Source organism: Phyllostomus discolor, chromosome X (assembly GCF_004126475.2).
Source record: "Phyllostomus discolor isolate MPI-MPIP mPhyDis1 chromosome X, mPhyDis1.pri.v3, whole genome shotgun sequence".
Taxonomy (NCBI): domain Eukaryota; kingdom Metazoa; phylum Chordata; class Mammalia; order Chiroptera; family Phyllostomidae; genus Phyllostomus; species Phyllostomus discolor.
The window spans coordinates 49,017,648-49,089,736 of record NC_050198.1 but is presented as its reverse complement, the minus strand read 5'-3'; the positions used below and the strand labels follow the sequence as shown (position 1 = coordinate 49,089,736).

Sequence of the window (72,089 nt, the reverse complement as noted above, 5' to 3'; positions counted from 1 at the left end):
GGGAACTATTGTGCTACTAAAAGACAATGAAGATAAGGCAATTTTTCAAATGAACATCCTTAGTTATAATTGCATGCATAGCACATTCCTTAATCCACTTACATAGAAGACATTGACAATTACTTTTGAGATTCAAAAAGGGACAACTGGGTCCATATTCATACGCTAATAAGCACTGCATTATTTAAACCTTTTTTCTTTTTAAACTATGAAAGTGAGAATTGAACATTGGCAATAGAAACATTAAAGTAGTAATTAGTTTCCTCAAAGTGCAGCTTTCCCCATAAATATATTTCAGCTAGGAGGTTTAGTAGCTATTTTTGACAATAAAATTTGGTGAACAAACCTCATTTTCCCTTGTAGAAAAAGTCTTTAAAATACAGAATATCAAGTTACCTCAAAAACATCTCTAAGGAAAGCAAAGTTTCTAAAAATATTGCAAACTTCCCATTTCTTATATTTGACAACCTGCTTTCATAAATATGCTAGAACCTCCATTTCATTGTTTTTCCTTTTGGAAAAAAAATGGAGCAGGAAAGGGAGCAGAAGCTATCCCTGTGTTCTTGTTAATTGGTATTTGTTGTTAAAATCAGAGAGATTGGGGAACATGGCTATTTTAGTTCTTAAAAATTAATCCAAAGAGATCTCACAGAATACCTCAGTTTTGAGATGTGACTCTCATAGTGCATATTCAATAGGCTAATGTTCAACATTTGTTAGGTGGGCTGGCTAATGGTTAATTAAAAATCAAGCCACAAAAAAACCACTCTCTAACTTGCTAGAGGAACAGATTTTAATTTTCCAGGTTTATCATGAAATAAACAATCATGAAATCCAAACAAATTCATACCTTAATCAGGATATTTCACACTGCACATTGATTATTTGGCACATAGTGTCTACCATTCGCTCCTTATTGAACATTAGGTACCACATCTGCATAATGCAAGTTCACTGAGCAACCTGCATGTCTGCTGCTTTTGTACAATGTTTAAAAATACTGAAAACACTAATTGAAATAAAAATGAGCATGCCACACACTGCTGTGAGATTTTCCTCTCAGTCAGGATTTACAGGGGACAGAATTGTGAATTTTTCAGATACGGTCCTTCCATTCTTCATTTATCTAGCACAAAAGACAATTGATTCTTCTGAATACCAACTCATACCTTGGGTAAGTCACTTAGCCTTTTTATGCCTGAATTTTTTCATCTGTCAAATGCCTGTGATAATAAATACCTGTCCCACAGGACTGGTGTGAGTATCAGATGAGATATGGAGTGTAAAAGGCTTTGTAAATCATCAAATGCTGTATAAGTGCAATGTTTTAATAATAATAAATAATAATAATAATAATAATCTGTTAAAAGTTGATGTGGCTTTTGTTTCTGCTGCTGCCTTTTTGCCTTAGAGAAGCTAGATATTTGCCCTCTTGCCCTTTAAAAAAATGAGAAATTCTGAATCAATTTATCTGCCTAGTCTGTGTTTATGAGGTTCCAAGTTGAATTGCCTTTCAGCAAATTGCACAAACTGCAACCACCAGTTCAATCAAAAACAAGCTAGAAGATATGCTCTGTGGCATTTGAAGTCTAGTAAAGGTTATTTCTGTACAGGTCAGGAGAATACAGTCAAAGAAGAAGTGCACATGTGGATTCTGTATAATAGTAGAAATATAAGTAGAAAAGCCAAACAAAAAACCAGCCACATTTTGTAGTGTTGTTACAGGGTGCAGCCAAGAGGGGGGACCCCAAATAGGCGTTTGAAATGGGGTCCAGAACTCAAGGTGTCCAGGAGATTTTAAGATGTCTCCACCCCTCCCCCTACAGGTGTGAGTTGGGGGAAGGGGCACACACACACACAGAGCAAGAACATGCAGGGCAGCTTTGCAGCTAATCCATGGCACGGTCATTTAACATACCTATAGCCTTTGGCTGGTCACTTAGATATGCTGAATAGCTATGGCCATGCTCTGGGCCAGAGGGATGAAAAGGGACCTCCCCCCCAAGATGTGACTGGGGGGCAGGTCCCCTGAGTTACAGTGCCTGCGTGGGAGCTCAGAGAAGATTGGCCCCATCACATGGGGTCACACCTGCCCAGACCCACGATGGTGACCAGAAAAGCTGGAAAAAGACAGCAGATTGAGGGCAAGTGTGCCCGAGTGTAGGAGGAGTCGGAAATGGGGCTGCAGAGGAAGATTGGTGAGGGAATTTAAACCCAGACATGGCAGCCATTGAGGAGAGAAGCATGCAATTTTGGCTGAGTGGGGACTCCCGTGGCCCTGGGAGAGAGGACCACGTGCTTTTGCCAGAGTGGGGACCCCCACAGCTTTAGAAGGGGGAACCACCACCTGGTTTTAGCAGAGATCCTGGCGACTCAGCTGAGGGTGCCGGGAACCTGGGGAGGTCTCCCAGTCAAGACAGAGTACTAACTGGAAATAACCAGAGGACTGCCTGAGCCATGGACTTCTATTTCCTTTCATGAGATACGGTACTCTGGACTGGGCAAAGGGGGAAGGAAGGACTGTGTCTGTTTGTGGGTGTTTTAAAGGGACTTGAGGATTTTTGATAAAGACATTAGGTCACTACTTTAAGTTTGTATAGCATTAAATAAACATTTCCTTTCCTTTTCACGAATCTCTGGCATTGAGAGACGTCTTTCCTCTGGAGGTGGACATAACGGACCTGGGGGCTTCTTTCAATAATAGTATATCGTCCCAGGTCCCCCCGCCTTGTTTGTTCTGTAACAGTGTGATTGAATGAAAAGAGAGTCATTTATCATTTTTGCTTTTCTCCATGAAATAATCTGAGATATGTCTAGATTCCACAGCAAAACCTAGCTACTATATAAAAATCATTTTAATCAATAGGAGAATTAAAACATATATAAAAAACATACAAGGTTTTGTAATCCATGAAATCTCAATGTTTAATATATTGTCAGGGCTGCATGAAAATATTTCTTTGGAAAGCTGATCTTACAGCTAATCCAAATGCTATAATTTTCCAGGTGTCATTTGAGCTAAATTCCCTTGGAAATGTGTCTGTCCACTAGTTGAATGTTCCCTTTTAGTTGGAGCTTCATTACGGGACCTTAAATTTTTTACTCTTCTTATAATTTTTATTACAAATGTATTGCAAATACTTGTGCTTTATTTAAAATTATGGAAAACAGATTTGCTATTGACAACTGAAAGTCGAAAAAAAAAGATGATCTCTTGACAGACTAAAAGAAGTAATCCTGTAGGCTAAGGGGCTTCAAATCCTTTTGTGAGAGCAGGGATGTATCATGAAAAATCATTTGGGGAAAGAGAGCCCAAGGTTATTAAGTGCTCAATGGAAGTGGTAAACATTGAAGATTATGGAGGCCTCATCTGCTTTAGCATTTTCCCCTTGTAGAAATATTCAAAAGAGACATTTTGTGACTGCAGTGACCTTGGAAGATAGAATTGCACAATTACATATCTGTTACAATGGCAATGTTTAGAAGTTTGCTTCTATCAGGTACCTGGCCAGCTCAAAAAAATTTTAATTAAGAAGAGGTTTATGAGGTAACATAGGTTGGAATCTCTTTTCTGAAGCCCTGTTGATACTAAACAAAATGTCATTCAGTCAATCAGTTGCTTATCAGGCCTATCTTAATAATATCTTAGAAATCAGTATGCAAGTCAAATTGTTAAGCTGTTACTATACTTTCTTAGAACATGTGCACTCTGAGTGTTCATATTTGAATAGAGACTTTCTTCATCTTGAGAGTCACAGTTGGAGCATTTGAGAGTCAAAGTTTACTTAAAACCTAACACCAGCCAGGAAACCTCCTACTGTGTGCAGTCTCCCAGCTTTCAACATAATTATGCAAATCCATCTTTGACATTAGAGAAAGGCCAGTGACAATGTCAGGCCAATCTCATCCAACTTTCACTTGGCCACATTTTAGGTATTCACAGAGATGATGTTTAAGTGCTAAAATATGAACGTCATTTAAATGTCTAAGAGAGGCTAGCAAACACACAGGGGCTGTGAGCACCTTTGGAGGCTGTGGACACCAGAGAGGCCCTGGCCCCCATAGTCACCCGTCTGGCTGGAGAGTTTGGCAGCAGCGGGAGAAGCCAGGCCACTGTGGGGAACGACAGGCTTGAACAGGAGGAATTTCTCAAGAGGAAGGAGTGAATAGTCAGACACTGTTTGGGGAATTCTCCTAAAGTGATCAGTGGCTCCAGCCTCCCTGCTACCCAGCCATGGGCGCGCGGGTGCACGGGCTCATGGGCATGCGTGCAGGGAGAGCATCCCCGCACCACAGCCCACAGCAGTAAACCTGGGGAAAGACCTGATTCCCACACCCAGGGTACAAGGCTGAGGAGGCAGTGTGAGCTCCGCTGGCCCAGGAAGAAAAGCCATACCAATCACTTCTCAGTCTACTGCAGCCAGGAAGAGCAGAAAAACTGGTTTGGCCACTTTGAAACCAAGAGACTTTTTAACTTGATTCTATTTTTTTTAACAATTTTTAATTTTTTAAGTTTTATTGTTTTTATTCTCTTTTGATTTCTTTTTCCTCTCTTTCCTGGTTTCTTGTTTTATTCCTTCCTCCTTCCTTTCCTCCAATTTTATCTCTTCTTCCTTCCTTCATCTGCCTTTTCTATTTTTACTTTTTAAAATTTTTTCTAAATACCTACAAGTGAGACAAAATCCTGGATCTGTGAACAGACCAAAGTTGAACCCAAAGAAGGGGCATCACAACAGCTGGGACAGTGAGATAAATGTCACTCTGCTATTACAGAGAACCTGCAAGTTATTGCATATTTGTATTATTATTATTTTTCCAGTATTCCTACATCTTTTTAAAAAGTATTTTTGTATCCCTCTTCTTTTTGTATAGTCTGCTTTGCTAGGCTGGATATATTGTATGACCTGACAGCTTTCCGCTGGTATCTCTATACATACTGTATTGCTAATCTACTGTCCTTTAACTCACTTGTATCCCATTAGCACACTACTTGAGGTTCTGTACTCCCTATTCTTGTTACTTAGATCTCATAGATTCTGTCATATGATTGTTGCCATAATATTATTGTAAATAACTGCTGTTCCATGCAATTGTAATTACTTCACAACATCACCCCCCCCCCCTCAGATCATAGCCCATTTCAAAGTTTCCTGAACTCTATTATTGTAGTGGTTTACTCTATTCTCTCACACACTACAACTATTTACTATCCTTTACTCTCACCTTATCTCAGAATCTGATGTCCCACAACCTCCCTGCTTTATAGATCCAACTCACAATCCTTCCTTCCACAACAAGAGTCTTCTCTTCTTTCCATCCTTTCTAAAAATCAGCTAGCTGGGTGGAAGATCACGGTTAGCACTATACATAGTCAAAGGATCTCCTATCTCTTCCCTACATGCTACTACTGTAAATATCATAGAATTCTCTGATGCTATCTTAAACCATTTTGCCTTCCCCCTTCAACTGATGACAAAAAAGAATAGGTGGAGGTGGTGAACACCAGGATACCCACTGGAAGAGGAAATCCAACAACAAAGGAACCACTAACAGATAACAACAGAAGAAGGTGAAGGAGGGAGTAGTAACCACACAAACCTCAATCCAGGGCCTATCTGGAAATACAACGAAACAGTAGAGAGAGTACCCAATACAAACAACTGAACAAGAGCAAGAGAGAATTCTTTAAACCTTGTACACACAGAAGAACCAGCTTCAACACAATCTTCCCTCACCAGCACAACAAAATACAGGAGGTGGTGGAAAGAGTGACCTGCATTTAACCAGCTGGTGGGAAGGACCAAGCAAAGAAAGACCCAACAACAATCAAAACCCAAAGGCAAACACAAAGCCAACTTAAATGACAGCCCAAGACCAGTGAGCTTGGGAGATCAAGGAAACTGCACCACTGAAACTCACTGCTATTCTACTAAAGAAGTTCACACCACAAACCCAGGGAGTCAGAACTGATCAATTTAAGAAACTGAGGCTAACAAGAAGAGTCTCACAAACATTGGGGAGACAAAGAAACAACCTCCAAATGAAAGGAAAGGAGGAAGCCTCAGAAAGAATGCTGAATGAAATAGAGGCAATTCAACTATCAGATATTGAGTTCAAAGCAATGATCGTCAGGAAGCTCAATGAGCTCACAATGAGCTACCAGAAACTACAAGGAAGCTACAATGAACTCACTGAAAACTACATCCGCATAAAAAAGGAAATAGAAACTCTCAACAAGGGCCAAGAGGAAATGAAGAATACAATTTCTGAACTGAAGAGCACAGTAGAAGGAATGAAAAGCAGGATCGATGAAGCAGAAGATCAGATCAGCGAGCTAGAGGACAAAATAGAAGAAAACACCCAGAAAGAGCCAGAAAAGGAAAAGAGGCTCAGAAAGAATAAAGAGGGATTAAGAGAAATGCAAGACAATATGAAACGTAATAATATCCGTATAATAGGGATACCAGAAGGAGAAGAAGAAGAACAAGGGAGAGAAAACCTATTTGAAACAGTAATGAAGGAAAACTTCCCTAATTGGATGAGGGAAAACGTCACACAAACCCAGGAAACACAAAGAGTCCCAATCAAGAGGAACCCAAAGAGGCCCACCTCACGACACATCGTGCTTAAATGGCAAAATTTCAAGACAAAGAGAGAATCTTAAAGGCAGCAAGGGAGAAAAAGGAAGTAACATACAAAGGAGCCCCAATAAGACTAACAGCTGACTTCTCAATGGAAACACGCCAAGCCAGAAGAGAATGGCAAGAAATATTCCAAGTAAGGAGAAGCAGAGGTCTGTAACCACGACTACTTAACCCAGCAAGGCTCTCAATCAAGATAGAAGGCCAAATAAGAAGCTTCTCAGACAAAAGAAGTCTAAAAGAATACACCTCCCCTAAACCAGCTCTGCAAGAGATGCTAAAGGGACTGCTTTAAGGAAAGAAAGGAAAAGAGAGAGAGAGAGAGAGAGAGAGAGGAACACATGTACGTAAAAGGCAATGAATAAGTACCTATCAATAATAACCTTAAATGTAAATGGATTAAATGCTCCAATCAAAAGACATAGAATAGGTGATTGGATAAGAAAACATGACCCACACATATGCTGCCTACAAGAGACCCACCTCAGGATAAAGGACCTGCACAGGCTGAAAGTGAAGGGCTGGAAACAAATTTTCCAAGCAAATGGACAAGAAAAAAAAGCTGGGGTAGCAATATTCATATCTGAGAAAATAGACTTCCAAAAAAGGACCATAAAGAGACACCCACAAGGTCATTTCATAATACTCAAGGGAAGAATCCACCAAGAAGACATAAATATTGTAAATATATATGCACCCAACATAGGAGCACCCAAATACATGAAGAAAATCTTAGAGGACTTCAAGAAAGATATTGAGAGTAGCACAATTATTGTGGGGGATTTTAACACCCCACTATAAAAATGGACAGATCTTCCAAACAAAACATCAGCAAAGACATTGTGACATTAAAGAATACCCTAGATGAAATGAGCTTTACTGATATACACAGAAACCTCCACCCCAAAGAAGCTAAATACACATTCTTTTCAAATGTACATGGAACATTTTCAAACACTGACCACATGATAGGACACAAAACAAGCCTTATCAATTTCAAAAAAATTGAAATCATACCAAGCATTTTCTTGGATCACAAGGGACTAAAGCTAGAAACCAACCCCAAGGAAAAAAACCCAAAACACTCAAAATCATGGAGATTAAATAGCATGCTATTAAACAATGAATGGGTCAAGAACGATATTAGGGAAGAAATCAAAAGGTTTCTGGAAACAAATGAAAATGAACTCACAACAACCCCAAACTTATGGGACACAGCCAAGGCAGTCCTGAGAGGGAAGATCATAGCGATACAGGCCCACCGAAAAAAGTTAGAAACATTCCAAACAAACAACCTAACCCTACGTCTACAAGAACTCAAGGAAAAACAAGAAAGACAGCCCAGAGCAAGCAGAAGGAAGAAAATAACCGAGATCAGAGCAGAATTAAATGACATAGAGACTACAAGCACAATTCTAAGGATCAATGAATCCAAGAGCTGGTTCTTTGAAAAGATAAACAAAACTGACAAGCCTTTAAGCAGACTCATCAAGAAAAAAAGAGAGAAAACCCAAATAAACACAATCAGAAATGAAAGAGGAGAGATTACAACAGATACCACAGAAATACAAAGGATTGTAACAAATTACTACGAAGAATTGTATGCCAAGAAATTTGAAAACCTAGATGAAATGGACAATTTGTAGAAAAATATAATCTTCCAAAACTCAATGAAAAAGAAGCAGAAAGCCTCAACAAACCAATAACAGCAAAAGAAATTTAAGCAGTAATCAAAAAACTCCCAACACACAAAAGCCCTGGACCCGATGGTTTCACAGGAGAATTTTACAAAGCATTTAAGGAAGAAGTAACCCCTATCCTACACAGACTATTCCAAAAAATCCAAAAAGATGGAAGACTCCCAAACTCTTTTTATGAGGCCAACATCATCCTAATTCCAAAACCAGATAAAGACACAAGAAAGAAATAAAACTTCAGGCCAATATTGCTAATGAACATTGATGCTAAAATCCTCAACAAAATATTGGTAAACCGCATCCAACAGTACATTAAAAAGATCATACACCATGATCAAGTGGGATTCATTCCAGGGATGGAAGGATGGTACAATATTCACAAATCAGTAAATGTAATACATCATGTAAACAAAAGCAAAGACAAAAACCACATGATCATATCAATTTATGCAGAAAAAGCATTTGATAAGGTACGGCACCCATTCATGATAAAAACACTCAGCAAAGTTGGAATAGAGGGAGCATTCCTCAACATAATGAAGGCCATATAGGAGAGAGCTAGAGCCAACATTGTACTCAATGGGCAAAAATTAAAATCTTTTCCACTAAGATCAGGAACAAGACAAGACTGTCCATTTTCAGCACTTCTATTCAATATAGTACTGGAAGTTTTAGCCACAGCAATCGGACAAGAAAAAAAGAAATAAAAGGCATCCAAATCGGAAAGGAGGAAACGAAACTGTCACTGTTTGCAGATGACATGATAGTGTACCTAGAAAATCCTATAGAGTCCACCAAAAAGTGCTTGACGTAATAAATTAATTTGGCAAAACAGTGGGATACAAAGTCAATATCCAGAAATCAAAGGCATTTCTGTACACCAACCATGAAAGAGCAGAAGGAGAAATCAAGAAAAAAATCCCATTTGAAATAGAAAAAAGAAAAGTAAAATATCTAGGAATAAACCTAACCAAAGAGGTAAAAGACCTGTATTCAGAAAACTACATAACACTGAGGAGAGAAATCAAGGAAGACACAAACAAATGGAAACATATACCGTGTTCATGAATTGGAAGAATTAATATCATCAAAATGTCCATACTACCCAAAGCAATTTACACATTCAATGCAATTCCTATTAAAGTACCAATGGATTATTTCACAGACATAGAACAAATACTTCAAAAATTTATATGGAATCATAAATGACCCTGAATAGCTGCTGCAATTTTGAGAAAGAAGGGTAAAGTAGGAGGGATCACAATACCTGACACTAAACTATACTACAAGGCCACGGTAATTAAAACAGCCTGGTACTGGCCTAAAAACAGGCACATGGACCAATGGAACAGAACAGAGAGCCCAGAAATATATCCAAGTCTCTATGGTCAATTAATATTTGACAAAGGAAGTAGCAACATAAAATGGAAAAAAATAGTCTCTTCAACAAATGTTGTTGGGAGAACTAGATAGCCACGTGCAAAAAAATGAAACTCGAGCACCAACTTACACCTTATACAAAAATAAATTCAAGGTGGATAAATGACTTAAATATAAACCGTGATACCATTAAAGTCCTAGAAGAGAACGTAGGCAGGAAAATCTCAGATATTTCATGCAGAAAAATTTTACTGACATGTCTCCTAGAGCAAGGGACATAAAGGAAAGAATAAACAAATGGGACCTCATCAAAATAAAAAGCTTTTGCACAGCTGAAGAAACCAGTATCAAAATAAAAAGAGAACCAACTGTATGGGAAAACATATTTTCCAGTGATACCTTAGACAAGGGTTTAATCTCAAAAATATATGAAGAACTTACACAACTCCACTCTAAGAAGACAAGTAACCCAATTAAAAAATGGGCAAAGGACTTGAACAGGCACTTCTCCAAGGAGGACATACAGAAGATCCAAAGACACATGAAACAATGTTCAATATCACTAGCTATCAGAGAGATGCAAATTAAAACCACAATGAGATACCACTTCACACCAGTCAGAATGGCCATCATAAACAAAGCAACAAACAGCAAGTGTTGGAGAGGATGTGGAGAAAAGGGGTCCCTAGTGCACTGTTGGTGGGACTGCAGACTGGTACAACCACTATGGAATGCCATATGGAACTTCCTCAGAAAACTGAAAATGGACCTCCCTTTTGACCCTTCAATTCCACTGCTGGGACTCTACCCTAAGAACACTAAAACACCAATACAAAAGAACCTTTGCTTCCCGATGTTCATAGAAGCACAATTTCCAATAGGTAGGTGCTGGAAGCAACCTAGATGCCCATCAGTAAATGAATGGATCAAAAAACTATGGTCCATTTACACAATGGAATTCTATGCAGCAGAAAGAAAGAAGGAGCTCCTACCCTATGCAACAGCATGGATGGAGCTGAAAAGCATTATGCTAAGCGAAACAAGCCAGTAAGTGAAAAATAAATACCATATGATCTCACCTTTAACAGGAACCTAAACAACAAAACAAGGAAACAAGCAAAATATAACCAAAGACACTGAAATAGGAGAAAGACTGACAGTGACCAGAGGGGAGAGAAGAGGGAGTATCAGGGGAGAATGGGAAGGGTTTACAGGAAGAAATTTAAAAGACACATGGTCAAAAGCTAGGGGGAGGGTGGTAATGGGAGGGAAGTGAGGAGGGTTGGGTGGGTGGGCTGGAATGGGAGTAAAAGGGAGAAAACTGTACTCGAAGAATGATTAAAATAAAATTTAAAAAAATGTCTAAGAGAGTTGCAGTTTGGTTCTTGCTGTTGGAGTGGCTTAATTAAAAGGTGAAACTCCTTTTCATAGATATCTCTTCACTTGTATCTCCCAAGTAGCAGTGATACTTTCAGTTTACTAGTGATTCTCATAACAGTCCCAGGCAGCAGTTTCTATGGCATTGACCACTACAAACTCTGATATTCTAGAATTTGTTTGTGTCTTAATGTAAAACAGAAGTACCTGCAGCCAGGATTTTATCCTGACTTTTTTGCTTTGATTGTTTGTTTTTAAAGATTTAATTTATTTATTTTTAGAGATAGGGGAAGGGAAGGAGAATTAGAAGGAGAGAAACAATAATATGTGGTTGCCTCTTGCATACCCCTGACTGGGGACTTAGCCCACCACCCAGGCATGTGCCCTAACTCGGAATCAAACCAGTGACCCTTTGGTTCTCAGACCAGAGCTCAATCCACTGAACCACACCAGCCAGGGCTGTTTGTTTGTTTTTATGTAGCTCTATCTAACACAGCCACAATGGCCTAGGAAACTATAAACACTATATACCTTTTCAAGAACAATAAAAAATGGCCATAGAAATGTTTCTTATTGGTTACAGTGGCTACAGGTATAGATTTGTGGATATCCTAGAATGGCTTCTACATTCCACATGTTAGTTACCATAAGCCCATGAAAAGGACTTTTCAAAGTTTCTAAGTAAATCAGTGGCATAGCAAGCAGGAGAAGCCAGATTTTCTGACATCCAATCCAGTGTTCATTCTACTACATTATATTGTTTCCAGGGGATACTTGAAGACAGGGTTGAGCTTTCTAGAGACACAGTATGGGGATCTTCTTATGCCCTGAAATTTGGGAGATTTGCAAATCTCTTGAAGAGGACCAGAATACAAAGTCTTATCTCTACCAAAGGAGGAAGCTTAAACATTTGCCAAACATGGGACCACAAAGATCAAATGGCCCAGACAATGATGTTTTTTTAGAGTGTTGCATAGTTGAGAAGATTCCACATTCCAAAGTAGATCAATTAGCTTTGATAGACTCTGATGACTTCACTAAGAAAGGTTTCTTCGCTTGGGCAAGCCAGGTTCCATGATAGGTATGTCAGACTTGAGATCTAAGATGTCTGGGAATATGAATAGTCCATTCAAGAATGTGTTAATGGGTTTGCAAATATTATCAGAGAGTAACTTGGGAGATTATCAGTATAAATTACTAGGGTTTTAAAGGGTACAGGCCTGAGGACAATGAGGGTGAAACCAGAGGAATGGAAGGGGAAAATGGAATTAATATGGCTTTAGGGGATAACAGAACAAAAGACTGTGGTAAGAGCAGAAATTCAATGAACTGAGGCAGGGATCTTATCTTGGTTTCCATAATGGGCTTGAAGACCATTTTGGGCTCCTATTGCTGAGGTAGAAATAGGAAAGCCAGAATGGCAGACTCTGTGAATATTATAGATAGGATACAGGTATCAAAGACTGAATGTTGTGTAAAAGTAGAGTTGTTGATCAACCAAACTCTGATACCCAAGTCAAAAAACTGTGTCTCCAAATCTGAGCAAGAGCAAACAAAAATCAGAGTTTAAAGGGACAAATCTGATATAAGAACTATTAAAGTGGGTTGAGAACATTTATATCTTAGCCAATTTGTAGTATTCTGTGTTTGTCATGGAGCAAGCCCTAATAAAGAAAGGCACCATATGATTCTGCAAGCAATTTCATTCCCAACATCTAGAGTAGTGCCTGGAATATAGTAGGAGTTCTATAGATGTTGAGTTGATGAATTATTGAAGTATGTTTTCCCTTAAATACCTATTTTTCTGACTTTGTTGATTGGCCATAGTGAGAGGAAAACAAATCCAGAGGATATGTAGAATGAGAAGAACATAGCATAAGAGTGTGAGGGTAGAGTTTAAGGGCATAACTTGTGGGCTTGGATGGATACTTAAAGGATAGACTTACTATAGTTTATTATTTTGATGAAGGTGAACTTTGTGTTTTCTTTTACATTAAATAAGATGATGTCTCTATGAGCATGCTTTGGAGTTTGAAGTGCCATGAATTATTATCATTATTGTGTACCTTGAGTCAAAATGCTTGTTCTTCCTGATCCATTCCCTTGTTGCTTTTGTGGGTACAGAACGAGTGCGAGATATGCAAAGACTGGATAAATTTCAAGGTATTTATTTTCTCCTTCATATAAAAAGGACTAAGACATTTCTTGTTAGGCACATGTATTGACATCAAAAGGGAGTCTTTAATGCCCTTATGATAAAAGGGTTACAAGCAGAGTCACTGAGTTACCATGCCAAGTATTTACTGGTCATGAAAATTCAAAGTGATCCTGTTCATGAAAGTGTCTCCCACCCTCTCAATCATCTGTTTCTCTGTGATGTCATGGCAAATTGCAGATTGACCTCAAATTCTATTTCAATTCATACTCATAGGAGCTACTTAACAAATGTGTAGTAAAGAAATAAGTGAATGGATGAACTCAGAGATAATTATATTGTACAATAAAGGAGATGTTTAAATGTTTCACTGGTACCCATTAAAGAAAAAAAATGATATTATAACCTTCCTTTCATCAGTCAACTTCTTATAACCCTAGCTACTGTGTCATGATGTCCTTGGCATTCAGCAAAGTGGACTATTTGAAAATGAATCATTACAGAACATTATTTTTTTTTTAATCTGAATTTCTGTTGCTTAGTCCTTAATAGTTTAGCCTAATATGTTTGGGTTTGAAGTCTGCCTTTCTCACTTACTTGCTACTAACTTTGTGCAAATTATTTAGTCTTTACCATCTCAGTTTTTTTTTCTGTAAAATTATATAATAACACTGTAAATTCTCTAAGGTTATTATGAGGTGCATATATTAAATGCAGATGCTTTTATAACAGTTCTTAGCAAATAAAAAGTACTCAATAAATGTTTTCTGTTATCTTTTATTATTATAAGTTTTAGAGATTTTTGTTAGTAGATAGATGGAAATCTGGAAGAAGAGCGGCTAGTTTGTTAGAAAAGATGGTGGGATTTTATTTTTACAGGTTGAGTTTGATGTGCTGCCAAAATATTCTGTAGTGTTATCCAGCAATTTTTTAAAAAATATATTTATTTATTTATAGAGAGAAGGGGAAAGAGGGAGAAAGAGAAGGAGAGAAACATCAATGTGCAAAGGAAAGCATTGATTGGCTGCTTTTCTCATACCCCCAGCTGGGGGCTTGGCCCACAACCCAGTCATGTGCCCTGAATGGGAATCACACTGGTGACATTTTGGTTTGTGGGACATTGCCCAACCAACTGAGCCACACCAGTCAGGGCCAGAAATTTGTTTTAAAAGTTCAATAATGTTTAGAATAGTAATTGAATTTAGAGAAAGGGACTAAGAAGAAAGCTGCAAGATAAAAGAAGAAAGATAATACTTTGGGAGAGAGTGTAGAAAGAGAAAAGGACTCCAAGACTGAGCTTTTGAGAAGACCCACATTTATAGACTCAGAAAAGGAGCTAGAAAAGCCAACAGGAGGAATAGGTTAGAGAAGCAGAATTTGAATACCTCCACAAAACACAAGGGAGAAAATATCTTTTGGAATAGATAGTCAAGAGTTTCAAATTCTTCTGCAGAGAAATCAAGGATGATTATGTTGAGAAGTCATCATTTTTGTTATATTGCTTCTTGATAGCAAGGATTGAGTTTTATCAATACTTACATTTTTTCCAGTCATAGTGCCTTGTTCATGGTAAGTGGTCAATCTATATTTTTTAAATGAATGAATAAAATGGTATTGGAAAGAGAAATTTCCATGGCGGTTTCATGGCATAAGTCAGATTGCAAAAGGTAGAATAAATTGGATGATGAGAAGGTGGGAGACACTGTTGAGAAAATGGTTATAACACAGGTGGAAGGATTAAGAAGATGGTAACTGAAAGAAGTCACAGAATAAATAATAGGACTTTAAAAATGTGGAAGTGATGGGGAAACTGGACATATTTTTATATAGAGAGGAGAAAGCTGTAGGAAGGGAGAGATTAAAAATGCCCCAAGAGAAGTAATGAATGATACAGAAAGGACAGATGGATAAATAGGATGTGAAGAAGAGAATAAATTGGAGCACCTCATCTGAGAAGGAAGAAGAGAGGATAGGTGGCATACCAAAAATACTGTGATTTAGAAAAGGACAGTGTGGCAAAGGTGAGGTTTGTAGATAAAAAGGAATAGAACATAAGAAATTTTGTTGGGGACCGCCCTGCCTGGTCTCAGGAAGCTGTAACCCCCCCCCCCCCCCCGCCCCTCTCCATGACTTAGGCTGAGTGAAAGACCTCCAGACCAGGAGCCACTAAGGAGACAAAACTTATTTCCCTGGCATGAATGCTGCCTGTTCTGTGCCTGGCCTCCTAGGCTTGATCAATTAGCCAATGACAAGTAAGATTTCCCATGGAGGGAACTTCCTAAGACAGGCATGATCACGAGGAGGCCTCAGGGAAGAGACTCAGGGCTGTGGAAATGAAGGGGTGATGAACATCAACCCCTGACCCCTTGGCTTTGTCAAAGCCTAAGTCCTTGTTCTTAGTTGTAATAATTACAAATCTCCTGGCTGCTTTTGTCTCCTCTGTTGACTCAGGCCTGCAGAAATAGCAGGGGCAGTGCAGCCCAGACCAGAGTCAGCGGACCCCCAGGGTAATCAGGCCTGGGACATAGAATATGCAAGATCTGTGAGATCTGTTTGCTGGAGGATGTTATTAGATTAGAATTTGAAGGCACAGACAGGAAACCAAAACTAGCCCTTTGAGCCCTGTAGTCCTTTCAAATGATAAAACTCTAAACTCTGCCCAGAATCCCAGCGGGGGTTCTGTCAGCATCTTTGAAAGTCACCTATTTCTTTTGATCTTTTCTTCCAGACTGTGAATCCACAAACTAAGTCTGTATTCTTAATAAAAACCTGCTTGGGAATGGAAATGGGGTGCTCTCCACTAGAGAGAGTGGTCGTTTCATCCCTATTTCCCCACAGGACCTGGTTGTCTCTGTGTATGTTTTTCTCATGTTTCAATGAGCATCTGCAGCAGGGATGGACACTGCCGGCTGGTATCAACCACAAAATTTCACTTCAAGAAGTCTAAGTATCCTTGGGATGGGAATTGATGGGTGGTACTAGAAATTTGAACAGAAAAAAATTGGTAGCAACTCTACATAATGCACTATCTCAGATCTATGGGATGGAACAGTAAGGCAATTGGCCTTAGACTTTTGCTAAGGTTGTCATGTATTCCTTGGTTTCTGAAATTGTTTCCTAAGAATATTGTGTATACTTGTAATAATTTAATTTAAGCTATTAATACTAAGGCTGAAGAAAGTATAGACAAGTCTCTTAAGAACCAAGCAATAATTAAAAAATAGTATAAAATCATGTCAAGTTCTAAGAATGTTCATTATCATCATTAGCCACTTTGGCAAAGTGTTTTAATTTGATTCCATCTATTGTTTCAACACTAAGACAATAACATGTTAAATCTAGGGGAAGAGATAATTTAGTGGTTTCATGAAAATAATTCAAATGTGTAAATTACTGTTTTATAGGCACACACACACTTTGCAAATGTCACTATCACATTTGTAGTCCTGTAGAACCCAGGGTTTTAATTTAATCAGCCTTCGTTTAAAAGCTTTTTGGTAAGTTTGTGTGTGTGTATGTGTGCACACATGTGTTTTAATTTTTTTCGCCTTGTCATTTTTTTCCTCAGAAGAGGATTAACTATATGTCTGCATGGGAGCAATTGTGAATCTGAGCCAAAAGGTTCAAATTGATTTAATCCATTTTCCTTAAAAATCTTGTAGGAAGAAATGGAGCTAGTTTCAGCAATAGAATTCTACTACAGCTAAGAACTGCACAATAATGTAGTCCCCATCTCATCTAGCATACAAACAAATTACAGGAACACTAAGTTTCTTAGGTACATAATACTCATTCTATCCTGACAAGATTATTTTATACTCAGGAAGAAGAGTATGTGAATGGGAGGAGAGGGTATCCTAGTGTAAGAATGCTTCTGTTAGAAACATTCTTCTAATGCTGCTTCTAATGTTTAGGCATTTCTATTTCTGTATCTGTAGTAGCACTTTCTTTTCTTTGTGGCATTGGAGGATTTTCAGCAAGTGTAAAATAGAGTTAAATGGATTTTAACATTTAGATTTCATCCTTAGGATCTCTTTATTTTGTTTCAGTGGAGCAATTTTCGTGAGCCCTGCCATTTTAGGTGTAGATCAAATATAATACTGGGGGTTCATTCAATTCTGGAATAGCCTATAGCATTTGTATTGTCCAGTTTATGACAAAAGCTGATTTTCCCCTTACATTCTGCTCTTTTGCAGGAAAATAAATATTTTAAAAATTCAATGTGTGGTTTAAAACCTGAAATTTGTCCCCAACCCGCAGGCTGCACACAGATTTTTGTCTGTGGCCTGTCAGGAACTGGGTGCCAGCGAAGTTTGCCTGAGCTCTTCTTCCTATCTCTGCCCCTCCTACCCCCTAACAGCATGAGGTGAGCAGTTGGTGAGAAAGCCAGCAACTGAACTTTGGCTCCCCTCTCCACCAATCTCTTCTCCCATGACCACTCCCTGGTGCTAAAATGGTTGGGGACTTCTTTTGCATGAATTAGAGGAGAGAGTACCCAAACATGGTTTGGACTCAGAGGACAGATATAGTGACCCGTGGATTGGATTTCATGCTGGTTTAATTTTTTGTAGGAGAAAGAATAGTCTTTGTCTTTCACTTCATCTCTTTTTTGGGGAAGAGATGGGAGAAAACTATCACTTGGAGATCCTGGTCCAAAAGTGCTGCCTGGGATGAGTGTCAAAGGATAAACCACAACCAATGCTCTTGGGAAGACTCTCAGATCAGACCTGTAACACTGGGGATCTAAAAAAAAATAAAGAGAGAGAGAGATAGAGTGAGAGAGAAGAACCCCCCCCCCCCCGAAATTTGATTTCTGAGTGCTTCAAGGGTTTTGGTTTCTGTTTTTGTAAGGCAAAATTTTTCAATTTTTTGGAATTCATTCATCAACAATCAAGTTTATTTATTATAAATTTTACATTACTTTTTAACATCTTTGTTTTTTGTGATTGATACGTTTAAGATGTATACTATTATTATAATCCTTTGAGTATGAGTCCCTAAGGTTCAGATACTACCACATTTTATTCATGTAAAGACCAATTTTAACCCTTAAGCACACAGGTGCAATAGCTGGATTGAGATAGCTATTTCCTACCCACAAAGAGTGTTTTCACTAATCAATTTTTCTTCTTCAAAGAAGCAGAAAACCTGAATAGACCAATAACAGATGACAAAATTGAAGCAGTAATCAAAAAACTCCCAACACACAAAAGCCCTGGACCAGATGGTTTTACAGGAAAATTTTACAAAATATTTAAAGAAGAGCTAACTCCTGTCCTTTACAGACTATTCCAAAAATCCAAGAAGACAGAAGACTCCCACACTCTTTTTATGAAGCCAGCATCATCCTTATGCTAAAACCAGATAAAGACACAACAAAGAAAGAAAACTACAGGCCAATATCACTGATGAACATCAACACTAAAATCTTCAACAAAATATCGGAAAACTGCATCCAACAATACATTTCAAAAAATTGTACCCCATCAAGTGGGATCAAGTGGGATTCATCCCAGGGTGCAAGGATGGCACAATATTCACAAATCAACAAACATAATACATCACATAAACAAAAGGAAAGACAAAAATCACATGGTCATATCAACATATGAGGGAAACTCATTTGATAAGGTACAGCACCCATTTATGATAAAAAAGATTCAGCAATGTGGAAGTAGAGGCACATACCTCAGCATAATAAAGGGCATATACAAGAGACCTACAGCCACCATCATGCTCAATGGGTAAAAACTAAAAGCTTTCCCATTAAGATCAGGAACAAGACAAAGATGTCTGCTCTTACCACTCCTATTCAACATAGCATTGGAAGTCCTAGACATAGCAATCAGACAAAAAAATAAATAAATGAATGAATGAATGAATAAAAGACATCCAACTGGGAAAGGAGGAAGCAAAACTGTCATTTTTGCAGATGACATCATCGTTTACATAGAAAATCCTATAGACTCCACCAAAAAGCTAACTGACCTGAATAAGTGAATTTGGCAAAACAGTGGGATACAAAGTCAATATTCAGAAATCAAACGCATTTTTGTATACCAATAATGAAATATTAGAAAGAGAAATCAGGAAAAAAATACCATTTGCTATAGCAAAAAGAAAATAAAGTACCTAGGAATAACCCTAACAAAGGAGGTAAAAGACCTATACTCAAAAAACTACACAATACTGAAGAGAAAAATTAAGGAAGACACAGACAACAGAAGCATGCACCATATTCATGGATTGGAAGAATTACCATCATCAAAATGTCCATACTACCCAAAGCAATTTATAGATTCAATGCAATCCCCATTAAAGTACCAATGACACAATTCACAAATATAGAATAAATATTTCAAAAACTTATATGGAACCATAAGTGACCTCGAATAGCTACAGCAATTTTGAGAAAGAAGGAGAAAGTAAAAGGGATCACAATACCTGTTAACAAACTGTATTACAAGCCCACTGTAATCAAAACAGCCTGGTACTGGCATAAGAACAGACACATAGACCAATGGAACAGAATGGAGAGCCCAGAAAAAAAAAAACCCGAGTCTCTATGGTCAATTCATATTTGACAAAGGGGGCAGAAGCATAAAAAGGAATCAAAATAGCCTCTTCAACAAAGGTGTTGGGAGATCTGGACAGCTACATGCAAAAAAATGAAACATGATCATCAATTTACACCATACACAAAAATAAATTCAAGGTGGATAAAAGACTTGAATATAAGTTGTGACACCATAAAAATCCTAGAGGAGAAGGAAAATCTCAGATATTCCATGCAGCAATATTTTCAGCGATATGTCCTAGAGCAAGGGACGTAAAGGAAAGAATAAAGAAATGGGATCTCATCAAAATAGAAAAGCTTCTGTGTGGTTAAAGAAAACAGCATTAAAATAAAAAGAGAATGAGACTTCCGGCCAAGATGGAGGTGTAGGTAGACACGCTGTGCCTCCTCACACAACCAAAATAAGGACAACAAAAATTTAGAAACAAACAAAAAAAACAACCAGTACTGACAGAAAATTGAACTGTATGGAAGTCTAACAACCAAGGAATTAAAGAAGAAACATTCATCCGGACCGGTAGGAGGGGTGGGGACGGGTGGCCAGGTGGAGTGGACTGGTGGCAAAGCGGTGGCTGGAGGATCCCAGGTGCCCAAGGCAGTAGCGGGTGGACCAAGCAAGAAGGCAGATTGTGGAGGGGCGTGGCACACAAGGCAGCTGGTTGACCGGGAGGTCCCACATTCCTGTGCACAGATAAACCAGGCAAAACTGGGGAGCAAGACAGACCATGCAAACCAAGGTCCCAACACAGGGAAATAAAGCCTCAAAACATCAACTGAAAACACCTGTGGGGACTCAGGTGCCGGCAGATACACCCAGCCTCACAGGAGAGTTCATTGGAGAGAACCCCAGGGTCCTAGAACATACACAAGCCCACCCACACGGGAATCAGCACCAGAAGGGCCCAGTTTGCTTGGGGGAAGGTGCGGAAGGGACTGAAATCTGGAAGAGAGGAGAGCAAGCACCATTGTTTCCTCTTGGACCCCTCTCCCACATACAATGCCACAACCCAGCAACTGGATTGCTCCACCCAGGTGAACACCTAAGCCTCTGCCTCTCACTACAAAACAGGTGCATCAAGACAAAAAAAAAAAATAAAATGGCCCAAATGAAAGAACAGATTACAGCTCCAGAAATAATACAACTAAGCGACAAAGAGATAGCCAACCTATCAGATGCACACTTTAAAGCACTGGTGATCAGTATGCTCACAGAATTGCTTGAATTTGGTCACAAATTAGATGAAAAAATGAAGGCTATGCTAAGTGAAATGAAGGAAAATGCACAGGGAACCAATCATGATGGGGAGGAAACTGGGACTCAAAGCAATGAAGTGGACCAGAAGGCAGAAAGAAACCAAACAGAAAAGAAGGAAGAAACGATAATTCAGAAAAATGAGGAGAGGCTTAGGAACCTCCAGGACATTTTTAAATGTTCCAACATTTGAATTATAGGGGTACCAGAAGGGGAAGGGGAAGACCAACAAGTAGAAGTTATTTGTGCAAATAATAAAGGAGAACGTCCCCAATCTGGCAAAAGGAAATAGACTTCCAGGAAGTCCAGGAAGCTCAGAGAGTCCCAGAGAAGTTGGACCTAAGGAGGAACACACCAAGGCACATCATAATTACATTGGCCAAGATTAAAATGAAGGAGAGAATCTTTGAAGCAGCAAGAGATAAGGAGACAGTTATCTACAAAGGAGTTCCCATCAGACTGTCAGCTGATTTCTCAAAAGAGACCTTGCAGGCAAGAAGGGGATAGAAAGAAATATTCCAAGTCATGAAAGGCAGGGACCTACATTCAAGATTGCTCTATCCAGCAAAGCTTTCATTTAGAATGGAAAGGCAGATAGAGAGCTCCCCAGATAAGGTAAGTTAAAAGTGTTCATCATCACCAAGCCCTTATTTTATAAAATGTTAAAAGGACTTATCTAAGAAAAAAAAGATAAAAAACATTTACAGCAAAATGACAGCAAACTCACAATTATTTACCACACCTAAAATAAAAAGAAAAACAAACTAAGCAAACAACTAGAACAGAAAGAGAATCACAGAAATGGAGATCACATGGAGGGTTAGCAACAGGGGAGTGGGAGGAGGAGAGAGGGAGAAAATGTACAGAGAATAAGTAGCATAGATGGTAGGTAGAAAATAGACAGGGGGAGGGTAAGAACAGTATGGGAAATGTAGAAGCTTATAAGTATGACACATGGACATGAACTAAAGGGGGGGAATGTGGGTGGGAGAGGTTTTGCAGAGTGGAGAGGAGTGAAGGGAGGATAATGGGACAACTGTAATAGAGTAATCAATAAAATATATTAAAAATAAAAACAATGAACTGTATGGGAAACATATTTGCCAATGATACCTTGGACAAGGGTTTGATCTTCAAAATATATAAAGAATTAGCATGACTCCACTCCAAGAAGACAAACAACCCGATTAAAAAATAGGCAGATGACCTGAGCAGACACTTTTCCAAGGACACACAGAGGACCCAGAGACATATAAAAAGATTCTCAGCATCACTAGCCATCAGAGAGATGCAAATGAAAACCACAATGAGATACCACTACACATTGGTGAGAATGGCCATTAGAAATAAATCAATGAACAACAACTGTTGGCAAGGATGTGGAGAGAGGAAACCCTAGTGTACTGTTGGTGGGAATGCAGACTGGTGCAGCCATTGTGGAAAACAGTATGGAATTTCCTCAGAAAACTAAAAATGGAACTTCCTTTTGACCTGGCAATTCCACTGCTGGGATTATACCCTAAGAATCCTGAAACACCACTTCAAAAGAACCTATGCACCCCAATGTTCATGGCAGCACAATTTATAGTAGCCAAGTGCTGGAAGCAACCAAAGTGCCCAACAGTAAATGAATAGATCAAAAAACTATGGTACATTTATATGATGGAATTCTTTGTAGCAGAAAGAAAGGAGGAGTTCCTACCCTTTGCAAAAGCATGGATGGAACTGGAGAGCTTTATGCTAAATGAAATTAGCCAGACAGTGAAAGACAAATACCATATGATCTCACCTATAAGTGGAACCTAATCAACAAAACAGACAAGCTAGCAAAATATAACTAGAGACATTGCAATTAACAACAACGTAACGGTAACCAGAGGTGAAGTGGGAGGGTATAATGGGGGGTAGGGGGAAGGGTTTTCAGGAACAACTATAAAGGGCATATGGTCAAAACCAAGAGGGGTGGGGTCAGGAGAGGGAGGTGGGGATTGCTGTGCTGGGGGGAGTGGTGGTGGGGGAAATGAGACAACTGCACTCGAACAACAATAAAAAATGTTTTCTTCCTCACTTTAGCCAGTAGATAGCTTAAAATCAAATTTAAAACCCACTTTCAGCAACTTCATATGGCTGGAAGTCTACATTTCTGGTGGCTGATCTTCCCCCTGATTTTTATTGTTTTCCATTTGTCCTGTTTTTTTTTTTTAAATTATTTTTTATGTATGCTTATGATTTCATTACTTGGCAGAAGGCAGTGAATGATAAGTACATACATATAAGTGGTGTATAGCACAGATTTCCCGTAACCTCTCAGTTTTCTGGAGAATTGTTTAGGAAATTTGTTATTACCTTGTATATAACTAGCACTTCTAAGATTATTAATGTTTTCCTAGTCACTTCCTAAGAGGTTCATGTACCACCTCCTTACTATTATATATGCAAGCATTGCTGTGGAGGAACCACACTACATATATCCAGGGAAGCTCCTGGCTACATCAACTCTTTTTATTTTACTCCTGAAAGGTCAATAACCTTGGAGAGTGATTCTTTGAAACAGAGTTGTGGAAAGTGCCTAAATAAGTTAGGGACATGCCATCTTACATTATGGCCACTGCTTAGTTCTACTGTAAGTATTACAGTATTCTGAGATACCTTGCTGTGTACTCTCTGAATAGTCTAGAACTTTTGTTGTTTGTTACCTTGAGGTGTAAATGCTTACCTTAAGTAAAGTAATTTGAGATTATGTGATAACACAAAGATATTTTAAAAATAGAGTTTGAATGGCAAACTCCAAGAATGGCCTTTCCTTTTTGAGAATCTGCACTCTTGAGTGAGAGTGTATAAACTTGAGTCAGCAAGCACAGTGTTAATGTAATTCTCCCTAGCCAGAACTGAGGTTGGTATATCTGAAATGACCTGTAGATTTGGGAGGGGGGCAGGGACCACCTGTGCGGTGTTGATTCAGTTGGTCAGAACTCTCTGTCTGCACATTTTGAGCAAGATTAATATTGTTAAATGCCATTTTGATTTAGGACACATTTGACAATGCTGCTTCACCATCTAGAAATTTTTTCTAGGCCATTGAAAATATTAAATTGAATCCAGTGAAGAGTTTTGCCATGTCCTCCATATACAAGGTGATTCTGCAGAATATTAAGAAACCATCAAACAATGTTGAGTTTTGGGGGTTGTATGCACTGAGAACTGTGATTAAGATAAGTTTTATATAGCCCTGGCTGATGTGGCTTAGTGGATTGAGTGCTGGTCTATGAAATGAAGGGTTGCTGGTTTGAAGCCCTGTCAGGGCACATGCCTGGGTTGTAGCCCAGGTTCCCATAGGGGGTTCATGAGAGGCAACCACGCATTTGATGTTTCTCTCCCTCTCTTTCTCCCTCCCTTCCCCTCTGTCTATAAATAGATAAATAAAATCTTTAAAAAAGATAAGTTTTATATAAACATTTCTGAACTAAGAGTAGAAATGTGTTTCTTTAGTACTTTAAAAATTTTACACAATATATTGATCTCAATTGAAGCTAGCAGGGTGAGTGATATTAAATTGGCATATGTTTGGGGCCTATAAATGGTCAGGAACAATGCATGCATCTTTCTAGCATTTAAAATGACTATTTAAAGTTAAAATGGAATATCTTAGCTCACTTAACTTCAGTGAGCATGCAAAGAAACCATACTAATCTGGAACCAGAATGCCATCTCTTTTCCCCAACACACACAGATTATACAAAACATTGTCCTGTTTCCCAGAAGAGGAATATATAGCAGCCTCTGGAAACACACTGAAACTTTCTTCTTAGCTGGCAGTCTACATCTGAGATGTTATTAAGGCCCAAGTTAGGGAGTAAGTGTGTGGGGACAATAAATGGTTAGCCTGACCTAGTCTGGTAGAGGCTGAGTGCTATGTTTGAATACAGCTGACCTTCTCCTGGGGATAGGGTGAGCCTCTTATGATCTATCCTCTTTTAGCCTGTGCTTCTGACCACACTTTTTTATTGAATAAATTTGACATGTGAAAATGTGTAAATTGAAGGCATACAACATGTTGTTTTGATGTATTTATGTATTGTAATATGATTGCTGTTGTAACAATATTTATCACATTACAATTATAGTAGAGTATTGTTGCCTATATTTATTACATTATGCATTAGATCTCTATGGGTACTAACTACTCATTGAAAATGTGTACCTTAAATGACACTAACATTATCCCTCTGTGCTCCATCCCCTGGTAACCACTATTTTACTCTCCGTTTTTTTTTACAGCTTTGACTTTTTAAACTCCATATGAAAGTGATATTACACAGTGGTTGTCTTTCTCTGCCTGACTTATTTCATTTAGCATAAGGAGTTCAAAGTCCATCCACATTGTTGCAAATGATAGGGTATTCTCCTTTTCATGGCTAAATAATATTCCACAATGTATATTTTTCACATATTTTATGAATTGATCCAATGATGGGCATGCAGCAATTCTATTAAAATGATAGAACTAAATAGATTTTTTTCAAAAAGGACATCAAAATGATTAATAGGCACATGAAAAGATGCTCAGCATCACTAATCATAAGGAAGATGCAAATCAAAACCACAATAAGAGTCACCTAAACCTGAGAGAATGGCTATCACCAAGAAGATAAGAAACAACAGGTGCTGGAGAGGATGTGATAAAAGTGCAACACTTATACATTATAGTGGAAACTTAAATTGGTCTGGCAACTAGGGAAAACAAATTTATGGAGGCTCCTCCCAAAATTAAAAATACATCTACCATATGATACAGCAATTCACTTCTGGGCATATGCCGAAGGAAATGAAATCAGAATTTCAAAGAGATATCTAACCCCACTTGTTCTTGGCCTGTATATAGCAGTCTGACTTCCTCTGTCCCTGACACTTTCACCTCTGGAAAACTGTAACTTTACATCCTAATCTTCATTTCTTAAACACAGGGATGATGTAATAATTTCACCCTCCACCACTGCCAACATCTGCCCTTGTTGTCCTGATAGTTTTACTTTGGTATTTGATCCCCTACCCTTTCAAACTCAGACAAACACATTCACTTTTACCCAGAAGGAAGGGCCTGGATCGTAAACACTCTGAAAACATGTTTAAAGTAAAAAAAAAAAAATGGAATTCTCTCGTGCTATGATATTCTGTTGTTAAGAGAAGACTCAAAATATTTAACAACCAGAACACAATGAAAACCAATAGTCAAAGGTGATTCTGTAAGTCCTAAAAAATTGAAGACCGTAACTATGCCTATCAGGTGAATGTCAGCCTTGGCTGTGATGTTTCTACCAGATGAATCCTACAGCATTTTACAAACATAGATTCAGTCTTTTACTCATTCATTCACTCAGTAAATATTTACTGCAAACCTACTGTGCCACACACTGTGTGAAGTTGTACTTAAAATAAGACCTATGAGCTAAAATAATTTATAAGTCTTAGAATTATATGTGTTAGAAACTACTTTGAATTTCCTCCTAAAACTAGAAAAATAAATGTTCTGGGCTGTTGAAAACTCTGATCCTAATTATTTAAACACTGTCGGAATTGTAAACTGGTGTAGCCACTATGGAAAACACTATGGAAGTTTCTCAAAAAAGTAATAGATCTACCATGTGATGCAGCAATTCCTCTCCTGTGTACTCATCTGAAGAATATGAAAACATTAATTTGAAAAGATACATGTACCTGTATTTTCATTGCAGCATTATTTACAATAGCCAAGATATGGAAACAACCTAAGTGTCTATTGATGGATGAATGGAGGGTATTATGCTGAGTGAAATACATCATATAGAAAAGAACAAAAACATATGGCTGCACTCATATGTGGAATATAAAACAAAAGAGAAGCAAACAAAACAAAATAAAAGCAAAGTCATAGATACAGACAACAGATTGGTGGGTTACCAGAAGAGAAGGGGGGTGAAATAGGAAAGGGGGTCAAATGTATGGTTGAGGGATGGAAAACAGACTTTGGTGTTGAGAAAATGATAGTGTATTCAGAAATTGAATTACAATGTTGGAATCTTCCTGAAATTTACATAATATTATTAACTTATCTTACCTCAAAAATTCCAGTGCAGAAAATAAATACAATTTTTAAACAAAAATCCTAAGCATTAGGTTTTCTTTGTAAGATCAATAGAAGGATTTAGCATTTTTTTCTCTGTTCTTTAGCTCCAAGGAGTTACACAGAAAGAGTTAAGTAAATCCTGAAGAGTAATGCATAGGAAGGATAGAGAATATCATCTGTATCACCACAAGGAAAATAAACTGTCATATCACTTCTCTAGTTTTATACTTTTCTTAAAGAGAGCTTATTTCAAACAGCATTATCTTGAATTTCTTCAGGTGCTTTGATAGTTGGTGAGCAGCTGAAACTACAGATAGTAGACAAGAAAGTAGGGAGAAAAGACATTCAAGGTGATCCTTGAGAGTTTGCATGCCTAATGATCAAGAATTATACATAAATCCTGTATGTGTGGGGAGCTCCCACCAGTCTGGGTCCAATTTTCCAGATGCTGTAGCTGAATTGAATGTTGTTGGGAGGGTTTGTTCTGCAGGAACTGAGTTTGATGAATGTTCCTTTTCTTTAACATGTGGCACATTAGGCACGTATTCCTCTAAGATTATAATTTTACAGCAAAGCCAAAAAGAAGAATGAGTCTAATGCTTTGCTTTCAAATTAACATTTACTTTGGATGTCTTATGAATAAGTGAAACATGAAATAAAGTTTCAGGCATTTGGAAATTCCTGAAAAAGAAATACCTCTAAGAAATGGATTAAACAGAATAAATTTCTAAATTAAAAAATAATTTTTTGGATATCATGAGGGTTTCGAATATCTTAAAAAACTTAAAATTTGCTGGTCACTGATTTACTTTTAAACCATCTAAAATTCAGTATAAAGTGGCAGGTAGATAGTAAGCTGCTCAATAAATGATTCTGGCTGCATTAGTGGATATATAGATGGATGAAGGAGATGCAGAAATCATGAGAATGGATAGGGATAGTACAACTTTGTTGTTTGTTATTTCTTGGAGAATGAAAAAAGTTAACAACTGCTATATTTAATAAAACTTTCTAGCAAAGATATCAGCATCCTTTAAGGTTTCATACATTTAATGGAGGCAATCATAAATTGTTTATTGAAGGCAGAAGCAATTTTGATCTTTCTTTTCTTTTCTCACAAAATTCTCCTTCATAATTTCACTTCCTCAGTGATAAGGAAAAATTGTTATTATACATTTTTGTCTGATTTATATAGTGTTTCATTTTCTCTGATTTCCCTCCTAGGGAGGAACCATGTTTACTAGTGGTAACCACATGAAGGCTTAATCAGAGCAGTTGAGAAGGTATAAACAACTCTGATTAATGTAAAAGGAAGATAACAATAATTGTTTAGGTGTCTTTAATTGCTTTGATAATGCTTCTAAAAACTTATCCATGGAGGAAATTATACTTCTAGGAGTAGCAGTGGTTTCAGATTTCACCTTCATAGTCTCCCCTGTCAGGGGTATAATGCCTCCTTAAAAGGAGAAATTTTTACATAAATTTGGTAATCATAAATCTCTGCCAAGTTTGCTGATAAAAAGTCCTTTCACACATTTTTTAAGAATTTTAAAATAAATTTGAAGCTATATTTTGTTTTTAAAACATGTTAGTATATTTGTTATACTGCATGAGTCATAATAAATAATATAGTTTGATAATAATTTATCTAAATACTATGTATTTGTAAAAATATGACTGTTCTGAAATGATAGGAAGTTGTCACATTTGGCTATTTCCAATTCAGATTATTTCCACATTATGTTAATCTTGATTAATAAATTACATGCCTTGGTCTTTAATACATCTATCTGAGGAGACTAGAGAGTACCACCATCTATGTACATATTCAAATTGTTGTACTGTCCAGGAATTCCTGATTCCATCCTAACAGGTTATAGCACTGATAAAGTCTTCATAATGACTGCATCTTGAGAGAGAGAGAGACTAACTGTTCTTTGTTGAACAAGCATCCAGTTTTAAGTGCTTTAGGACTTGTTTTACAAGCTTGGGAAATCAAAGTGGCTAAACTTTTTGGATTGTGAGTCTTCAGGGAAGGTGTTCAAATTATTTATTTATTTGGTATGCCAGGTAGTGCATCTGGAAAGGGAGAAAAATAAAATAGAATACTAACCTGTTTATTTAGAGCTTAGATATTTGGCACCTGCAAATGTCTAGAATATTTACAAACTGAAGTAAACAAAAAGCTTCTAAATGCAACTGTTTTCTTTTTCAAAATAGCTGAGAAGGTACAATGTGTTTGCCTAATTTTCCAAGCAGAATAAAGGACTGTTCTGTTTGACTAGCGAGGATAGCTATACAAGTCAAACCTTGACAGTGACAATGTATTACAATTTTCATAAAATTGAAACAAAAAATGAAAACAAAGTTTATTTTCATCAAAATTTACCAAAACTTGGGCAAATCCTATGTTTTATAGTATTTTTAGAAGAAAATGCTTAAAAGTTTGAAATAGTCAAGGACTCCATTAATATTCCAAAGATTTCTCTTAAACCTCTAATATTCAGATCATTTTATTCTGATATGTCTATCATGGTATCATCCTTTTTATCATTTGTTAATTGGTCTTACTCTACCAAAGTTGTCAATGGTGTTGCATTTGAGAAAAGTAGCTCTTCAGCATGTCATTCACCAAATGAATGCAATCCTATGTGTTTTGCAAGATTTGCAATTTCACTTTGATAGTGGTTTGCACTGCACTATCTTGCAATATCAGAAAATCTACTTGATAATGATCAGCATAGGCTCACACCAAGCAGGAAATAAACATTAAATTTATTAAATTAAATAAATTTTATTACATAAATAAACTAAGTAGAGACTAATTTCATAGGTGGTCAGTTCATTAGCAGGTGATTTGTGTTGTTATGACTTTTGCTTCCCTTCATATCCTCTTAATTTGGGGGACATGGATAATGGATACTTTGATAATGAAAACCACCTGTCCTTGTGTTTCCTGTGAACAATTTGAGTCTTGAAATTAGGGTATTACTACTAAAGTGTCCTAAATGCAAATATTTTCTGTAATATTTCATTATTAAATCAAATGCACTTATCTCTTAAATTTAAGCCTTGAGTATATACTTTTATTGTTCTAATTTTTCAATGCAAATGAATTCTGTCCTCCCCGAATAATCTTGAGCATCCCAATGTCAGGATGTTTGGTATTGAAATATGGAATATACCTTGCATTATGGAATCATACTTTTTCACTAGGGTGAAGTAGCACTCACCCTGGAAGTTGTTCTTTTTCCTTGTCAAATTCCAGAATGCCTTTATAATAGTGTCTCTTAAACTATGTCCTTTGGTACTGATTTTCCATCATCATGATAAGTTAATAAATGATTCAAGATAAAACATTCCCCTGTTTAAAACTAATTTGGGAAAATAATGTAAAATGGAGCAGCCACTATGAAAAACAATATGGAGGATCCCCCCGAAAATAACAATAATAAACTTCCAGCCAAGATGGAGGCATAGGTAGACACACTGTGCCTCCTTGCACAACCAAAATAAGGAAAACAACAATTTAGAAACAAAATAACAACCAGAACTGAAAGAAAATTGAACTGTATGGAATTCCAACAACCAAGGAGTCAAAATAGACACATTCATCCAGACAGGTAGGAGGGGCAGAGTCAGTGGCCAGGCAGAGAGAGGTCATGGCAAAAAAAGCAATGGCACTGGGTGCACAAGGCAGCAGCTGACAAACCCTGGGTGTGCAAGACAGCAGCAGGGAGACCCTGGGCATGGGGTGGCAATGGGAAGACCCAGCGAGGTGGCAATTGTAAAGTGGGGCACAGCATGCAAGGCAGCTGGTTGACCAGGTGGTCCCACATTTGTGTGTGTAGATAAACAAGCCAAAACTGGGGAGCAAGACAGATCTCACAACCCAGCATCCCAGTACAGGGAAATAAAGCCTCAAAACACCAATTGAAAACACCTGTGGGAGTTGAGCTGCTGGGAGAGACTCCCAGCTTCACAGGAGAGTTCATTGGAGAGACCTACAGGGTCCTAGAACATACACAAGGCCACCCACATGGGAATCAGCACCAGAAGGGCCCAGTTTGCTTGGGGGAAGCTGCAGAAGGTACTGAAATTCAACAGAGAATGGAGCAAGTGCCACTGTTCCCTTTTGGACCCTGTCCCCACATCAATGTCACAACCCAGCAACTGGATTGCCCCACCCAGGTGAACACCTAAGCCTCTGCCCCTCACTACATAACAGGAGTGACAAGAAAAAAAGATGGCCCCCAAAAAGAACAGATCACAGCTCCAGAAATAATACAACTAAGTGACAAAGAGATAACCAACCTATCAGATGCACACTTTAAAGCACTGGTTATCAGTATGCTCACAGAGTTGCTTGAATTTGGTCACAAATTAGATGAAAAAAATGAAGGCTATGCTAAGTGAAATAAAGGAAAATGCACAGGGAACCAATCATGATGGGAAGGAAACTGGGACTCAAAGCAATGAAGTGGACCAGAAGGCAGAAAGAAACCAAACAGAAAAGAAGGAAGAAACGATAATTCAGAAAAATGAGGAGAGGCTTAGGAACCTCCAGGACATTTTTAAATGTTCCAACATTTGAATTATAGGGGTACCAGAAGGGGAAGGGGAAGACCAACAAGTAGAAGTTATTTGTGCAAATAATAAAGGAGAACGTCCCCAATCTGGCAAAAGGAAATAGACTTCCAGGAAGTCCAGGAAGCTCAGAGAGTCCCAGAGAAGTTGGACCTAAGGAGGAACACACCAAGGCACATCATAATTACATTGGCCAAGATTAAAATGAAGGAGAGAATCTTTGAAGCAGCAAGAGATAAGGAGACAGTTATCTACAAAGGAGTTCCCATCAGACTGTCAGCTGATTTCTCAAAAGAGACCTTGCAGGCAAGAAGAGGCTGGAAAGAAATATTCCAAGTCATGAAAGGTAAGGACCTACCTACATTCAAGATTGCTCTATCCAGCAAAGCTTTCATTTAGAATGGAAAGACAGATAAAGTGCTTCTCAGATATGGTCATGTTGAAGGAGTTCATCATCACCAAGCCCTCATTATATGAAATGTTAAAGGGACTTATCTAAGAAAACGAAGATAAAAAACACGTACAGTAAAATGACAGAAAACTCACAATTATTAACAACCACACCTAAAACAAAAAGAAAATCAAACTAAGGAAATAACTAGAACAGGAAGAGAATCACAGAAATAGAGATCGCATGGCAGGTTAGCAACAGGGGAGTGGGAGGAGGAGGGAAGGAGAAAAGGTACAGAGAGTAAGGAGTAAATCGCATAGATGGTAGGTAGAAAATAGACAGGGAGAAGGCAAGAATAGTATGGGAAATGTAGAAAAGCTAAAAAACTTATGACACATGGACATGAACTAAAGGGGGGAATGTGGGTGGGAGAGGGTGTGCAGGGTGGAGGGGAATGAAGAGGGAAAAATGGGACAACTGTAATAGCATAATCAATGAAATATATTAGAAATAACAATAAGACTATCATATGATCCTACAATCCCACTACTGGACATTTATCAAAGGAGATGAGATCAGAATCTCAAAGAGGTACCTGCACTATTATATTCATAGAAGAATTATTCACGATAACCAAGATAATGAAGTAACCTAAATGTCTATGAAAGAATAAGGGAGAAAGGAAATGTGGTAATCCTGGCTGTTGTGGCTCAGTGGACTAAGCACTGGCCTGTGAACCAAATGGTCACCAGTTCAATTCTCAGTCAGGGCAAGTGCCTGGATCGTGAGCCAGGTCCCCAGTTGGGGTCATGTTAGAGGCAACCAATAGATGTATCTCTCACACACTGATGTTTCTCTCCTGCTCTTTCTCGCCCCACTTACCCTCTCTCTAAAAGTAAATAAATAAAATCTTTAAAAAAAGAAGAGAAAGGAAAATATTCTAACAATGAAATGACACTACATATGTATCTATCAATAATCACCTTAGATATAAATGGCCTAAATGTTCCAGCCAAAAGACAGAGGGTAGCTGAATTGATGAGAAAACAAGATCCATATATATGTTGCCTCAAACAGATCCATCTCAGATTGAAAGATATACACAGACTAAAAGTAAAGGGATACAAAAATATCTCATGTAAATGGAAAGGAGAAAAAAAGCTAGGGTAGTGTTAGAAATATGGGAGAAATAGAGGTGGGAGGAACTGGGTGATCTGGTCTAAGTGCCATTATTTGATTCTATGCTTATGGCAGGCTAAGTCAGGTCCACTTCATCACCGGGAGAAGACAGGAGTGGGGTATTTAAAAGAAAAAGCTAGGGTTTGTGAGGGTATAGGGGAGAGGTTAGTCTCTTATTCTTTCAGGTGGGTGCTTCAGGGTTTCAGGATGTGAACTGAGACAATGTGTTAAGTAAAGGGGTGGGGTGTTTCCAGCTACAGGAGAGTCAGTTTGGCCACTGGCTATTGTGGCTGGCACCAGGTGTCTATTGTTTGTGGTGGGAGAGAGTTTTCATTAAGCCTTGGGCTACCAAGCAAGTCAGGACAACTGAGTCATAGGCAGTACAGAGAGTTGGAATCTGGCCTGACTGGGTCATTAGCAGTCTGGGGGTTGGGGATCTGGCCTGACCCTTTCAGGTAGCAGTACTTATATCCCACCGAATAGACTTTAAAGACAAACTATAGGAAGAGATAAAGAAGGACACTGCATAATATTAAAGGGAATAATCCAACAAGAGGATATAACCCTACTAAATATTTATGCATCCAACATAGGAGCACCTAAATATGTGAAGCAACTCTAGATGGACAAAAAGAGAGAGACTCACAAAAATACAGTCACAGTTGGGGATTCCAGCACCCCATTGACTTCAAAGGATAGATCTTCCACACAGAAAGTCAACAAGGAGATGAGGCCTTAAATGACACACTAGATTGAATGGATTTAATTGATATATTGAGAGCATTGCATCCTAAAGCAGCAAAACATAAATACTTTTCAAGTGCACATGAAACATTTTCTAGGATAGACCACATGTTAGGAGACAAAACAAATCTTAATAAATTTAAGAAGATTCGCCCTGGCTGGTGTAGCTCAGTGGATTGAGCGTGGACTGGGAACCAAAGTGTCCCAGGTTCGATTCCCAGCCAGGGTACATGCCTGGGTTGCAGGCCATAACCCCAAGCAACCACACATTGATGTTTCTCTCTTTCTCTGTCTATCTCCCTCCCTTCCCCTCTAAAAATAAACAAATAAAATCTTAAAAAAAAAAGAACCAATAATAAATTTAAGAAGATTGAAATCATATCAAGTATCTTTTTTGACCATCCACAATGCTATGAAACTAGAAATCAATAACAAGACTAACACTGAAAAATACAGAAAGACATGGGAACTAAATAACATGTTATTAAACAATGAATGGGTCAACATTGAGATCAAGGAAGAAACCAAAAGATACCTTGAAACAAATTAAAAAGAGTACACAACAATCCAAAATCTGTGGGACATTGGGAAAGCAATCCTAAGACGGAAATTCATAGCATTCTGGGCCTATCTCAAAAAACAAACAAACAAACAAACAAACAAAAAACAGAAAAAGCTCAAAACAAACAAACAAACAAACAATCCCAATTTAACTTCACACTTAAAGGAACTTGAAAAAGAAGAACAAACAAAGCCCAATGTGAGTAGAAGGAGGGAAATAATTAAGATTAGAGCAGAAATAAATGAAATAGAGTCTAAAAAATGATAAAGAACATCAACGAATCCAAGAGCTGGTTCTTTGAAAAGATAAACAACATTGACAAACTTTTAACCAAACTCATCAAGAAAAAAAGAGAAAGGACCCAAATAAATAAAATCAGAAATGAAAGAGAAGAAATAACAACTGACACTAAAGAAATACAAAAGATTGTAAGAAAATATTATGAATAGTTATATGCGAGCAAACTGGACAACCGGGGCATAATAAATAAATTCCTAGAAACATACAATCTTCCAAAATAAAATCAGGAAGAATCAGAGAGTGAATAAACAGATTACAGCTAATTAAATTGAAGCAGTAATCACAAACCTCCCAACCAGCAATAGCCCTGGACTGGATGGCTTCACAGGGAAGTTTTACCAAAAATTTCGAGAAGAATACTGCTGCTTCTCAAACTATTTCATCATATTCAAGAGGATGGAAGGCTCCCAAACCTATTTTATGAAGTCAGCATTATCCTAATTCCAAATCTAGATAAAAACACTACAAAGAAAAAAAAATATATAAGCCAATACCCCTGATGAACATAGATGCTAGAATTCTCAAAAAGCAACAAACCAAATACAACAATGCATCAAAAAGACCATAAACCATTATCAAGTGAGATTTATTCTGGGAATGTAAAATTGGTATAACTTTCACAAATCAATAATGTGACACACCACATAAACAAAATGAAGGATAAAAATCACATGATCATATCAATAGATGTGGAAAAAGCATTTGATAAAATCCAGTACCCATTTATGATAAAATCTCTCAGCAAAGTGAGATTAAATGGAACATACCTAAACATAATAAAGGTCATATATGACAAACCCACTACCAGCATCATACTCAACAGGCACAAACTACAACCATTCCTCTTAAGATCAGGAACAAGACAAGGATGTCCTCTTTCACCTCTCTTATTCAACACAGTACTGGAATTCCTAGCCACGGCAATCAGACAAGAAGAAGAAATAAAGACAACCAAATTAAAAAGGAAGAATTAAAACTGTCTTTATTTGCAGATGATATGATACTATATATACAGAATCCCAAACATTCCACTGAAAAACTATTAGAACTGATAAGTGAATTCAGCAAAATACCAGGATACAAAATTAATATCCAGGAATCAGTTCCATTTTTTAAAAATTATATTTTCTTGATTATGCTATTACAGTTATCCTGATTTATCCCCCTTTGACCCCCTCCACCCAGGCCCCTACTCCCTCAGGCAATGCCCCCATCATTGTACATGTCCATGGATCATGGGTATAGGTTCTTTGGCTACTCCATTTCCTATACTGTGCTTTATATACCCATGGCTATTTTGTAACTACTTATTTATACTTAATCCCATCACCTGTTCACCCATTCTCCCCCTCCTTCCTCCCATCTAGTAACCTTACGGTAACTAACTTCTGGTCCTCTTGCTTTTAAAAGTTTCTCTTTATTTTTAACTTTTGGCCTTTTAATAATGATGTGTTTTGGAGTGGGCCTCTTTTGCATCCATCATAATTGGGACTCTCTACACTTCCTGGATTTGCATGTCTATATCCTTCACCAAATAAGGGAAGTTTTCTTTCACTATTATTTTTCAGATAGATTTCCAATTTCTTGCTCTTTCTCTTTTCTTTCTGGCACCCCTATGAGGTGAATGTTGGACCTTTTAAAGTTTTCCCACAGGCTGTTGATACTATCCTCACTTTTTGGGATTCTTGGGGGTGGGGAGGGCAGGAGAAAACAATGGGGGAAAATTGGGACAACTGTAATTGAACAACAAGACAAAAAAAGATGAATTGGACTACAACCAGGACAGAGACTTTTAGCCAAGGGTTTCATGAATTCCTTAAAAAAAAAGGAATAGAATTAAGTCGGTACCCAAATCCCTGTTAGTGATGCTTTGAGTTATTTGTATATTGGTGTATGTATAGATAGTCATGCAAAAGTTAACTGCCTAATAAATTACATGAATAGCTCATCACACAGAGTAGGCTTCTCAACCTGTAGGTCATGATTTAAGAATTCTTTCTGTTATTGTTGGTGTATTTCAACTGGTGTCAGAGTTCTTGTCCAAAGAGTGGGCAGACAATCTACAAGTACTGTAAGAACCTATTTAGTTCTGATATACTCTCTATATGTTAGACAAACATGGGAAAAGAGAGTCATGGAATCAAGTTGTTAGAAAAAGAAACTCTAGAAGAATAAAAATAAACAAGAAATATGAAAATAACAAAAAAAAATAACCTTAGGCTATAAAGTCTCTTGTTAAGTCAATATGAACTCAAACCCAACAAACACATAAGCAATTTCACAGGTCATATGAGAAGATGGATCATAGCAACATCAATCAATTTAATGTGCCAAATAGTCTTTTCAAAAAAGAACTCAACAAAAATGGAAATGGAGGCCTCAATCTGGAGATTTTGAGTTTATGCATAATCAACATTGTTTAAAGGTGCTAGAATAGCAAGTCAGTTATACCCTCTTCTTTAACTGACACTTGAAATTCAACACAGGGGATTTTATTTCTTTATTCTAAGGTTATATCTCTGACATTTAAAAAAAGCAAAATAAATGTAGGACAGGAGTAGCAGAAGGTGGTAGGCAAGCTAATTGATGTCCCAGCTAGAATGCCTGGGTTCACAAGCCGTACCACTTAGTAAATGATACTGGATGATTACTTTGCCTCTTATAGTATCTCTTTCCTCAAGTGTGAAATTTGGGGTTATAATTACACCTATCTTATAGTGTTGTGAGTATTAAATGAGATCATGTATGTAAAGTACTCAGAATAGTACCCGGCACATGAAAAGCACTCAATAAATGGCAGCTGCTATATTTCTCAGTCACTGATTTCTCACCATGGGCAAGTTTCAGACTCTTTCCTGAACCATGATTCTAGAGAGAGGGTAGGACAATGTGAGGTGGGGAGTAGAATTGGGGGATAGAGAATGGTGAGAGACAAAATTTACTTGCTGAGAACTAGATCTGTCTCATGACTTTCCAATTCAATCTTAACTTTTCCTTTTATGCAAGTATGATAAATCTCATTCCAGATGATGTTCATTATACTATAGTTATGTGTCATTTTAAATTATAAAATTAGCTCCTTTGACTGCATTGGGGAAGGAACTATCCTTGAAATGCTAATTCTAATATTTTTTGCAAGTAATATTTTCTGAAAAATTATTTTGTTATTTAGACCAGAGCACTTAATATGGCAACTGCAAAAGAATACTTTTAAGGGTGTCAGAGCTCATTCTCTGAAAAATTGCTATCATAAGAGAAGCAATCACTTAGCAGAAAGAAAGTCTTTAAAAAAAAAGATTTTTATTTATTTATTTTTAGAGAGAGGGAGAAAGGAAGGAGCAAAACATCAATGTTTGGTTGCTTCTTGCATGCCCCCTACTGGGGATCTGGCCTGTAATGCAGGCATGTACCCTGACTGGGAATCAAACTGGCTACCCTTTAGTTTGCAGGCGGGTGCTCAATCTACTGAGCCACACCAGCTAGGTCAAAAAGCCTTTCTTGAGGCAGGCATATTTCTTGTTTCTGGGAAAAGTTGTTGGTGTGGGGCTTGGGTTTAATATCTAGGCTAAGAGATAGAATTATGCACTTTACAGGTATTTAATTCGTTATTTTTACATTGGTTATGGTATTTGGGTTTCTCAGGCCACCCAGCAATGATTCTGACTTACGAATTTTATTTTATTTTTTTTTGCCATTCAAGCATGTCATTTGATACACTGTAGGTTATCATATCAAATACTTGTTTGATTTTGTTATGATTGGAGGATTAGGGAAGTACAGAATGTTTAAGAGAAGAGCGATATTTTCCAAGACACAACCTCAACCCTCTATCATTTGCCTGTGACCTACATTAGATTCTACCATACCAAATTTTACATACATACTTTACACTTTACATATGTATAGGACATTCTTGCCCTTTACCTGTCTAAAACACTCTGTGTTTTCTTGTTCCTGGGTCATTGCTCATTTATTAAGTGATTTCACAAACATAGACTGAGTGCCTGCTATGTGTAATGAACTATGCTAGGAATCACAGTTATGGCAGTGAATAAGATGTCTGGTTCTGGCTTGAAAGGTTTTTTTGGTTCCCTTTATCTTTAAAGATATCCACCATCCTTCAAGACCCAGCTCCAAGTCATCATATTATATGTATCTCTCCCTGATAAACTCAGCCTACAGGACATTTTCTTGCTCTCAAATAGCATTTAATTGGTACACCATTAATTTGACTCTTATCATATATTCTGTTTTATAATAGTTGTTAAAAAGGTTTCTGGCTGCAAACAGTAGAATACCTAGTTCATAGCAACTGAACCACAAGGCAGTCAAGATGGAGGTAGCCCCAGAGTAGATCTGGCACCTTAACAATGTTATTAAGAGCCAGGCTGCTTTGATCCTTCTACTCTGCTTTTCTTAGTGAGTCAGTGATGTCCTCCCCTATGGTTTGAGAATTGCTGCTGTAGCTCCAAGTATCACATTGTTATATAAAAGTGTCAAAAGCAGGAATCAAGAGGGCAACGGTGACACCAAAGAGCCTCCTGCTTCCATACCTTTTTCAGAATCCCCAGACAACTTTTAGTCACTGGCAAAGGGGTATGGGATTGCTATTGCTGGCTTAAATAATTTATCATCTACCCCCTATGTCTGACCTATTCCTGCCAGAACATATTTCATACCTCTTAGGAGAGAAAGAGTGAAAGGTGATGTCCAAGAAACCAACCAGACGTGCTAGAGCACTTATGATTTTGATGTGTGCATTTATTTGCTATTTTATCTTGGACAAGTTAGCTAACCTTTCTAATTCTCTTTTAGTACATCTTAAAATTGGGCATAAAAATACCTATCTCACAGGGTATGTATGAACATCAAATAAAATGCTGATTATAAAAAAGAAAAAAGAGAAAAGACTTATGGACATGGACAACAGTGTGGTGATTGCAGGGAGGAGAGAGGTGGTAGAGGGGAGATAACTTGTAATGGAAAAAGTACAATAAAAATAAAATAAAATGAAATAAAATAAAAATGCCCCTAGACATACTAGTAGACTACTACTAGTAGTACTACTAGTACTAGACATACTAGTAGATGCTCAGTAAATGTTTCCTATCTGAACAGATGAGGCATGGCTCTAGAATTACCAGACATCTAATCAGGCTCCTATGTAGTCTTCATACCAGTTTATACAAATATTTATAGGGTAACACTTTGCAACACTGATTCTATGTATAGGCCTAGTAAGCAATCACTTATGATTATAATACATAGAATGTTAAAAGGGACTCCCAAGTTTCAAAATTACTTTTTCACAATTCCTATGGCTCATGTCTCCTGTTACATACAATTCAAAATACCTAAGAAAGATAGCACAGTAAACTATTTATCATGCAGTAGTGTCTTAGTGTGAATTTTGTGATCAGATCTTTTCTAATGATAGCTTAGAGGAAGTTGAAGGATAAAGGATAGGTCTAGAACACCAAACATATTATAATTAACTCATTTTTTCCTTCAGGTTCCAGAGCTCAAGAAATAAAAAGTTCAAAGTAAGGTGATAATATCTAACTTCAGTGTAATGCACTAAATAGCTTAGTCATATGTGGGATTTCACATTTAAGTCAGACTCTGGAATCAGACAAATCTTAATTTGAATCCTGTCTCTCACTTGGTGTGTGATTGTGAGCAATTTATCTAGCCTCTGTGGGCTGGGTCCTTTACCGGAAACTAATTGAACAATAATCTCATGGAGCTGGTGCTGGCAGTGGGTTTGTCATATATGGTCTCTGTTATGTTTAGGTATTTTCCCTCTATTCCTACCTTGTTGAGAGATTTTATCATAAATGGGTGCTGGATTTTATCAAAACCTTTGTCTGCATATATTGATATAATCATGTGGTTTTTAACCTTCATTTTGTTTACATGGTGGATCACATTTATTGATTTGCTGATATTGTACCATCCTTGTATTCCCAGAATAAATCTCACTTAATCATGGTGTATGATTTTTTTGATGTGTTGCTGTATTCAGTTTGCTAATATTTTGATGAGGATTTTAGTGTCTATGTTCACCAGGGATATTGGAGTATAATTGTCTTTCTTTGTAGTGTCTTCTCTGGTTTTGGAATTAGGACAATGCTGACCTCGTAAAAGGACTTTGGGAACCTTCCTTCCTCTTGAATATGATGAAATAGTTTGAGAAGGAGAGGTGTTAGGTCTCCCTGGAAAGTTTAGTAAAATTCACCAGTGAAGTCATCTGGTCCAGGGCTTTTGTTTGTTGGGAGGGGTTTTTTTTTTTCCTGCTTCAGTTTCATAGCTGTGTTTCTGTCTATTCTGATTCTCTGATTCTTTCTGATTTAGTTTTGAAATATTGTATGTTTCTAGGAATGTATCCATTTTTGCCCAGGTTGACCAGTTTGTTGGCAGATAGCTGTTCATAATATTTTTGTACAATCCTTTGTATTTCTTTGGTGACAGTGTTGTTTCTCCTCTTTCATTTCTGATTTCATTTATTTGGGTCCTTTCTATTTTTTTCTTGATGAGTCTGGTTAAAAGTTTGTCAATGTTGTTTATCTTTTCATAGAACCAGCTCTCATATTCATTGGTCTTTTTTTATCATTTTTAGACTCTTTCATTTATTTCTGCTCTGATTTTAACTATTTCCCTCCTTCTACTCACATTGGGCTTTGTTTGTTCTTATTTTTAAAGTTCCTTTAAGTGTGAAGTTAAATTGCTTATTTGAGCTTATTCTTGTTAATCTCACAGAGTTGGAAGCATTTAAATGAGACTGTATAAAAGAACTTAACACATATCAGGCTCAAATATTCACTATTATTATCATTTTTAATATAAATCTTACATGAAAGTCATCCCATGGTATATAAATAACAGAGAAGATTATTCTTACCTTGCCTTTGAAGAAATAGACACATAAGATTTCTGGCCAAGATGGGTACATAGGTAGATACACTTTGCCTCCTCACACAACCAAAAGAAAGGTAACAACAAATTTAATAACAGAGTAACTACAACTGCCAGAAAATCAAACTGTATAAAAGTCCAACCACCGAGGAATTAAAGAAGAAACATTCAACCAGAGCAGATTGGCATGAGGGGCGGAGACAGGTAACCCTGTCAGAAAGGATCCAAAGTGAGGCAGTGGCTGGAGGTCCAGATGCATGAGGCAGTGACTGGTGGACTGGGTTGTCCCACAGTGGCATGTGGGTAACCAAGAAGAACAACAGGGGAACAAGACAAACTACACAAACCAGGGATCCAGCGCAGGGAACTAAAGTGTCACAATCTTTGCCGTTAAAATCCTGTGGGGTTGGTGGCCATGAGAGAAACTCCCAGCCTCACAGGAGAGTGTGTTGGAGAGACCTATGGGGTCCTAGAATGTACACAAGCTGACCCACCTGGAAATCAGCACCAGAAAAACCCATTTGCTTGTAGGTAGCAGGGGAAGTGACTGAAAGCTGGCCAAGAGTCAAGCAAGCAGCATTTTTCCCTCTCAGACCCTGGCCTGATATACAGTGTCAGGATGCAGCAATGTGTGTTGGGTCACCCTGGTGAATACCTAAGATGCTGCCCCTTACAATGTAATAGGTACGCCCAGACAAAGAAAGAAGGCCCTAATGAAAGAATAAATCAACACTTCAAAAATACAACTAAGTGATGAAGAAAAACCTATCAGATGCAGAGTTCAAAACACTGGTAATCAGGATGCTCATGTAAATTGTTGAGTATGGACACAAACTGGAGAAAAAAGTGAAGGCTATGCAAAGTGAAATGAAGAGAAATATACAGGAAACCAACAGTGAAGGGAAGGAAACCAGGACTCATATCAATGATCGGGAGCAGAAGGAAGAACTAAACATTCAACTAGGACAGAATGAAGAGGGAAAATTTCAAAAAAGTGAGGATAGGCTTAGGGACCTCCTGTACAACTTTAAATGTTTCAACATCCAAATCATAGGGGTGCTGAAGAGAGAAGGAGAAGAGCAAGAAATTGAAAACTGATTTGAAAACATAACGAAGGAGAACTTCCTCAAACTTGCAAAGGAAATAGACTTTAAAGAAATCTAGTAAGATCAGAAAGTCCCAAAGAAGTTGGAACCAAGGAAGCACACACCAAAACACATCATAATTACATTACCCAAGATTAAAGACAAGGAGAGAATCCTAAAAGCAGCAAGAGAAAAGGAGACAGTTGCCTACAAAGAGTTCCCATAAGACTATCAGTTTATTTCTCAAAAAAAAAAAATGTTGAAGGCAAGAAGGGGCTGGAAAGAAGTATTCAAAGTCATGAAGGGGAGGGACCTACATCCAGGATTTCTCTATCCAGCAGGGCTATGATTTAGAATGGAAGGGCAGATAAAATTCCTCCCAGATAGGGTAAAGTTGAAGGAGTTCATCATCATCAAGCCCTTGTTGTATGAAATGTTGAAGGGACTTATCAAAGAAAAAGGTGATCAAAATTATGAACAGTAAAATGACAACAAACTCACAACTATCAACAACTGAACCTAAAAAGAAGGCAAACTAAGCAAACAACTAGAAAACTAACAGAATCACAGAAATGGAGATCACATGTAGGGTTACCAGTGGGGATGGAGAAGGGGGAAGTGGGGGAAAAGGAACAGGGAATAAGAGGCACATGGGTGGGCATAGAATACTGTAGACAGAGGGACGTTGAGAACAGTGTGGAAAGTGGAGAAGACAAAGAGTTTGTATGTAGTTCTATGCACATGAACTAATGTTGGGGGGATATAGGTAGGAGGAGGGTGCAGGGCAGAGGGGAATAAAGGGGGTAAGTGGGACAACTGTAATAGTGTAATCAATACAATATAGAAAAAAATTTAAAAAAATACATGAATTCAGAAATAGACACGTAGGATTTAACTAGTTTACCTTGTATCTTACAAGAAGGTAGTGAGTGATAGAGCCAGAACTAGAATCTAGGCCTTCAGTACAGAGCCAGAGATTCTTCTGCCTGGATTAAAGTGTCTCTCAAAGAACTCTATGTTCATCGTGACCAAGATCAATTCCTAATGACACAGCTAATATGTGGCAGCTATTTTGATAAAAGAACAGGGTTAAAAACACTGATTTAAAAAAATCAACAAGCAATGTATGTTGTATACACCCCTGGAGCTTATTTCATCTATCACCTCATCATTACTTGGGCTCAGGAGCTATCAAGCTCACATGTGAATTGGTAGTCAGATGTATGGCACGATGGTCTTGTAACAGGGTGCAGCTAAGAGGGGAGCCTCAAATAGTGATCTGTAATAAGATCCAGAAGATAAGAGCCTGGAGATAATTGGCTCCACACCACAGGGCCACACCTGCCCAGAATCTGGCAGCTGTAGCCAATTGTGAGAGGAGCCAGAAATGGGGCTTCAGAGGAAGATTGGTGCTGGGATTTAAACCGAGACACGGCAGCCACTGGAGGGGGAGAACCATGCGCAGCCCTGCAAGAGAGAACTACACAGCTTTAGCAGAGTAAAGACTCTCGCTGCCCTGAGGGAAAGAACCACGCGGCCTTGACGGAGTGGAGACTCCTGCAGCCCTGAGAGGGAGAACCATGTGGCTCTGGCAGAGTGAGGACTCCTGTGGTCCGGGGAGAGAGGACCACGTGCCTTTGCCAGAGTAGGGACCCCCACAGCTTTAGGAGATATGGTACTCTGGACTGGGAAAAGGGGGAGGGAAGGAAGGACTGTGTCTGTGGGTGCTTTAAGGGACTTTAGGATTTTTGGTGGAGACATTAAGTCCCTACTTTAAGTTTGAATAGCATTAAATAAACATTTCCTTTCCTTTTCACAAATCTCTAGCATTGAGAGACGTCTTTCCTCTGGCAGCGGACATAATGGACCTGGGGGCTTCTTTCAGTAATAGTATATCATCCCAGGCCCCCCTTGTTTGTTCTGTAACAGTTTGGCTACTGCGGCAGGACGATAATTGTCCGTGGCAGACCGACCCCCTCAGGTGCGAGAGAGTGAGACTTAATTTCTCTGCACTCCTGAGGGCATCGGCCGCCTATCATGCCTGGAAAGGTGAAAAGGAAATGAAACAGGGAGAGAGAGCAGAGACATGGAGGTATTTTGGTTGAAAACTTGATTTCTGAGTGCTTTTTTTTTGGAATAATGGAGCAGGAATTTTGGATAATGGATCTGGAAATACCTGGTCTTTACGCCATCTGTATGCTTTTTGCTCTGAACTTTTGCTTGCTTTGTTTGAACTTTTGCTTGCTTTGTCAGAACTGTAAGAGTAGTTCTGAGCCAGTCCCTAAGTGGAGCCCATTGGGTAGAATCCTAAGGGATTGGGAGAACTACTGTGCTAAGTCAACATACAAAATTCCCTTGATTAAGCAGTTAATGGTTTATTATTGTAACATGGTGTGGCCTACTTATGTTTTGGGTGATGAGCTGAGATGGCCAGTGAATGGTTCTTTGAGTTACTGCATCATTGCTAGATTGAAACAGTATTGCAGGCAGTATGAACTATCAGAAGAGTTATACTATCTTAATGCATTTATAATATTGCATAACAGCTTTGTGCCAGAGACAGAAGCATGTGATGGTCCAGAAGGGAAAAGTGGTCTCAGAACCCCTCCCTGATAGTCGAACACAGGAAGAGAGAGAGAATGAGGAGATAAACCTCATTAATCCTCTGAACCCAGGGAATGGGAGCTTACAGACAGGGGGAACTCCAGTGGTGCTGCAACCTCCCCAAGAGGTGGGGGCCACCACAACTCCCCAGCCCTTGCAGGTGGGAGAAGTCTCCACCACAGATTCAAGAGTTGGCTCCTTTAGCTATCCTCACCAGCATATGGGAGGGGACCCCTTGGCCCTCGAAACCAGAGCCGGCTGGCCGGTGCCATCTTTACAGGTGGGCGCATCCTGCATTCTGCTGCCACCTTCACAGGTGGGAGGGGCCTGTGCACCACTTGCCTGTGGGGCACCCCAGCCCCAATGGGTGGGGGTCGGCTCTGGAGTCCTGGTGCCCCAGCAGGTGGGAGGTGCCTGTGCTTTGCCTCTGTCCAGCCCCCTGTGTGCGGGGGCGTCTCCGCGGGGCATCACCCTCTGCAGGTGGGAGGGGCCTGGCCCCCTCTGCAAGGTGAGGCCTTGGGGCACCACTCTCCACAGGTAGGAGGGGCCTCCGAGAGGGCACCACCTTCACAGTTGGTGGAGGTTTCTACACCTGCAGCCTCACAGGGGATTAGAACTACCACTGCTGGGGTACCTCCCCCTGCACAGGCAGTGGGAGCCACCTCAGTACTATCTCCTCCCGTAAAGCCAACTGCTCCACCTCCACCTGCTGAGCAATGTGTCTCACCCTCCAGAACTTGCCAGGGCACCTCCTATAACCGGGGAGCCTCCAAAGGTGTAGCCAGCCAATACCCTTTGAGGCAATACCCAATAGGCGGAATAAATGAAGAAGGCCAGCCCGCTGGTTGCTATTGGGCTCATACTCCGTTCTCCACTTCCGACTTGCTGAACTGGAGGAATGCCAATCCCTCATATAGGAGTGATCCTCAGAAGATGGCAGATCTTATTGCCTCTATTTTTACCACCCACCACCCAAACTGGGCAAACATACAGGCCCTCCTGAACATTTTGCTAACAGCAGATGAAAGACTTTTGGTTCTAAGTAGGGCTGATCAGGAGGCCCAGCATCTCCGTGATGAGGACACCGAGGGAATTCTTCACCCAGTGGAGGCAATTCCTCGGGTAGACCCTAAGTGGGACCCGAATAGCAGAGATGGCTTAACCTCTTTAAGACACTATAGAAAGTGCATATTGGAAGAATTTAGGAAAGGAGTTCCCAAGCAGAGGAATCTGAATATGATACAGACTCTCCAGCAGAAGCCAGATGAGGATCCTTCTGAATTTCTAGGGAGGATCTATCAGGCATATAGAAAATACACTGATGTTGATCCAGAGGCACCAGAGAATGTGAGAATGGTAAACATGACTTTTATTGGGCAGAGTGCTCCGGATATCAGGAACAAACTTCAGCATGTAGACGGAGTACTGGGAATGAGCTCCTCCCAGCTAGTGGACATAGCCTTTACAGTCTACAATGCCCAGGAAGCAGGGAAGGCAAAAAGGGCCACAGTGTTTTTGGAGTTAGCCCAGGGAAATCAAAAGAAGTGGGGCCCTAGGGCAGAAAAGGGAAACCCATCGGATACCCGCCATTGGGCCAGAGGCAAAAGGGACCCTATGGAGAAGGCACACTAGGCCGTAATCACTGTGCCTATTGCAAGGAGGAGGGGCACTGGAGGAATGAGTGCCCCCATCGCAAAAGGGGGAAAAATAAAACAGGCACCGCCGAAGGGAGATGAAGACCGACCTTACTGCTGCAGTTGAGGCAGAAAGGGAAAGTTGGACCTGCACTCTGGAGGAAGGTTTGAAATTCCTCTTCCGGAAAGAGAAAACAAATCTCAGTACAGGGTGACAGTGTTTGTCATGTGATAAAAGTATGTGTAAAGCTAGAAACTTTTAGCTGCCATGTACTGAGTTTAAGTATAGTCCTTCCCAGTGTGGGAAAGGAACCAGGGTTAAAAGAGAATGATGGTTAAATCTGGATGCAAAAATGATGTGTAAACGTTGTGAAAGTTTTAAGCCTGGAGTAGAGGAAACCTGAACTACTTGTTTTATGGTTTCATGGAAAAAGAGAAAATTGCTCACATTGGTTTTGTTTCTGATCAGAAACCTGTACCTGAAGACCTAGGAAAGGTCACCTGTAACCGGTTGGGGAGCATGCCTTTGCCACTTGGGACATAGGAAGGGTCATTTGGGGCTGATGAGTGCTTCAGCCAGAGGCAAAGGGGGCATGTCTCTGCCAAGAGACCGGACCTGAAGGAGAATGTTTCTGCGAGGCACCAATGGACGAATTGGTGCAAGAGAATGCTTCTTCCTGTGTACTATTCTGGAACTCTGTTTTGGATTTCACTTTGTATCTGCTCTGAAAAGGAAATTGAGGATTCCAGGGAAGGTTGAAACTTCACACTCTGTAGGAAAGTTTTGAGAAGCCTGGTGGAAATCAGAAGGAAAAGGATTTTCCTTCATGCTTTGTATTTTTCTCCCTACCTGATCCCTCCAGAATTTGGCATTCTGAAGGAGTGAGCAATAATATAAGGTTTCTTTGCATAAAACCAGTAAGACCAGTCACTAATAGTGGTTTTGTTAACAAGGATCGTAAGTGATCCAGGCTGATCTTAGTGTGTTTATGCAAACGAACAATCAAAATTAAAAGCGGGACTCAACGTAGTCCCTTTAATAACAGTGAGGGTGATCTTAAGGAGAAAAATTATGGTTTGAGGAAAATACAATACTCAGTATTGAACACCAGAAATGGCGCAACTGTCTTGAATATTTGCTTTTCAATTTACAGGCACAAAGGATCTGTCAAATTGCCACTGTTAAATATCATTGTAGCAAGGGCCTTGTAACAAGATGTCTTCCCAAAAGACAGTCTCCCAGGCACATAGACTGGCTTGGGAATTTTCATGTAAATTAACCTGTGTGTTCTTCTGTTTTTGTAGGGCATATGCCTAGAAGCTCATTACCTGAGTGATTGACAGTAATCCAGGCCTCACTTAAGGAGCCCATTTTCATCATCGCCCTCTGAGATTCAATGGTTTGGCTGAACTAAGTGGTTGGGCTGGTGAAGGGTTCGGGCGATCTGTGGGTTTCATTTTGAACTGATTTTCCCATTTCTGTCTTGATGGCTTAGACAGAAAAGGGCCCAGATATCTGAAAGGAGGGAAATCCTAACATATTCCCCTCGGCCTGAGTGAAGTACAGTGGGCCACAAGAGTTTCAGATAGGTGTAGCATGCCTTGTACACCTTCCTCCAGATAAGCCATTCTTTACTTAAGTTCCTGCCTTTGTCATTTAGTGGTTATGATTTAATTGTGCCTTCCAATTCTTTCCAACTCTGTCACCTCCAGAATATGACCAGGATGCCAACGATCCAGTAATGCCAGCCTTTGGACACTGAGCTTGAGACTTCCTGGTGACAGCGAACTGACCAGGATTCTATAAGGTCCTTCCCTTACAGGAAAGACTCCCTCCATGCTGCATCCCCCACCACCTTTCAGGGCACCCCTGACCCATGGGTGGGTAGAACAACGTCCATTTCCAGCTGGAAGCAGTTACAAGAAGATGAGACCTTCGTCCATTGTCCTTTATAAGATTATAAAGTGGGTGTAAATCTGAAAGGAGGGATTGTGGCAGGGTGCACCCAAGAGGGGAGCCTCAAATAGTGATCTGTAATAAGATCCAGAAGAGCCTGGAGATAATTGGCTCCACACCACAGGGCCACACCTGCCCAGAATCTGGCAGCTGTAGCCAATTGTGAGAGGAGCCGGAAATGGGGCTTCAGAGGAAGATTGGTGCTGGGATTTAAACTAAGATGCGGCAGCCACTGGAGGGGGAGAACCATGCGCAGCCCTGCAAGAGAGAACTACACAGCTTTAGCAGAGTGGAGACTCCTGCAGCCCTGAGAGGGAGAACCACGTGGCTCTGGCAGAGTGGGGACTCCCATGGTCTGGGGAGAGAGGACCACGTGCCTTTGCCAGAGTAGGGACCCCCACAGCTTTAGGAGATATGGTACTCTGGACTGGGAAAAGGGGGAAGGAAGGAAGGACTGTTTGTTTGTGGGTGCTTTAAGGGACTTTAGGATTTTTGGTGAAGACATTAAGTCCCTACTTTAAGTTTGTATAGCATTAAATAAACGTTTCCTTTCCTTTTCACAAATCTCTGGCATTGAGAGACGTCTTTCCTCTGGCAGCAGACATAATGGACCTGGGGGCTTTTTTCAGTAATAGTATATCATCCCAGGCCCCCCTTGTTTGTTCTGTAACAGTCTGTGGCAGAATATAGCCTTGTTTGACATGTTCACTATTATATGCTCACCAGTTAGCACAAAGCATATCACATGATAGGTGTTCAATAAATACTTGCAAAATTAGTGTATTATTTGGTAATTTATAAGAGTTGAAAACATAATGGTTAGGATTTTCTTTTTTGTATTTTTTGGTTTATATATAAAATATTATTAACCTAGTTGATTTTTACAATTGGGTCATTTCAGAAACATACATCTTGTTCTAAAGACAATATAAGAATGAACCAGTGAAGCTTGAGTTTATAATTTTCCCAAAACATACCTGGGCTTTGAACAATCTTTCATTTCTTACAGGGTTTCACTTTAATATTAGTCTTCTTTCAAACTGCTCACAGATCACTTCCTGCAGTGAGAACTAATCCTCTAAACAGCATCAAACATCAGTCCTTTGGAGGCAAATTCAGCTAGGTCTTCTAGTTTTTGAGAAATAAAACATTGAATCAGGATTTCAATTTTTTCTTAAACCGCGCAGGTGTAGTGCCTTGAAAAGTAAATGGATGAAGTAACCCAGGATTAAGAAAATGTTAGTCTTTTTAACAATGAACATTCTATAGTCATGAGTGTCATTATTCTCTTCCTACACCTCTTTTGGGGACCTGATGGCTTTTTTAGCTGATTTATTTTTGCGATGAGCGAAAATGGAGAAAGAGGGAGAAGGAGGAGGAGGACAGAGAGAGAGGGAGAGAGAGAGAGAGAGACAGACAGACAGACAGACAGACAGATAGATTATTGACTGCCTCTATACTGGGGATCAAACCTGACACTTTGTTTTCTTCACCAGCCCTATACCAAGGAAAAGTTTTTTTCTCTGTCCTTTAGACATCATGATAAATATAAAATTGCTCATGCATTAGTTTGTTCTTTTGCCATTTTGTTTACCAAGTGTTTGCTTTCTGCTAGGCACTGATAAAAACCTTGAGTCAGATGAGTGAGGCCCCATTACTGCCCTCGAGGAATTCACAAGCTCCTGGGGTTAGACAGAGAAGCAAGCAGATAAATTATAAAGCAACATAGTTAAGTGCTATTGCTGAGATATGAGCCAAAACGCTGTGGGAGTCCAGTTCTCCCTTCCAAGAGTATCTGATTTATCATCTTTATAATTTTGAAAGAGAATGCAAAGTCCTCATTAAATGATTTCAAGCCTCAGAGAACAGACTGCAGAGATATTTTTGGCAAAGGGCACCTTCTGTTGTCTCTGAAATAAGCCTAAAAGGCTGCCTACCCCATTTTTGTATATGAACAGTCTTTTTAATAATAGTATGCCTTTCAACAAATTAATAACACAGCATCTGGCTCAAAAGGAAGTGTTCCCATCAATTAGAAGGGAGACATGTCCACTGTTAGACATGTAAAGCAGTTCCAGGGATGAAGGTAGCATGACATGAATGTTACCTATTTTCTGTAACTGCTTCTAAAGCAGTCATTTCTCCTGGCATGGCAGTTTAATGGAAATTAAGCAAATAAAGAATGGAAACTGAAATGGTTTCTGTAAACACTAAGATGTAAAAAGTTGTTGGGTCTTTTACTAGTCTAAATGGGCCAATTCAGGAGTACTATTTTTTTTTTTTTAATTTTGAAAAGGCATCCTGCCATCTCAGTGTCAACAGCTGGAAGAGCTCATGAGATCAGCTCCTCTGCCTTGGATCTGGAAGTTTTCACACATGAACTATCAGTGGAAAAACTTTAACAATGTTACTTATAAGCAAAATAAGAAAAGTAAAACAAAACAATAAAAAATATCTCTGCTTCCGGGAAAGTGTGTTGGGGAACTTATACATGATAAATGCTAATTTTCCAAGGAACTGTAGGATATACTACTTTTATGGCATGGTAACTTTTATTTCCCCTGAATGCTGGAATTAGTGATGACATGGCTTCTTGTGGATGATGATGTTATGTGTGGACACAGCTTTTGCCCAAACATTGATCTCTCAGCAATAGTTTGAGGGAAGAGTAGCATGCTCTCTAGATTGGAATGTTATTAATTTTAAGGTCTATTTACAAGTCTGATGAAAAATTCAAGGTGTCTGGTTCTATACACTGAATGTTTGTATCCCCCCCAAATTCAAATGTGATAAGTGAATTCTCAATGCGATGGTATTTGAAGGTAGGGCAATTGGGAGGTAATTAGGTGATGAGGAAAGAGCTTTCATGAATGGGACTAGTGCCATTATAAAAGAGATCTGAGGGAGCTCCTTCACACCTCCTATCAAGTAAGGACACAGCTAGAAGATGACCATCTATGAACCAACAAGTGGGCTTTCATCAGACATCAAATATATGGATACCTCAATTTTGGACTTCTCAGCCTCCATAACTGTGATAAACAAACACTTGTTGTTTAAGCTGGCTAGTCTACCATATTTTTTGCTATATCAGTCTAAAAAGACCCAGATGGGTGGTTGCCCCTTCTGCATGTAAAGACCTTGAAAGTTTTTGCTATATTCTAACAAGTAAAATGTAGAACAAACTGAAAAAAATCAACAACTTCTGAGATACATTAGAGAAGTGAGGTCACAAGGCAAACTATGACCCCCAAAATCAGAGAGACAGGCAGGAGAATACAGAAAAAATCACAACTTACCAGAGCAGAAACCCATAAGCAGAAACCTCTGCAAGAACCAGTGATGGGATAGGAAAACCTAAATTGTAGTTGACAAATTCTTGGATGCTCAGTGTGGACAAATCTGAGTTAAAAAGTCCAGGGGGACCCAGTCATAAGGAAGGTTCTGAAGTTGAATTTTTAATTTTTTAAAATTACATTAGGAATACACTATTATATTAGTTTCAGGTATACAACATAGTGATTAGAGATTTATATAACTTACAAAGTTATTATGCTGAAATGTCTAAAATACATCTGACGCCATACATTATTATAATAATGTATTGACTATATTAACAATATTTGATGTGTTCCCTATTATCCTTTACACCCCTGTGTCTGTTTTCATAACTGGAAATTTGTACTCTAATCTTTTCTCCTTTTCACTTAGTCCCCCAAACCCTCCTCCCATCTGGCAATAATTTGTTCTCTGTATCTATGACTTTGTATCACTTTTATTTGTTCATTTATTTTGGGTTTTAGATACCCCATATAAGTGAAATCATGTGATATTTGTCTTTCTCTGACTTATTTCACTTAACATAATACCATCTGGATCCATCCATGCTGTTTAAAATTGTAAGACTTCATTTGTTTTAAAGGCAAAGTAACATTCCATTGTGTATATGTACCACTTCTTCTTTATCCATTTGTCTAACAATGGACACTTAGGTCCTAACTTCTATATCTTGGCTATTGTAAATAATGCTGCAGTGAACATCAGGACACATATATCTTTGTAGGTATATTTTATTGATTATACTATTACAGTTGTTTCATTTTTCCCCTTTATCCCCCTCTGCCCTGCACCCCACCTCTTACCTGCAATACCCCCTGGCTTAGTTCATGTCCATGGGATGTACATATAAATTATTTGGCTTCTCTATTTCCTATACCATTCTTGACCTTCCCCTGTCTATTCTTTACCTACCAGTTATGCTTATTCCCTGTACCTTTCAAACTATTATCTCCCTTACAACTTGCAACTGATAATCTTCCATGTGAACTCCATTTCCTTGATTCCATTTCTTGTTCTATTTTGCTTAGTTTCTTTCTTTATTTTTTTAGGTTCAGTTGTTGATATTTATGAATTTATTTTCACTACTGTTCATAGTTTTGATCTTTTTCTTAGATAAGTCCCTTCAACATTTCATACAACAAGGGCTTGGTGATGATGAACTCCTTTCACTTGACCTTATCTGGGAAGCACTTTATCTGCCCTTCCATGCTAAAGGATAGCTTTGCTGGATAAAGTAATCTTGGATATAGGTCCTTGTTTTTCATGACTTTGAATACTTCTTTCCAGCCCCTTCTTGCCTGTAAGATTTCTTTAGAGATATCAGTTGATAGTTTTATGGGAACTTCTTTGTAGATAACTCTCCTTTTCTCTTGCTGCTTTTAGGATTCTCTCCTTCTCTTTAATCTTGGCTAATGTAATTATGACATGCCTTGCTGTGTTTCTCCTTGGGTCCAACTTCTTTGGGACTCTCTGAGCTTCCTGGACTTGCACGTCTATTTCCTTTGACAGATTGGGGAAGTATTCTTTCATTATATTTTCAAATAAGTTTCCAATTTCTTGGTCTTCCTCCTCTCCTTCTTGCACCCTTATGATTCAGATGTTGGAACATTTAAAATTATCCTGGAAGTTCCTAAGTCTGTCCTCATACTTTCAAATTCTCGTTTCTTCATTTTATTCTGGTTGAATGTTTATTTATTCCTTTTGTTCCAAATTGTTGATTTGAGTCCTGATTCCCTTCCCTTCACTGCTAGTTCCCTGTATATTTTTATCTATTTCACTTTGCATAGCCTCCACTTCTTCCTTAATTTTGTATCCATACTCAATAATTTCTGTGAGCAACCTGGTTGCCAGTATTTTGAACTTTGCATCTGATAGGTTAGACAACCTATCATTGCTGCTCATTGCTTAACTCTATTTTTGGAATTTTGAGCTGTTCGTTCACTTGGGCCATATTTCTTTGTTTGAGTTCACAGGTCATCTTGTAAGGGGCAAAGCCAGGAGGGGCAGCCCATGTCACTGTGGTGTGGTATCGTATATGTGAGAGGACTCAGACAGGGAACAATGCTGCTTGCTGGGCTTTTGCCCCACTTTCAGTCATTTCCCCCATTACCCACAAGCAAATTGGGCCCTTATGGTGCTAATTACTAGGTGGCTGGGTTTGTGTACATTCTAGGACCCCATGGATCTTTCCAAAAGACTCTCCTGTGAGAGTCAGAGTTTCTCTCTTCTGCAACCCTGACAGGTTTTTAAAGCCAGAAGTTTTGAGGGTTTATTTCCCTGAGCTGGAACCCTGGGTTGTGTGGTCTGTCTCACTCCCCAGTTATTCCTCCTAGTTTATCCGCACATGAATGTGTGATATCCTAGTCTGCCATCCACTGCCTGGACCACCTGCCCCACCAGCCGGTGTCTTGATGCATGTCCTCTCCACTCTGGCTGCCGGTGTCCATCCCTCCTACCAGTCAGGATGAAGGTTTCTTTTTTAACTCCTTGGTTGCCATTTCTATCCAATTTGTTTTTCTGGCAGTTCTGGTTGTTTTCTGTTTTTAAATTGGTTGTTGTCCTTCTTTTGGTTGTATGAGTAAGCAATGCATATCTACCTATGTCTCCATCTTGGCCAGAAGTTTCTATTTTTTGAATTAGTGTTTTGAGAGTATTTGGATATATTCCCAGAAGTGAAATCACTGGATCATAAGGCAGTTCTATTTTTAATTTTTTTTGCAGCACTTCCATACTGCATTCCTTATTGTTTCTACTGGTCTACATTCCCACCAATGGTACATGAGGGTTCTCTTTTCTCCACATCTTCACAAACACTTATTGTTTATTGATTTATTGATGATAACCATTCTGACAGGTGTGAGGTGACTAGTGATGTTGAGCATCTCATCATTTATCTATTATCCAGCTTTATGTACTCTTTGGAGAAATGTCTATTTAGGTCCTTTACCAATTGATTTTAAGTTGTATGATTTTCTTATATATTTACCCATTATTGGGTGTATCATTGACAAATATCTTCTCCCATTCAGTAGGTTATCTTTTCATTTTGTTGATGGCGTTCTTTCTTGTGAAAAATTTTTTTTAGTTTGATATAGCCCTATTTGTTTATTTTTTCTCTTGTTTCCCTTGCCTGGGAAGATATTGCTAAAAAATATTACTGACAGTGATGTTAAAGAGTTTTCTGCCTCTTTTCTTCTTGAAGTTTTATTGTTTTGGGTCTCACATTTAAGTATTTAATTCATTTTCAGTTTATTCTTATATATGGTGCAAGATAGGGGTCCAGTTTCATTCTTTCGCATGTATCTGTCCAGTTTCCCCAACACCACTTATTTTTTAAAATATTTTATTTATTTAGTTTTAGAGAGAGGGGAAAGGACAGAGACAGTGAGGAAGAGAAACATCAATGTGTGGTTGCCTCTTGCACGCCCCTAACCAGGGACCTGACCCACAACCCAGGCATGTACCCTGACTGGGAATAGAACCAGCGACCCTTTGGTTAGAAGACCAGCACAGAATCCCATGAGCCACACCAGCCAGGGCCCCAACACCACTTTGAAGAGACTGTCTTAACCCCATTGTATATTCTTGGGGAAGGCTCCATATTTTTGTGAACATTAACTCTGGGAACTTCAGCTACTTCTAACAGTGAATATCAGAGACAAATTCCCTTGTATTTTTGATGGGTGGTGAGAGGATAACCATTTTGAAATATGACAGAGCATTTTATTTTTCTTAAAATTACCTGCCCTCAAGAGAAATTATTTTCTCAGAGCCCGAATCTTTTTTTTCTTCAAAGACTAACCAATCAGAAAGAAGGGAAATATGTAACTCCACTCTCATCTGGCCTTCCTTACAGAAAAATGGAAGCACTGAATTCCAGGCCTCTGTATTCAGTCTGTGCAACCTAAGGCTTGAAAACAATGGAGAATGACTTGTGAAGTTCACAATGTAGAGGTACAGGCTCACTAAAAAAAAACACAAAAACTATTTATAGAACTATAGAACCCTTGAACTTCTCCTGCAATTTACCACTGCATTACTAAAGGACTATTAACAATAGTTCCTTTTGCTCAATACATCATGTATAACTATCACAGAAAATGACAAAGTACCAGAACAAGACAGTTATGGCAAGATGGATTTTCCAGACTGACAATTTAAAACAACTATGATTAATACACTAACATATCTAGTGCATGAAGTAGATAGCACGAACAAACAGATGTACAATGTAATCAGAGAGGTGAAATGTGAAGAAGTTAAAAAGAAATGCTATAGATAAAAATTCAGTAATTAAGAATGTCTTTGATAGGCACATTGGTAGACAAGGTACAGCTAATGAAAATATCACTGAGCTTGAATATCTTACAATGGAAACTTTCAAAATGACATGATAGTATGCATAGAAAATCCTATAGACTCTACCAAAAAACTGCTTGACCTAATAAACAAATTTGGCAAAACAGCAGTCTACAAAGTCAATATCCAGAAATCAAAGGCATTTCTGTACACCAACAATGAAACAGCAGAAGCAGAGATCAAGGGAAAAATCCCATTTTAAACAGCAAAAAGAAAAATAAAATATCTAGGAATAAACCTAATCAAAGAGGTAAAAGACCTGTATTCAGAAAACTACACAACACTGAAGAAAGAAATCAAGGAAGACACAAACGAATGAAAACATATACTGTGTTCATGGATTGGAAGAATTAATATCATCAATATGTCCATACTACCCAAAGCAATTTACACATTCAATGCAATTCCTATTAAAGTACCAATGGCATATTTCACAGACATAGAACAAACACTTCAAAAATTTATATGGAATTCTAAACGAACCTGAATAGCTGCTGCAATTTTGAGAAAGAAGAGTAAAGTAGGAGGGATCACAATACCTGACACTAAACTATACTACAAGGCCACTGTAATCAAAACAGACTGGTACTGGCATAAAAAAAGGCACATAGACCAATGGAACAGAACAGAGAGCCCAGAAATAAGCCCAAGTCTCTATGGTCAATTAATATTTGACAAAGGAGGCAGCAACATAAAATGGAGTAAAAATAGCCTCTTCAACAAATAGTGTTGGGAGAACTGGACAGCCACGTGCAAAAAAATGAAACTTGAGCACCAACTTACACCTTATACAAAAATAAATTCAAGGTGGATAAAAGACTTAAATATAAAACGTGATACCATTAAAGTCCTAGAGGAGAACGTAGGTAGGAAAATCTCAGATATTTCACGAAGAAACTTTTTTACTGACGTGTCCCCTAGAGCAAGGGACATAAAGGAAAGAATAAACAAATGGGACCTCATCAAAATTAAAAGCTTCTGCACAGCTAAAGAAAGCAGTATCAAAATTAAAAGAGAACCAACTGTATGGGAAAACATATTTGCCAATGGTACCTCAGACAAGGGTTTAATCTCCAAAATATATAAAGAACTTACAAGACTGCACTCCAAGAAGGCAAGGAATCCAATTAAAAAGTGGGCAAAGGACTTGAACAGACACTTCTCCAAGGAGGACATACAGAAAATCCAAAGACACATGAAACGATGTTCAATATCGCTAGCTATCAGAGAGATGCAAATTAAAACCACAATGAGATACCACTTCACACCAGACAGAATGGCCATCATAAACAAAGCAACAAACAAGTGTTGGAGAGGTTGTGGAGAAAAGGGATCCCTAGTGCACTGTTGGTGGGACTGCAGACTGGTACAACCACCATGGAAAGCAGTATGGAACTTCCTCAGAAAACTAAAAATGGATCTGCCTTTTGACCCTGTGATTCCACTGCTGGGACTCTATCCTAAGAATACTAAAACACCAATTCAAAAGAAACTATGCATCCCAATGTTCATAGCAGCACAATTTACAATAGCTAGATGCTGGAAGCAACCAAAATGCCCATCAGTAAATGAATGGATCAAAAAACTATGGTACATTTACACAATGGAATTCTATGCAGCAGAAAGAAAGAAGGAGCTCCTACCCTTTGCAACAATGTCGATGGAGCTGGAAAACATTATGCTAAGCTAAACAAGCCAGTCAGTGAAAGACAAATACCATATGATCTCACCTTTAACAGGAACCTAAACAACAAAACAAAGAAACAAGCAAAATATAACCAAAGACACTGAAATAGAGGTCAGGCTGACAGTGCCCACAGAAGAGAGTAGAGGGAATTTCAGGGGACATTGGGAAGGGTTCACGGGAACAAACTTAAAGGACACATAGTCATAAACTAAGGGGAGGGGGTAATGGGAGGGAAGTGGGGAGGGGTGGGAGGGGGGGCTGGATTGGTAGTAAAAAGGAGAAAACTGTATTTGAACAATGATTAAAACAAAATTAATAAAAAGAAACTTTCAAAATGGAAAAGCAAAGAGATAAAAGACCAACATATCAAGAGCAGGACATCTAAGAACTGTGGTGTACACAGTTCTTGTGGTCACATTCACAAGGTGTAATGTGAATACCAGGAAGAGAAAAAAGAAGGGGACAAAAAAAATTTGAAGCAATAATGACCGAGAATTTCCCCAAATTTATTACACACGACAAACCACAGATCCAGGAAGCTCAAAGAACATTAAGCAGGATAAATAATAAAAACAAAACCATACCTAAATATATTACATTAAATCTCCAAAAATCAGAGATAAAAAAAATCTTGAAAAAAGACTGAGAGTGGGGGGAAGGATACCTTATCTGTAGAGGAACAAAGATAGGCATTGCATCTGACTTTTCTAAAGCAATGCAAGCAAGAGTGTGGAGTGAAATATTTAAAGTGGAGAGAGAAAAACACACTAACCTAGAATTATGTACCTTGTGAAAGTATTCTTCAAATATGATGAAGAAATAAAGACATTTTCATACAGATAAAAATTGAGGGAGTTTCTTGCCTATTAACTTTCATTGTAAGAAATTTTAAAAGAAGTTATTCATAGATAAAAATAATATGTCAGAAATTCAGATATAGCTAAAAAAGGAAGTATGTGGGAGAAAGAATTGGTGAATGTAACATAAAACATTTAATGTTCTTATTATTTAAAAAATATATTACATTGATTATGCTATTACATTTGTTCCATTTACTGCCTTTATTCATCTCCATCCAGCATGCTCCATCCAACCAGCATTACCCTCCTTAGTCCTTGTCCATAGGTCATACGTATAAGTTCTTTGGCTCTCCATTTCCTGTACAATTCTTAACCTTCGCCTGTCTTTTTTGTACCTACCCACTATGCTTCTTATTCCCTGTAGCATTGCCCTCGTTCTCTCCCCTTCCCTTCACCACTGATAACTCTCCATATGATCTCCATTTTTGTGATTCTGTTCCTGATCTAGTTTGCTTAGGTATTTTTTTTTTTTAGGTTCAGTTGTTACTTGTGAGTTTGTTGTCATTTTACTGTTCATAATTTTGATCTTCTTTTTCTTAGATAAGTCCCTTTAACATTTCATATAATAAGGGTTTGGTGATGATGAACTCCTTTAACTTGACCTTATCTGGGAAGCACTTTCTCTGTTCTTCCATTTTAAAGGATAGCTTTGCTGGATAGGATAATCTTGGATATATGTCCTTGCCTTTCATGACTTTGAATACTTCTATCCAGCCCCTTCTTGCCTGCAAGATTTCTTTTGAGAAATCAGCTGATAGTCTTATGGAAACTCCTTTGTAGGTAACTCTTTTTCTCTGGCTGCTTTTAAAATTCTCTCCTTATTTTTTTAATCCTGTGCAATTCAATTATGATGTGCCTTGGTGTGTGCTTCCTGGCATCCAACTTCTTTGGGACTCAGCTTCCTGTACATCCTGGAAATCTATTTCCTTTGCCAGATTAGGGAAGTTCTCCATTATTTTTCCAAACAAGTTTTCAATTTCTTGCTCTTCCTCTGCTCCTTCTGACATCCTATGATTTGGATGTTGGAATATTTAAAGTTGTTTCGGAGGTTCTTAAGCCTCTGCATTTTTAAAAAAATACTTGTTTCTTCATTCTGTTTTAGTTGAATGTTTATTTCTTCCTTCTCCTCCAAATAATTGATTAGAGTCCCAGTTTCCTTTCCTTCACTGTTGGTTTCTTGTTCATTGTCCTTTATTTCACTTTGCATAGCCTTCACTTCTTCCTTAATTTTGAAACCATACTAAACCATTTCTGTGAGCATCCTAATTACCTGTGTTTTGAAGTGTGTATATGATAAGTTGGCTATCTGCTCATTACTTGGTTGTATTTTTTTCTGAAGCTTTGATTTTTTTCTTTCATTCAGGCTTTGTTATTGTCTTGGCATGCCTATTATGTAGTAAGGGGCAGAGCCTTAGGTATTCAGTAGGGCAGGGCAACCCACTTGATTGTGTTGTAGTGCTGTATGTGGGGGAAGGGTCTAAGAGGGAACAATTCTGCTTGCTTGGCTCTCAGTGGGCTCTCAGTCACTTCCTCAACTACCCACATCAAATTGGACCTTTCTGGTGCTGACTTCCAGGTAGGTGGGTTTGGGTATGTTCTAGGACCCTTTGGGTTTCTCCAGTGAACTCTTCTGTGAGGCTTGGAGTTCCTCAGCTGCCAACACACCCACAAGTTTCTTCAGTCAGGAGTTTTTAGGCTTTATCCCCTGTGCTGGAATCCTAGGTAGTGTGGTTTGTCTCATTCCCCAGATGTTCCTCCTGATTTTTCCACACACAAATGTGGGACTGTCCAGTCCACCAGCCACCACCTTGCCTGCCCTTGTCCTTCAGCCACTGCCTTGCCATGAGTCCTTTCTGCCCGGCTGCCTGTCTCCACTCCTCCTACTGGTCTGGATGAATGTTTCTTCTTTAACTCCTTGCATGTCAGACTTCCATAGAGTTCAATTTTCTGGTAGTTCTGGTTGTTTTTTGTTCTCAACTTGTGGTTTTCCTTCTTTTGTTTGTGTGAGGATACAAAGTGTACTTATACCTCCATCTTGACCAGAAGACCTAATGTTTTTATTCTTAATTGATCTGAATGATAATAGTTCAAAATAATAATAGAAAAATGTATCTGATTATGATGCTTATGTATTACTATATCATTATGTATGCTTATCTATAAGTGAAAAAATTATAGAAATGATACAAGGAATGTGATGAAGGAATTAGCAATATTTTGTGATAATGTACTTAAATTATCTGTGAAGTAGCATAGTGTTGCTTCAAAGTGGTCTTGGTTTAGTTTTAAACATATTTTATAAATTCTAGGGCATCCACTAAAATATAAGAAAAATATATAACTGATATAGAAAGGACAGAAGATTAAATCATTTATAATATGCAATTAAAACCACAATAGGCAGAAAAAGAGTTAATAAAAAGATAGAAAAAGGAACAAAGGCAACAAATATAAACAGTAACAAATACTGTCCAATGATATTAATCCAAAATATCAATGATCACTTTAACTGTAAGTGATCTAAATACACCAAATAAAAGACAGGCATTGTCAGTGTTGATGTAAAACAGCTAATTTCACCACTGTTTTACAACATACCAGAAACCCTAGCTAATGCAATAAGACAAATAAAGGAAATAAAAATTATACAGATTGGTAAGAAATAAACTGTCTTTATTTATAGATAACATATTTATATAAAAATATGAAAGAGTCTACAAAAAAATTCCTAAACTAAAAAGGTCAGTCACTTTCTTATATATCAGCAATAGACCATTGTAATTAAAAATTAAACACAAAAAGTAGCCCTGGCTAGCATAGCTCAGTGGATTGGGCGCGGGCTGGGAAGCAAAGTGTCCCAGGTTCGATTCCCAGCCAGGGTACATTCCTGGGTTGCAGGCCATAACCCCCAGCAACCGCACATTGATGTTTCTCTCTCTCTCTCTCTCTTTCTCTCTCTCTCTCTCTCCCTCCCTTCCCTCTCTAAAAAAATAAATAAATAAAATCTTTAAAAATTAAACACAAAAAGTCATTTACATTAGCACCCTTAAAATGAAGTATTAATACTTAGGAATAAACATAACAAAAATGTACAAGATTTATATAAGGAAAACTAAAGAACTCATGAAAAAATCAAAGAACTAAATAAATGGAGAGATATTCCATGATCATGGTTAGGAAGACTCAATAATGATTAGATGTCAGTTCTTCCAAAATTGATCTGTAGATTCAGTGCAACCACAATAAAAATCCCACCAAGTTATTTTGTGGACATTGATAAACTGATTCTAAAATTAACATGGAGAAAAAGTATCTAAAATAACTAACATAATATCGAGGAACAAAAACAAAGAAGGCTGATACTGCCCAATGTTAAGACTTAGTATAAGGCTATAGTAATAAAAATGTCATATTAATAAAACCAAGGGGGGTGGTGGAAACAAGGGAAGGAGGTGGGGATGGCTGGGGTTGAGGGAGAGTGGGGGGAATTGGGGGGAAGTAAATGCAGACAACTGTAATTGAACAACAATAAAATAAAATAAAATGTCACATTAGTGAGAGCATAGACCAAGAAAAATTAGAACAGAATATGGAGACTAGAAATAGACTCACGTGCATATAGTTATCTGATATTTAACAGAGGGACAAAGGCAATGCAATGGAAGAAAGATCGTCTTTTCAGTTTTAACTGTATTTTATTGATTAAGCTATTACAATATTCCAAATATTCCCAATATTCCCTTTTCCCACTCCAAACAGCACCACTCACTCCCTCATGCAGCACCCACAACTTTGTTTATGTCCATTGGTCATGAGTATAAGTTCTTTGTCCACTAAATTTCCTATACTGTACTTCACATCCCCATGGCTATTCTGTAACTATCAATTTGTTCTTCTTGATCCCCTTACCTCCTCATTCATTGTCCCATACCCTCCTCCCATTTGGCAACCATCAAAATGCTTTCCATATCTATGGTTCTGCCTCTCTTCTTGTTTGTTTAATTAGATTTTTAGATTCAATTATTGATAGATATATTTATTTCCACTATTGTTTATAGTTTTGATCTTTTTCTTCTTCTTAAAGAAGTCCCTTTAACATTTTATATAATATTGTATTGGGGATGATGAACTCCTTTAGTTTTTTCTTGTCTGGGGAGATCTTTATTTTCCCTTTGATTCTAAATGATAACTTTCCTGTGTACAGCAATCTTGGCTGTAGGTCCTCACTTTTCACAACTTTGAATATTTCTTGCCAATCCCTTCTAGCTTGCACTGTTTCTTTTGAGAAATTGACTGACATTCTTATGGGGGCTCCTTTGTAGATAACTAACTGCTTTCCTCTCACTGCTTTTAATATTTTCTCTTTATCTTGAACCTTGTCATTTTAGTTATGATGTGTCTTAGAGTGGGACTCTTTGCATCCTTCTTGTTTGGAACTTTCTGTGCTTTCTGGACTTGTATACCTATTTCCTTCACCAGATAAGGGAAGTTTTCTTTCACTATTTTTTCAAATAGATTTCAATTTCATATTTTTTTTCTGTTCTTCTTCTAGCACCAAAAGAAAGATACAAATGTTGGATTGCTTGAAGTTGTCCCTGAGGCTCCTTACACTATCTTTGTTTCTTGGATTCTTTTTTCTTCTTGTTGCTGTGATTTGTTTTTGGCTTCCTTATGTTCCAAACTATTGATATAATTCTTGGCTTCATCCACCTTACTGTTGTTTCTATGTAAATCATTCTTTATTTCAATTAGTATATCCTTTGTTTCTGACTGGATATTTTTATGCTGTTGAGGTCCTCACTAAACTCCTTGAGCATCCATATAACCAGTGTTTTGAACTCTGTATGTGATAGAGTCTTATTTTTATTTTGTTTAGTTCCTTTACTGGAGTTTTGATCTGTTCTTTCATTTGGGCCATGTTTCTTTTTCTCCTAATTTTGGCAGCCTTCCTGTGTTGGTTTCTATTTATTAGGTGGTGCTGCTATAACTCCATGTCTTAATAGCATGGCTTAATGTAGGAGGTTTCCAATAAGGTCCAGTAGCACAGCCTTCCCTATCACCCAACCTGGGTACTCAAGGTACACCCTTTATATGAACTGAGTACACCCTCCTCATGTAGTTGAGCCTTGAGTGCTATTGTCAGGTCCATGGGAGGGATTTACCCAGGTCAGTTCACTGAAAGGAATGGCTATGACCACTGACCACCAACTTCTGCATTCTATGGAGGATCATCTATGTAGGGACAGGATGATGGTGCTCCTTCCTAGCCTGTATTTGTCCACTGGGTGCTCAGGATCTGGGTTTTTTGGTGTGGTGCAAGCCAGGTTCAGCCTCCACCTGTATTCTTCCCAGGGCCATCCTGCATGAGATACAAAGCAATCTGCAGATGGCTGCTACTTGTGCTGGGCTTGGAGGTTCCTAGGCAAAGTCAAGCTGTGAACCTCAGCTGGCTGTTGTTAGGCCTGGAGCCACATAGTAAGAGGTACAGGGTCTGTGGACTCACTGAGGCAGGCTTTTGATTGTTTGAGAGAATGTAGTAGTTGTGAAGCATGATCCAAAAACAGTCATTCATATGGAAAAGCCACTGTTAACAGTGTGGGTGGTCCAATTGTTGGGTGGAGTGGAGCCTCAGGGAACCTTCAGAGCAGGAAAAATAGTGTTAACCTGATTGATGGTATCTCAGATATGGCACCTACCTACTGGCTCTGTGGCTCTGTAGAGGAAGGACACATAAAAGAAAAAATGATCTCTGCCTGCCTTTCTGTCTGGGAGAAAGCTGTCCCCTAGCACTCTTCATGCTAGATACTTCAGTTCCTCTGTGTGTGCCACTGGTGTCTTTCAAGCTGCTATACCAGTGCTGGAGCTCATAGGAGTGAGTCTGCATAAGTTTGTGTGTGAGCTCTTTATGACATGGGCCCCCATCCATCTGTTAGTAATTGGACCACACACAAGGACGTATACTGTGGATAAGCAAGTGAAGCTTCATCTATATTTACAAGGGCTCCCCATCACTTGTGTTGCCTCCTGAGCTCTATCTCTTGTCAGATCATTAGATTCTCATAGGATTGTGAACCCTACTGTGAACTGCGCATGTGAGTGATCTATGCTGTGCACACCTTATGAGAATCTAATGCCTGATGATCTGAGATAATGCTGAGACAATGACGCTAGCTCTGGGGAGTGGTTTCAAGTACAGATCATTATTAGCAAAAAGGTTTGACTGCAGAAAAACCATAATAAATTACTTGCTTACAGACTCATATCAAAACATTATCAGTGAGTGGCAAGTGATGAGTTGTATCTGGTGGCAGGGTATAAAGCCATCACCCCTAAATCCCAGTACATAGAAAAATTGTCTTCCATGAAACCAGTCCCTGGTGCTAAAAATGTTGGGAACCACTGCTTTAAGAGGAATTGCTTAGGACTCCAGAATTTCCTTCCACCAACTCAATCACCACTGCTTTTTGCAGTCAGAAGTTATGGGGACTTACCTTCCTAGCACTGGAAACCTGTGTTGGGTGCTATGTGTGAGGCTGGCACTCCTTGCTCCTGAGATATCTCTCCTAAATTTTTGTCCACTACACATGGGTATGGAACCAGCTTGGTACATGTCTCTGTGTCTCCAGCCCTCTTAACAGTCTAGATGGATTTGGTTTATTTAATTTTGTAATTATCAGAGTTCCATTCAACTTGATTTCTGATGGTTCTGAGTGATGGTTGTTCTATAGTTTAGTTGTAATTTTGATGTGGTTGTGCAAGGAGATAAGCTGTGTTTACTTATGCCTCCATCTTGACTGGCTATATTCTTTTCAACAAATTGTACTGGACCAACTAAACATCCACATACAAATATACTAATCTAGACACAGACCATACACACATTACAAAAAATTAACTCAAAATTGTTCATAGACCTACATGTACAATGAAAAAAAATTTAAAATACCAAAAATATAACATAGGATAAAACCTAGATGACCTGAGTTTGGTGGTAGCTTTTTTGTATACAATATCAACAAACATTAAATCCAACCAACAATGGCCATATTCACTTTGTGCCAACACACCAACTGTAAGATCAAAGGTATGATCCACGAAAGAAACAATTGAGAGGTTGGAAGAAGCTGCTGAGGTAGGTGGGAATGGAGCACACTTCTCCCTGCTCACAAGTAGAACACCTAGCTGATCTTCTGAGGAACAGAGTGAACAGCCAACTGAATCCCAGCATATATGAAGTTTGGAGGCCAAAATTGTAGAGGATATTCAAAAACAAATGGCACGGAGATTGTGTTGGGACGGTAAGGTCCCTGGGATCAGCACAGGGACCAAGCTGCTGCAGTCCCCGCCCCAGCGCCTGTCACAGGATCCTTGGATGAGAGCCAAATCAAGTTTCCTCCCAAAACAAACAGGGATGGCAGAGAAGCACCTGGATGGACCTGGATATTTGAAGTCACTGGAGAGAATAAAGACAAAATGGTAAAAACACAGAGGCAGTGTTTACCTGCAAAGACTGTGGATGCCAGCTGGGTCATTACCAGAGAAATTGGAGAGCCAGGTGACACCTGGAGAAGGGAGAAGAGCTGAGCTGTGACAGACTCTGACCCAGACAGTCTCCAATCTGGTTAGAAAGTTGGGCTATATGAAAAGCTGGGTGCTTGTTAAGAACAGCAGGCTTAAACAAGAGGATTTTATTCAAAAAAAGGTTTTCAGCCACTGTTTAAGGAACTCTCACACAGCTGCTGGCCCCCTGCTGCCGCAGCCACTGCTGCTGTCCTACCTTGCCACTGCCACTGCTGCAGAATACCCTGCTGCCACCGAGGCTGTGCCCCCACAACCTCCACCACCATAACTGCCCCTCGCTGCTGCCACAGCCACTGCAGTCACCCCTTCCCCAAGGCTGCTGCACCAGCCACCACAGTGTGGCTGGCTCACTAAGAGCAAGGAGGAGGCACCCTATATGAACTGTTCAGAAGAGGCATCAGGGCTCAGGGAGTTAGCAGTCCCAAGAAAGACTTAACTCAGTAGGGGAGCTGAACTACCATGAGAGATTTTGAGAGTGCCCAGCATCTAGGACAGCAAAGAGGAGAAAGGTGGTGTGTGACTTGCCCCTAATTAGTGCCCTGCACATATGCACAAGTTGTGGATTAAAGGCACCGGCCTGGTGCAGAAGGACAGTGGGGCCTGGCACTGGATGGAGGCACTAGGCTGGAGGCTGGGCAACTGTGAAGATTGCAGCTCAGACCTGGCTTCCATCCTCACAAAACCATAGGAAGGGAGAAAAGCGAAGCCTAACCCCCCTCAGCCTGTAGCATCCAGGAACATCAGCAGAAATTGCTTGGTGGATTTAAAATAAGCAGGAGACATTTTTTACCTCCCCCAAGTGAGACAATAAGACCTGGAACTGTGAAAGTCCAGAGACAGACCCAAAGAGGGATCATAAGTCTAACCACAACAACTGAGAAACTGAGACAAATTTCACTTTGCTGTCCTAGAGAACTTGCATGTTATTGTTTATTGTATTATTATTTTTCTCATTAACTTTACTACTTCTCTTTTATTAGTTCTTTTTTATTTCTCTTCATTCTGTTTAGTTTTCTTTGTTTGTTTAATTGCATTGTTTGACTGCTTCCCCTTATTCTTTCTTTCATACAGAAATTTAATTTTCCTTCTTTCACTTCACTTGTGTTCCAATAGCACACTACTCTTGGTCATGAATTTCCTATTCTTGTTATTCAGATCATATAATTCTTGTCATATTATTGTTGTTCCAGTATTATTGTAAGTAATTATTGCTCCATGTAATTGTAAATACTACATAGCATTCCCCCATCTTACCCCATTTCACTATCTTCCGCAGCTTTATTACTATTGTGTATACTGCTATTCTCTCTCATAGTACACCTACTTTCTGTCCTTTACTATCAGTATATCTCATAATATCACCTCCCACAAGTGATCTGTCTTCTGGATTCAGCTCACAAGCCATCCCTACTCTAACAAGAGTCTTACCTCTTTTTCACCCTTTCTAAAAAGTAGCTAGTTGGTTGAAATATCATGGTTAATGCTATTCTTATCCAAGGGATCTTCTATCTCTTCTCTATGTGCTGGTACTTTAAATCCTATAGAATACTCTACTGCTGTCTTAATCCACTTTGTCTTCCCCCCACAATTGATCACATACAAGAATAGGTAGGAACTGTGAACACCAATATGCCTGCTGGAAGAGAGAACCTACCAACAAAGGAATTACCAACAGACAATAAAGGAAGAAGGCAGAGGAATGAGTGGAAGCAACACTAACCTCCTCCTATGACCAATCTGGAATTACAGCTAAACTGTGGAGAAATTACCCAGAACAAACAAATGAAAAATAGTTAGAGAAAAGCCTTATAACCTCAGACAAACAGAGATACCAGCTTCGGCACAACCTGTCTACACCTACAGAGTAGCATACAGGACAAGGTGGGCAGAGTGACCCTCAGTCAACCAGCTGGATGGAAGTACCCACAAAAGAAAGACCCAACAATAATCAAAACTCAAATACATCTAGAGAACCAACATAAATGGCATCCCAAGCAGCAATTCAGGAGATCAAGGAGACTGCACCACTGAATCTCACAGGTCTCCTACCATAGAAGTTCACAGCACAAGACAGGGAGTCTAAACAAATCAATTGAAGAAGCAGAGGTAAACAAAAAGAGTCTCATATACAATCGGAAAACAAAGAAAAAAAAACAACAAATGGAAAGGAAGGAGAAAGCCTCAGATAGAATGCTAAATGAAATAGAGGCAAGTCAAATATCAGATACTGAGCTCAAAGCAATGGTTATAAGAAAGCTCTATGAGCTCACTGACAATTACGCAAAACTACATGGAAACTACAATGAACTTGCTGCAAACTTTAAAAACATGAAAAAGGAAATAGAAAATATCAACAAAGGCCAAGAGGAAATGAAGAATCCAATTTCTGAAATGAAGAACACAGTAGACGGTATCTAAAACAGGCTAGATAAAGCAGAGGATCAAATCAGTGAGCTGGCATACAAAGTAGGAAAAAAACACTCAGAAAGTGTAAGAAAAAGAAAATAGAATCAGAAGGAACACAGACGTGTTAAGGGAAGTGAAAGACAACAGTCTTTCTAATAATGTCTGTATAATGGGGATACCAGACAGAGAAGAAGAAGAAGAGCAAGGGAGAGAAAACCTGTTTGAAAAAGTAATGATAGAAAACTTCCCTAATTTGATGAGAGACAAAGTCATACAAATCCAAGAAACACAGAGAGTCCCAATCAAGAAAAACCGAAAGAGGCCCACTTCAAGACACATCATAATTAAAATGGCAAAAACTGCAAGACAAAGAGAGGGTCTTAAAGGCAGAAAGGGAGGAACAGGAAGTAACATACATGTGAGCCTTAATAAAGCTAGCAGCTGACTTCTGAACAGAAACATTACAAGCCAGAAAGGAATGGCAATAAATATTCCAATTAATGAAAAACCAAGGCCCCTAACCAAGACTACTCTATCCAGCAAAGCTCTCAATTAAATTGGAAGGCAAAATAAGGAGTTTCCAAAACAAAAGAAGGCAGAAAGAAAACATATCCACCAAACATGTAATGCAAGAAATGCTAAAGGGACTGCTTTAATTAAAACAGTGAGAAAGAGATGAACACAAGTATGAAGGAAGTAAAATGAATAAGTACCAATCAGTAATAACTTTAAACATTAATAGATTAAAATCTCCAATCAAAAGACCTAGAATAGCTGTATGGATAAGAAAGCATGGCCCACACATATGCTGCCTACAAGAGACCCACCTCAGAACAAAAGACCTACACAGGCTGAAAGTGAAGGATTGGAAAACAATATTCCATGCAAATGGACAGGAAAAAAATCTGGGATAACAATAGGCATATCAGAAAAAACAGACTTCAAAAACAGGGCTATAAAAGGAGACCTGAAGAACAATTCATAATACTCAAGGGAAGAATCCATCAAAAAGAAATAAACATTATAAACATGTATGCACACAACTTTGGAGCACCCAAATGCATAAGGGAAATCTTGGAGGACTTAAAGAAAGATATTGACAGCAACACAGTTATAGTAGGGGATTTTAACACCCCACTGTGAAAAATTGACAGATTTTCCAAACAAAATATCAACAAAAGTATTGTGGCCTTGTCCTAGATCAAATGTACTTAACAGATAGATCCAGAACCCTTCATCCCAAAATACACACTCTTTTCAAATGCACATGGAACATTTTCAAAAATAGACCTCGTGATAGGACACAAAACAAGCCTCAACAAATTCAAGACCATTGAAATCATACCAAGCATTTTTCTGACCACAAGGGACTAAAACTAGAAACCAACCTCAAGGAAAAAACTCAAAAACACTCAAACTCATGGAGATTGAATGCCATGCTATTAAACAATAAATGGGTCAAAAATGAGATCCAGGAAAAAAGCAAAAAGTGTCTGGAAACTAATGAAAATGAACTCACAACAATCCAAAACTTATGGGACATAGTGAAGGCAGTCTTGAGAGGAAAGTTCATAGCCATACAGGCCTACCTAAAAAAAGGTAGAAAGATTTCAAAAAAACAGTGTAACCCTATGCCTACAAGAGCTTGAGGAACAACAACAAATACAATACAGAGCAAGTATAAGGAAGGAAAAAAACATGATCAGAGAAGAATTAAACAACATAGAGACTAAAACACAATTCAAAGGCTCAATAAATCCAGGAGCTGGTGGGTTCTTTGAAGAGAAACAAAATCAACAAGCCTTTAAGCAGGCTCATCAAGAAAAAGAGAGACAAGGTCCAAATAAAACAAAAAATGAAAGTGGAGACATTATACCTGATACCACAAATAAAAAGTATTGTAAGAAATTACTTCAAAGAACTATATGCCAAGAAATTTGAAGATCTAGGTGAAATGGACAAATTTCTGGAAAAATATAATCTTTAAAAACTGAATGAAGAAGAAGCCGAAAGCCTGAGCAGACCAATAACAGCTGAAGAAATTGAGGCAGTAATTGAGGACAGACTATTCAGAAAAATCCAAGAAGATGGAAGACTCTCAAACCCTTTTTATGAATCCAGGATCATTCTAATCCCCAAAGCAGATAAAGATACAACAAAGAAAGAAAACTACAGGACAATCCCACTGATGTACACAGACGTTAAAATCCTCAACAAAATATTGGCAAACCAAATCCAGCAATACATTAAAAACATCATACACCATGATCAAGCGGGATTCATCTCAGAGATGTGAGGATGGTACAATATTCACAAATTAGTAAATGCAGTACACTACATAAATAAAAGGAAAGACAAAACCCACATGATTATATCAATAGATATAGAAAAAGCATTTGATAAGGTACAGCACCCATTTATGATAAAAAAACACTCAGCAAAGAGGGAATAGAGGGAGCATTACTGATCATAGTAAAGGCCATATATGACAGATCTCCAGCCAACATCATAATCAATGGAAAAAACTAAAAGCTTTCCCACTAAGAGATGGAACAAGACAAGGATGTCTGCTTTCACCACTCCTATTCAACATAGTATTGGAAGTCTTAGCCACAGCAATCAGACAAGAAAAATAAACAAAAGTCATCCAATTTGGAAAGGAGGAAGCAAAACCGTCATTGTTGCAAATGACATGATAATGTACATAAAAAATCCTG

At 38.6% G+C, this 72,089-nt stretch overlaps 1 long non-coding RNA gene across 1 annotated transcript; it reads right to left on the bottom strand.

Moving 5' to 3' along the window:
- Nucleotides 1-32,147: 32,147 nt before the first annotated feature.
- LOC118498460 lies at nucleotides 32,148-48,235 on the bottom strand. Its single transcript, XR_004900950.1, has 3 exons — nucleotides 48,135-48,235; nucleotides 40,087-40,093; nucleotides 32,148-32,157 (listed from the first exon to the last, which is right to left on the bottom strand). It is a non-coding gene; the product is annotated as an uncharacterized LOC118498460 (long non-coding RNA).
- Nucleotides 48,236-72,089: the final 23,854 nt, after the last annotated feature.